At 38.0% G+C, this 72,089-nt stretch overlaps 1 long non-coding RNA gene across 2 annotated transcripts; it reads right to left on the reverse strand.

The window, feature by feature from the left end:
* Nucleotides 1–12,357: 12,357 nt before the first annotated feature.
* Nucleotides 12,358–40,042, reverse strand: LOC123648383. Of its 2 annotated transcripts, none has more exons than XR_006738598.1 (3): nucleotides 29,356–30,414; nucleotides 16,104–16,148; nucleotides 12,358–15,805 (listed from the first exon to the last, which is right to left on the reverse strand). It is a non-coding gene; the product is annotated as an uncharacterized LOC123648383 (long non-coding RNA). The 2 variants fall into 2 exon arrangements; XR_006738599.1 differs by lacking the exon at nucleotides 12,358–15,805 and adding an exon at nucleotides 39,992–40,042 and having other exon boundaries at nucleotides 16,142–16,175; nucleotides 29,356–29,428.
* Between the last annotated feature and the right edge of the window lie 32,047 nt (nucleotides 40,043–72,089).

The raw sequence follows: 72,089 nt of genomic DNA on the forward strand, positions 1-72,089 counted from the left end.
ATCCTGTAGCCAGAGACCACAGGTCATTAACTAGTAATGGTTAGCAAAGAACCTGGGCAGGATGAGAAACTGTTGATTCAGAGGTGGTGACGAAACCAGGCTCTGAACTAGGAACCAGTTAGAGCTAGACAGACAAAGATGAAGCTGCGATTGTTTATCTTAGGTATATTACAAGTATCCAGGAGAAATAATATTAGGGGGGAAAGTTCCTTCATGTAGATCTATAGCTCTTATCATAAAATCCCTGGGCTAAGTGTACTAAATTCACTTGTGTGTAAGGGACCTGAATTTCCATATTACTTGGATAGTATCAAAATTTTTGTATCTGTTTTTTCTTTTGGGCATGTTGGTAATAACTGTCTCTAACAGAATTATTTCTTTAAAAAATTACATGAACTAGAAATTAAATAACACACTCTTAGACATCCAGTTGGTCAAGTAAGAAATCACAAGGGGAATTAGAAAATATCTGGAGACAAATGAAAATGAAAATACATTATACCAAATTGTATTGGATGCAGCAATGAACAGTACTAAGAGTGAAGTTTATAGTGATAAATGCTTATGTTAAATAAAAAAAGAAAGATCTCAAATCAACCACCTAACTTTATACCTCAAGAATTAGAAAAATATCAACAGACTAAACTCCAAATTAACAGAAGAAAGGAAATAATAAAGATTAGAGCAGAAAAATGTAGGAAATAGAAAAACAATAGATAAAATCAATAAAACTAACACATATGTTTTTAAAGATCAACCAAATTGACAAATCCTTAACTGGACTAAGAAAATAACAAAAAATTAATAACAAAAAATCAGAAATGAAAGAGGAGACATTATAACTGATGCCACAAAAATAAAAAGGATCACAAGAGACTATTATAAACAAATGTATATCAACAAATTGGATAAGATATAATAAAAGAAATGGATAAATTTATTGAAACATACAATATACCAAGTCTGAGTCATGAAGAAATAAAAAATCCAAACAGACCTATGAAGCCAAAAACCTCCAACAAAGAAAAGTACACATCAAATGACTTCACTGGAAAATTCTACCAATCATTTAAAGAAGAATTAACATCAATCTTTCTCAAACTGTTCCAAGAAATAGGACACATCTAAACTCATTTTATGTGGCTAATATTACTCTAATACCAAAATCAGACAAAAATACCACAAAAAAATTATAGACCAATATCTCTAATGAATATTAATGAAAAAATCCTCAACAAAATATTAGTGACCTGAATTTGACAATACATGAAAAAGATTATACACCGTGGCCCAATGGGATTTATGTCTGGAATATAAGGATGGTTTGATATATGAGAATAAATCAAAGTAATACACCACATTAACAGAATGAAGGACAAAACTACATTATCATTTCAATTGATGCAGAAAAAGCATTCACCAAAATTTAACATCCTTTCATGATGAAAACACTCAACAAACTAGGAATGAAAAGAAATTGCTTTAACATAATAAGGGTCATAAATGAAAAGCCTACAGCTAACATCATACTCAATAGTGAAAAACTGAAATCTTTCCCTTTAAGTTCAGGAACAAGGCAAAAATGTCTGCTCTCACCACTTCTGTTCAATACAGAATTACAAATCCTAGCCAGAGCAAGGAAAAAGAAATAAAAGGCATCCAAATTAAAAAGGAAGAAGTAAAATAATTTTTGTTTGCAGATGACATGATTTTATATGTAGAAAATCCTAAAGATTTCCTGAAGAAAGTTGTTAGAATAAAAAAATTCAGTAAAGTTGCAGGATATAAAATCATGGCAGAAAAATCAGTTGTGTTCCCATACACTAACAATGAACAAAATAAAAAGAAAATTAACAAAACAGTCCCATTTACCATAGCATCATACAGAATAAAATACTTAGGAATATACTTAACCAAAGAGGTAAAACCCTTGTACACTGAAAACTATAAAACATTGCTGAAAGAAATTAAAAAAGAATACACAAATAAGTGGAAAGATATCCCCTGTTCATGAATTGGAAGACTTACTATTGCTTAAATATCCATATTACCCAAAGCGATGTACAGATTTAACATAACCCCTATCAAAATCCCAATGACATATTTTGCAAAAATAGAAAAAAATATCCTAAATTTCATTTGAGAGCTCAAAAAACCCCAAATAGATGAAATAATCTCAAGAAAGAAAAACAAAGCTGGAGGCTTCACACTTCCTGATTTCCAAACATATTATAAAGCTACAGTAATCAAAATAGTATGGTACTGACATAACAATAGATGTATATAGATTAATGGAATGTAATAGCCTAGAAGTAAATCCTCACATTTATGGTCAAATAATCTTCAAAAGGGTGTACAATGTCTTCAATAAAGTGTTGGGAAAACTGGAGATAAATATGCAAAAAATAAAGTTGGGCCCTTAACTATACACCATATACAAAAATTAACTCAAAATGTATTAAAGACCTAAACATAAGAGTGAAACTATAAAACTCCTAGAAGAAAACATAGAGGGAAAATTTCATGATACTGGATTTGGCAATGGTTTCTTGGATATAACACCAAAAACAAAGGCAACAAAAACAAAATAGACAAATGGGACCGTATCAAACTTAAAACTGTGCAACAAAGGAAACGATAAACCGAGTGAAAAGGCAACCTACAGAATGGGAGAAAATATTTGCAAACCATATATCTTATTAGGAGTTAATATCTAGAATATATAACTGCAACTCAACAACAAAAAATCAAATAATCAAATAACCAAGTTAAAAATGGGCAAAGAAATTGAATAGACATTTCTTCAAAGAAGGTACACAGATGGGCAACAGCATGTGAAAAGATACTCATCACTAATCATCACAAAAATACAAATGCAAATCAAAACCACAGTGACATACTCCCTACACTTGTTAAGATAGCCACTATTTGTAAATTAGAAAAAAAAAAAACCTTAAAAGTATTGGTGAAGAGGTGGAGAAATTGAAAACTTTGTGCACTTTTAATGGAAATGTAAAATGGTGCAGCTGCTATGGAAAATAGTATGGAAGTCCCTCAAAAAGTTAAAAATAGAATTACCACATGGTTTAGCAATCCCACTTCTGAGCATTTATCGGAAAGAATTGAAAACAGGATCTTGAAGAGGTATTTGCAAACCTGTGCAGCATTATTCACAACAGCCACAGGTAGAAGAAAATTAAATGTCTACTGAGGGGTGAATGGATAAAAAACATGTAGTATATACATCCAATGAAATATTCAGCCTTAAAAAAGAATGCTATCCTGTTGTATTTTATGACATGGATAAACCTTGGGGACATTATGCTAAGTGAAATAAGCCAATCACAAAAAGACAAATACTATGAATATGTGATTCCACTTACATAAGCTCTCTAAAGTAGTCAAACTCTTAGAAACAGAAAGTAGAATGGTGGTTGCTAGGGGTTAGAGGGAGGGAGAAAAGGGGAGTTGTTCAATGGGTATATGGTTTCAGTTTTGCAAGATGGAAAAAAATACATGACCATGCATTTAATTTGGCAGTTATAAAATTGTTGATTGTGGGAACTGCCCAGAGTGTTCAGCACTGTGGCTTGCACATATGGTTTAGGTAATGCTTGTTAGACTAAACTACGTTCATTGGCTCAGGTGGAAGAAGAACATTATTTATGAATCTATAGACTAGAGCAGTTTTTCTCAGAATTTTAAAATACATTGCCTTCTTTCACCAAGCACAAAAAGTTCTTACCTTTTTTCATGTTGTTTGTAATTTCAAAGTAAATTATATAGAGTAAATAAAGAAATTAATAGGGTACTGATTTTTGAATATGCCGTGTTGCACAGTGTGTGTCCATCCCTTACTGATTCTGCAGCATTCCTCTAGTTATTATGCTTCCAAGCTTGGAATTGGTGCTGGAATCTAAAGAAGAGAAGACAAATAAAGGCACATGTGCTTGTCATCATCCCCCTTTTTATCCATGGCAGACATGAATCATTACCTTCTTTTCCACTGCATCCAAACTTAGCATCTGAACTCTTCTCAACACGACCATTCAGGTAGCCACACCAATGGGTTGGAGTTGGCATATAAGACAAGATCAACATCACATCCTTGGTTTAGGGTGTAACTTTCAGGTCCTTGAATTTATGTGTAAGGGTCTGTGGATCAAAGTAATGTGCGTTCCAATGTAGCACATAGCCAAGCAGGTAGAACTCACCTAGCTGTGCCCCTGTGATTACTCAAAAGTCTACCTGGTCCAAGCATCTACCTATAACAACATCATGAACACCTGAACTTCAAAACATCTTTGAAAAATAATAAAATTGTATTTGGAGAATAACTGAACATATATCCTACAATGTGAACTCTTTATTACTTACCACATATATCTATATGTTACAAAATGTGAAGAATGTACAGTGGATTCTGCTATCAGCCTCTGTCCTCTCCCAGTGTGGGACTGTAGTCACTGAGCCCAGTGGAATGCCTGGGACAGTTTCCATGTTCATGTGCTCCACGATGCTTGTGTGCCACAAAAGAAGTATATTGGACATCTTATTTTGGGGCTCAAGAGTTTCTTGTCTTTGTTTATTTTTGCTAGGACGAAGTGCTTCTACCTTTTCCATCTGAGTTCCTTTTATTATATCTGTGGTCTGTCTGGCAATAGCATTTTTCTGACCTGTATTAACAGCAAGTCTTTTAAAACTCATTGAACTGAGTGTGTGTGTGCATGAGCATGTGTCTTTGTGTGTGTTGAAGGAGTTAAGAACATGCCACCCCAGAATATGCTGCCTTGGCATATTGGCTATTTTGAGTTAAAGGCACTTGAAAAACAGCAGGTGCAAGAAGATCACTTCGACCTTCCTTCTGTTTCTTAGAAGCAGGAGATGAAATTCTCATGTGAAAAATGCCCTGCCTGTACCAGAAGGAAAGCACCATTCTTATCATCGATGATGGCAAGTTGCAGCTGAGAGAAATGTATTGCACAAACAAACCTTGTTAAACTAGCCCTTATCCTCCTAGTCACTTCTCTACCCAATTAACCTCTCAAGCTCCTTGTCACATTTTCACAATTTACTGCTCTTTAACCCATTCAGTAAGTAAATGTTCAATTCTAACTGCATCTTTGGGTCTTCATTTCCTTTCCTTGAAGGCTCATGAAACTTATACTAAATAAATGTGTATGGTTTTCTCCTGTTGATCTGTCTTATGTCAATTTAATACCCAGGCCCAACCAAAAAAACCTGACAGAATAGAGGTAAAATTTTGCCTCTCCTGTATATTGTGTATGTTTTTCCCTTTTTTGGAGTTTTAATTGAAAATTCATTCTTCCATTTGCACAGTTTCAGGTCATTTTCTGCATATTATCGTCAAACATTCTACCAGCAGCAGTTCTGTTCATTTTCTTTTTACAGTAGTCCTTCCCAGTGCCAAGTCGGATATGTGGAGGGTCCTTTGTCGTGAAGGTGGGTAAGTGGTTTCCAAGTACTGAGTGCTGACTTTGTCTGTCACATACATGTGCAGGTAGAGAACCTCAGAGGGGCATGACAAAAGGTGCATCTTAGGGGGTGAGACACTGGGCTCCTGGGGGCCAGACGTGCCAAACATCCCCATGCCCCAAGTGTGGCTTGGATGTCACAAGGCTGCCCGGCACTGAGAAACAATTTGGACTGGATCACTGTCCATTCAGCAGTAACCAGTGTGCATCAAAGATTGAAGGAGACTCTGAATTTTTTACATGACCCCGGGGCTCAAAGAGGCAAAAATACAGAAAACTAATTCAATTTAATAGTGTATTAAATTGTCCTTCCAAATTTTGCATGCGGTATATTTTTGTTTCTCTAGAAAGCAAAAAAATAACTGCTGCTTTTTGTATCTTACAGTCATTGGAGGAAACATGTACCTCTGTTAAGGGATGATCCACTGTTAAGGAATGACCGCACTCCACCCTGCCAACCCTGGCAAGGTTGTCTTTGCTTTATTTTTTTGAGTGTGGATTTTCATTTGTGTGCAGTTTATAATGAAATGTTCATCTTCTTAACTAAAGCAAAAAAAAAAAAAATGCTTGTGATTTCCTAAGCACTTTAATGCTATCTCTGAAATGTGCCCCTCTTAGTCTGGGCAGGGCTCTGGTGTCTCTGTGGTGTCAGTCGTCCTATGCCAAGGCATTTCCCGGTAGGCATCCCAGCCACCATGCCGGAAGCGCACTCCGGGGAGGCCCTTTTGACATGGTTGGAACTGCCACCTCCGTGGCCAGCTCTCAGGCAGCCTGTTGAATGGCTTCCTCCAAACTCAGCAAAGTGTTAAAAACTGTGATAAAACCTTCCATCTTGCCTGTCTAGCTGGATTCGAGCTGGTGTTCCTGAAGTGGACCCATCTGCGGGCGTCCTTTTGATGAGGAAGGTACGATCGATTCATCCTCAGCCCCTGTGTCATCAGCTTCTCTTCATGAGCAGCTGTGAGCAGACTACGCTTGGCATGAGCAGGCCATTTAGCCCTGACTCTCTCGTACCAGCAGCTCTTTAAATGGGTTATGCTTGTGCTTTTTGAGTGTGAACGTCCTGCGTCAGTGCCCTCTGTCCTTTCTCTAACCTCAGAATAAATGCAGACCTGTTTTCTGGGGGACCATTTAAGAACTTAGCTTGCCATAGGAACTTGATTTCAGTAATCTCAAAGCCTGGACATTCAGCCCTGAAGCCCTGATGTTGGGACAATGTGAACACCTTCAAACGCTGGACTCCTCAGGTGTTGTGAAATTCACCACCTTTTCTTGGCCTCAGGTGTCTGACACTGGCATGTAGCATTTCAGAAGTGTGTCATAACCAAGATTCACATACCTGTTTTCTAGGGACTGGAGTTTTAGGCCTTGGTAACAACTTCAGTTTTTGGTGGGAAGTTATTTTTATCAAAGGTAAAACAAACTCTTTATCGCCTATCCTAGTGTGTTAGCCTTTGCCTTTGGTGACACAGTTAGAATTTATTCCCGTAATCCAGGCTCTGGCAAAATCAATTGCTGGATACTACCCTATCCTTTCCAGACAAACAGTCAGTGTTTGTAGAAACTCTGAGTCCGGGATGAGTTTTTTACATTTTGTCTTCAATACACCTTCCTTTGTAGATATTCTCAAGGTAGGTTTATTAGGGTTGGCATTATCTACTAAAAATTCATCTTATTAGAAAATATAATATTTTATTTATTCTTCTTTTCATACTTTTTACCACCATCCTATATACCCCTGCCTAGTAGTTTGCAAACACTGACATTATGCTTTCAAATTCAGCCTGTCACAAACTCCCTGCATTCCTTCAATCAACACACGATACTCCCAGTAGGTCATGGTTGGTTCCATTGTTTTGAAAGCAATAGTTCTAGTTTTAGGCATTTTATAAGTCTTAGGTGATGCACACCATGTCTCAGCAATTCTGGATGAGAGCTACACTTGTATGTGAATTTGTAACCCGTCTTAAATATTCAGGAAATGTTCCTGTTCTTTATTTTCTTCAAGCCAACTTAAGTCAGATTCAGTGAACCCCTGACCTCCCTATGCCTGGGTACCACGAAGGTCAGGCCATTTCATGTCAATCACTATTGGGACTCTAAATCAATTCTATGAGGTAAATTAGTCTGCAGCAAAATTTTTCAACCTGGACACATTGGGCTCAATAATCTTTCATTGTGGGAGCTGTCCTGTGCATTCTAGAATGTTTAACAGCACCTCTGGCCTCTACCTACTAAATGCCAATAGCAACTCCCCTGTTAGCTGTGACAGTCACAATATCTCCAGATTTTGCTAATGGGTCCTAGGACAAAATGAAATCATGGAGCTTTAAAAATAATTTATTGCTTATAAAACACAATTGGGTAATAATGATATATGGGTAACAACATAAATTTACAAATTACAAAAAATAACACTTTGGGATCATAATTTCATAATATACAACATAATAAATAAAGATATGTTATTAATGTGATATCTTTATCATAATATTTTTCTGGTTTACTTTTCTACAAATTATTTATTAGATTACCAGATTTGTACTTTTAGCCCCTGCATTTTCAACTCATATAATTGAAAGCGATATCAGCTGTTCATGGAAAATATAAGATTGCAAATAATTTTTAATTTTAAGAAATATCTTTCTGCTGATGCAACAATTACTAAAGCTGTTAAGAGCTTTTTATGGGCTATCATGACATTGGGATAAATTTCTTGTAAATTATTTCAAAATATACATTTTAGTACGTCTAGAGCTGATGATTCTTGTGTAACCATTTTTCTAAAAAGATTTAACTCTTTATACAAATAAGTTACGTGTTGTCTGAATTTAATTTTAAATATAAATTTATACAACGGCATTTTAATATTTCCTCTGACATTTCCTGTGACTTGAGGCGGTCATATAATAAACCAAAAGTGGTTTCATGATTTGTATCTAATTCAAAATGCCTGTGTATATATCCTATCATTCTCTCTTCAATTAAAGGAAAACTAATTTTAAAATGGTCTCCTTCATTAATAATTGATTCACCCAAAGCTTCATATGAAAATAGTGTATTATTCTGTCAAATGTGACAATGATTAAATTTAATTTCTATTGCTAATCCTGTGGATGTTTGTTTTGCAATGTTGCAACAGTTTTTAAAACCAGAGGTTCTAAGCTCTTTGAAGAATTCTAATAACTCCTTGATATGCTTTATTTGTAATACTTCGCTGATCAGGTTTCCCGCCCTGGGGCTCAGGCGGGAGATGTAACACCGCGCGGACGCCGCAGGGACGGCTCGGGAGATCGGCGACACCAGGGGCCCCTCGCTGGCACCGGTGTACCCCCCCATCGCAGCGCTCCATCGTCCGTCCAGACTTTACTCACAAAACACGGCTTCACAGACACGCTGCAAACTTCGGGAGGGTGACCCCAGAGCACCGCAGCCCCGCTAGCGGGAGGTCCGTCCCGACAGGGCCCTGTGTGACCGCGCGGCGCCAGGGGACGCGGGGTTCCCGGCCAACCCGGAAGGGCTGCCCGCAGCGGGGACGGTGTTCAGGGCAGGCTTGCTGCGCAGTAATGTCACATTCCTCTACTGACTTTGAATCAACCCGAAGTATTCCAAGCCCCTTTTCACCTCGTGTCAAAAATTCAATCTCCAAACCGTCTGGGAGGCCCTCCCCGCGTGCACAGAGGTCCCAGGCGGGTCACATAGTCAAAACACCGGGGACACTGCCGCCTCCTGCCAGTTCTACGCCGGTACCGAGCGCGCGGGGACGCCATCTCCCCGGTGCCCACACCACTGCCCTGCGGGGCCCCGCGCCTGCCCCGGTCCTCGTCCGGGACCCGGAAATCCGGACAGCAATCTCCTTTCCCAGCGTGGCGAGAAGAGCCGCAGACACACCCTTCCCTCCGGCCTCCCCTTTGCTGAGTCCTCAGTAGGCTCCGGCTTCCAGAACACAAAACCCAGAGAGTGGGGCGCTCCTGTTTTCTGTCTGGTAACAAGGTCGTCTCCCAGACAAGGGGTCTCCGAGGCCGAGGTTCTGGAATGTGAAGTGTGTGTGTTTGTGTGTGTGTGGGGGGGGGCAGGGGTGTGGGGTTGGGGGGTCATTAGGCTAAGAAGGGACATACAGAGAAGACATATATTAAAACTCATTCTTTTAATTGAATGAGTGTTACTGAGTAGTAGTAGGTGGCCATACTCTGTAGTTTCTAGGAATAAAGCAGCCAGCACGACTAACTCCCCGTGCTCATGTAGGTGACATGTCTATCAGGGGAGATAAGAGTGAGCAAATAAGTAAGTAAATTCTCTGTGTGCCCGGGAGAGCGTTTTTCAGAAAAACAGAGCAGTCCAGGGGGAGCGGTTATGGCTGGGTGGGGGCTGTTATCTGCTATGGGGAAGTCCTGAGTGTGTCAGCGATGACGTAGAAGCCGAGACCCAAAGGGAAGGAGCCTGGGGGACACTCGGGGGCAGAGTACTGCACGCAGAGCCTGTGGACTGGAGCAAGCTCAGCTCACTGAGGAAGGGCAAGAGCAGCAGACTGAATGGAGATGAGGGTGAAGGTCAGAGAGTGGGGAGCAGAGCTGTTGGCTGGTAGGTCATTCTAGCACCCTGCTTTTCTCTGAGACGGTTGAGAAGGTTTTGCAAGTTTGAGCAGAAGAGTGTCCAGAGTCCTGTGTTAAAAGGATTCTTCTCTCTGTTATCTCCACGAATCATCCTGCCATGCAAGGCCTTTACGTGCCATTCAGCTCTACCGTGCTGGCCTTGGGGAGCTTGTCTGGGTTTATCTTGAGGGCACACAGGGATGATGGGAATGAGGTCCAGCTGGTGCCGTGTGATGTTAACTTCTTGCTCTACTACTTGGGGGATGTGTGTGCTCCTGAGGGGTCTCCCTAGATGCCCCCTAGATCTCTCTAGATGCCACAGAATAACAAAATGTGGCTGCTTGAAGCCCTTCATGAATCATTCTACCACCTTCAGAAACCAACTTGTCGAAACTGTGGACAGCAATTCCAGAGCACTCTCCTTCCATTTCTGGCAGCAAAGGGCCTCCCTTCTAAGTGGTCTAGCTGTCAGGGGAGCTCCACTTGATGGAGGGTAGTGTTGATTGGCACTTGGCATGGCTGAATGACCACCGCCATGTAAATCATAACAAGGACTGTTGGCTCTGAAGTTGGTTATGAAATCTTGAAAGGTTCTGCCCTGCTCAGCTATTATCTATATAAAATCTGCTGGGCCAACTTGGAAAAGGCATTTTCTCCTTCTCCAGGCTGGCTTTATTGTGAGAAATAGTCTCTGACTATGAAGAAGGTCATGGATGGCCCACTTTTGGGGAGAGGTCAGTGTTTCTTATTTTATTTTATTTATCCATTGAAACTAAGGTCAGCAAGCAACAGGAAAGCAGATCCCTGCATTTCAGCTGATTTCATCACCTGTCTACACAGCCATGCTTACTGAGTCATATGTCTATTCACATCACTTGGTATAATGCACAGAATTATCTGTGACCTGCCTCTTTTGTCTTAAGCGTAGACTTAAGGCCTTAGATTTAAAAAAAAATATGACTCAGAAATCCGACAGACTTTAATTCCAAAAATGAGATTCTCTGATATTCCGTTGTCCTCCTTTGCAAGGAGTTCATTGAAACAGTCTACGTCTTACAGATTGAGATGTGTGGATTTCAGTGTTGGCTGTGTTCTTTCCCCTGCACACATCTTTACGCCACCTTTCCAATTTAACCGAAGATAGAAGGAGCGAGACAGAGAGAGATTAGAACTGTCAGACCTTTAAAATGGGAAACACCCTGACAGACTAAAATGAAAAAATAAACTAAGACTTGTTACTGCTATAATTTCACTGAGGGTAGGTGTCTTGGTTTTTTCATTTGGTTGTTTTGCAAGCTTGGCATTATGGAAGAAAAATAGAATGTCAATAAATTCAACTTTGAACATCTATTCAATGAGTTATTTCCTGGTAGGAGGAAAAAAAAATTGAAGCAGGCTAGGCAGTCTAAAGGGAAACCGTGTAAATGACTTGTAACTAAGAGGATATGACCCTCTGCATAATTCATAATCATTAGTCTAAGTGACACTTCTGCAGTTACTCTGCCAGAGTGCTCTAATGTGGTGGGGCTGAAACCCAAACAGTCCACTCAGCAGCAGTCCCTGTGTGATCAGGTTTCTCTGAAAGACAACTCCCTGAGAGACTATATTTGGGCTGCAGGATTTTTTTATTTTTTTATTTTTTAAACAGAAGATGCTGGCTCAGCTTCATCATGTGTGCAATTTAAGGGTTGCTCAAGTGATTCTTTAAAACTGCATAAAAGCAATTCTGCTGTGCCTGGGAGACAGTATTGCTGTAATGTTCTGTGCATACATCTGCATGATTTCTCAGAGCTAATTCAAATTTAATGCATTGGTAATTCCTTTTCTGCTGAAGCCACCCAGCAGTAATCTGAAGGTTACAAAATGATCTTCCAGCTCAAATAACACTTTTAGACTAGCATAAATGGAGAGGCAGGAATATAATGGGCAGAATTAGGCTTGCAATGATACATTCCACCCTCATTACCACTCTGAGTGAGGCTGACCAGAGTTTAGAGTGTTTTTAGAAGGATAATCATAATAGAATTTTAATAAAACTGAGAGTCAAGCTATAGTAGTCTTTTATCAGAAATAGTGTTATAACCAAAATGACAGCATGTGAACAACTTAGAAAATATTTTCCTAACAATTGAAAAGACCATTCTCAGGGTAAAATTAAGGCTTTGATTAAAGCACTTAGAAGAACCAACTCGCAAATCTATTTGGCATCAGAGACTAATAATTTAGCTTGGTTGTCATAAAAATAGTGACATCCAACTAAAGTCCAGATGAATAATAAGAAAGAGTAAATTTGGGAGTATTTTTAAAAATTTTAATAAGCTTTTTTTATTTTAGAATAAATTAGATTTTTAGAGAAAAATTGTGACAATAGTACAAAGAATTCCCACAGACCCCCACATGCAGTTTTTCCAATTATTAGCCTCTAATATTCCAATGGTACATTTGTCATAGTAGATGAAGCGATACTGATGCATGATTATTAACTAAAGCCCACACTTCATTCAGATTTCCTTAAGTTTTTACCTGCTGTCCTTGTTTCTGTTCCAGGATTTTATCTAAGATATCACATAATACATATTTAGTTGTCATGTCTCCTTAGGCTCCTCTTCCCTGTGACAGATTCTCAAACTTTCCTTGTTTTTGATGACCTTGGCCATTTGAGGAGTACTGACCAAGTGCTTTGGAGACTGTCTCTCAGTTTGGGATTTGTCTGATGTTTTCCTCATGATGAGACAAGGGTTATGGTTGTTGGAAGACCACAGAGCACAATGCCATTCTCATCACATCGTAGCAAGGGTTCATGCTATCCCTGTGAATTCGCACTGTAAATATCAGCCTTGATCAACTGGCTGGAGTAGTGCTTGTTAGGTTTTTTTGTTTGTTTGTTTCCCCTTTCCATCCTGTATCCATTGGAGAATACTCACTGTTCAGCCCACACTTAAGGAGTGGAGAATTATGTCTTCCTCCCTGAGGGTGAAATATATCCCTGAGTTACTTGGAATTCTTCTACACAGGAGATTAGTCTATTCTTCCCTATTTACTTTTCAACCATTTATTTATATCAATATGGACTCACGGATGTTTATTTTATACTTTGGGTTATAATCCAATACTGTTTTACTTTATTGCTCAAATTGTTACAACTTTGGCCATTTGGAACTTTTTTAGTTGGTCTCTGAGTCCCTTTAATATGTCCCCATCATTGTGGGTTTTTTTTTTTTTTTAACACTTTCTTGCTTTCTGACATTACAAGATGATCCAGCTTAAATTTGTGTGTTTACTGCCCCAGTGTTACGGGTCAGTTATTTCTCCAAGGAACCCTGGTTCCCTTAATTGGAGAAAGGGTTCGGAAAACAAGGTCTGATGACAGGTATGTTGGTTGCCACTACAGTGTCATCGCTTCTATGTTCTCTCAGCTGAGGGAACAAAAAATACATGTGTGCAGACTAACCCATGTATATTTATGTATCTATAAATATTTCTCTATGTAACCATCTGTATCTGTAATAATCTACACAGGAGTTCATATGGAGCTCCCCAGATCTAATGCTCATGGATCATAGTAGACTCCCTTCTTGCATTTCTGTAACTTTCCACTCCAACAGTGAGACACTTGACTAATTTAGGAGCATTTTCTTTCTTTCTTTCTTTTTTTTAATTGAGAGCTAGATAACATAGTTAGTAACTCAAAGTCTTTTCTATGAGACCTGGGTCATAGAATTTCTTCCTATTTCCTACTCAACAGATTGACATCACCCAGAAGTATAGAGGCAGTTAGCTCATTGATGATTTCTGAAGTGACTCCTTGCCAAGGACTTAATAGGCATTTTCTTATCCTTAAATATGATTCCCTCAAGGCTTAAAAAATTATGAAAGAGATTGCTTGGCCATTTCGTGCTCTGTGGTGGATAAAAAAAAATATTTGGCTTCAAATGTTGGCAACCTAGTAAACATCATAGGAATAAAATCAATAAAAGCTGTTCTTTCCTGAAACCAAGTATTACTCATTGGCAGATGTTAATCTGTTCGTGAAAGGATTGCAACCAGTAAATGCTGGGGATCAAGGTCCTACTTAATACAAAAACCTGACATCATCTGTGTCAGTTACAAATCTGGTATTAATTATTTGATAAGCTTGGGGCTGATTTTGTAACACAGACATTTTGTTGTATGAATGGTGAATGTCAAGGATGACTTATTACCCTGAACACATTTAAAAGGAAGGCTAATATAATTTCTTATAGGAAAGACCCAATGGCAGCTGTACCAGAGAGTCAATTACAGTGTTGCGTGTTCTGCACAGACTTATTTTTCACAGCCAGAAAGAAGGAAGAATAAGGCACATGAATATCTCCATAGTGATGATGTTTTTGCTTCTCTGATTTTTGGATTACAAATGTAGGGACAGGAAAAGCAAAGAGGAAGGGAAGGAATCTTGCTGAGCAATCTGAAAGTGGGCTCGTTTAGCTTCCCTAATGAATTCATGAGATTTTAAAAAGCCACAAAATGGCCCTTTAATACAATACCAGGTTGAGAGGTCATGGAGAAGGATGTCAGCATTGTCATCTAATACAGCTGGATTTTCTATCCTAACAACACTATAAGGAAAAATCTCAGAACAGAAGTTATTCAATTCATTGTTGTTTTGCGAATACAAGACATGTTGAATGTGGCTCATTATGGAAAATAAAGAAAACTAAAACTTAAACCAAACTTCATGAGATGGACCAGATAATATGGCACGAAAATATTCCCTCAAAGCCCAGTTTAAATTGCAGGTATTTATTCCCAAAGGAGTAGCACTCTTGGATGGAACAGAAGGTAAGTGGGAGGCAAGTGTGGGGTCCTTACCTACCTGCAAAGCAGCGATTTATAGAAGGAAACGGTGTCTCTGACAGAAACAATCCCTTTCTGCTCCTGACTGATTTATTCTCTGGAAACTCCAAATTGTCTATATCCTATGTTGACAATTGCTGACAATGTTGTTACTGAGAACGCAGTTTTGTTTCTAGTAGAGTCACATATCATATAGGCAAACTGGGCACCTGGTTTTTGAACATAAATACATGTTTTCGTGATGGCCTGAGGTCAGCAAGGCAGGGTGTTAACAGCATGTCCCCATGAAATGCACTGAAGTTCATGCTGCCTCTGAGACCCGGCGTTAGGAATACAGATGAAATCATATGTGTAATTGTAGAGTGAAATGCAAAGGCCAAGATTGCTCTGGATCCTGTTATACCTGGTACGGAAAGGCAGGCCTCCCGCATACCAGCAATGGGGACTGTAGTGTCCCTTTGGAAACATTGTTTACTCTTTCTGGGTTTCTATTACCACTCAATACAATGATGACAAACTAAGGGCCCATGTAGTTGCTGCAGAATCAGGATGTGATAAATATTTGCATTATGAATGGAATAAAAGTTAACCCCTATTCTTGATCCAACCTTTTTTTTTTGTAAGTCAGTCAGTTCAAGCAGTGAGGTTGATTTAATCAGAAGAAAAAAATCAATATTTGTTGAGAAGTCATTGATAAATGCGCTGATTTCAGTGAGTTTATGTGATTAGATACACAGTGCAGTGGCTTTTCCGCCGCTGGTGCTCCACGTGTGCGAGCTTCCTGTCTCGCTCCTCTTCACTCCCTTGGCCGGGTTGACACTCAAGCTTGAAGAAATGGCTCTTCGTTGAATTACTTTTTATACCAAATGCCTCAAAAGCAAACTTGACACATTTGTGTATTTATAATGTAGTAATTAAGAATACTTAAAAAAAATGACTAGAATAATAAAGCAGAATTAGTCATTTCCCTTCCCATTTTATCATCCGGATTTTATCAAGACTTGACTTTAAAAGACACAAAAAGTTTGAGTGATAACATCCAAATCTATTCGAGTGATATAAAAATTTCTGCAAAATCTATGTCCAAAAATGGCTAGTTAAGTTATGAAAGGATTCTCAATCATACTTTTTTAAAAAAGAGATAGAAATAAAATAATCAAGACATGAATTTTTCACTTACTATGTTAGCAAATGTAGGAGGTGATGACACTGATGGCTGGCAGGTCTGTGGGTAGAAGGCACATTGGATCAACTGTTGATGGAGGATAAAATGGCAAGATTCGGGAAAGTCATTTGGCCAAGACATTTATGTACCAGGATATTTACATAAAAATGCAATTGCAAAAAAACCAGGAAACTACCAAAACAGTTATCAATCAAATCAGTTAAATTGTTTCAGTCCTACAATGGAACAATAATAAAGTGCTAATAACATTGAGTTAGGGCTGTATATGTTGTCAGGGGAATATATCCTACAAATATCCCACAATCCCCTCAAAAAACCCCAGCAAGATGCAGAACAGCATATATAGTATTATTTCTTTCATTTAAAAATTTGAATTATTCAAACTACTTTTTTCTTAAAGAAAAATTAAGAAACTATTAATGGCAATTTCTTATTGGAGAGGGACGTTAGAGACAAGGGCTTTTACTTTCTTCCTGTATTTGTGTGTATGATTTTAATAACCTATATATATTCATGGTTTTGTCTAGAAAATTGTCAACAAGGTTAATTGGGTATTGAGATCATGATTCATTTTTTTCTTATTCTTAATTTACTATATTTAAAATTTTAAAATACTTGCTATTTAAAATTTGCAACAAATAGACCTAACCTGCCTTTTTAAGCTCCATTTCTTCCTACTCCTTCTCCCTTCCTCCCCTTAAATTGCTTCTTTCAGAATGGGTCATATATTTTCATTTCTCTGCACATAAGGTTTTCTGCTGAGAATATCTACGTCCCCCTTTATCAGTCTGGTGACTTCCCCTTTTACTGTTTCACACCAACTGAAATGTTCTAAGTCTGTTGTGCTCTTTGTATTTTCGATGTTTAACCTAGTGCCTGGAAAATGTACTTGGCATTCATATTTTTCTCAAATTTTCTAAGTATTATGGTCCTATTTAAAAATATGCTTAATATTAGGAGTAAGGGGGAGTTTTTTTTTTAAGTGATTTTATTGGTGAAGCTTAGAATAGTAGTTTTGGCTTGTATAATAAATCTGTGATATTCTGAATTTTGAAGACATAATAGCAATAGTGTAACAATACTCATGTCCCTATTAATACACACCTTACAGAGCCACGCAGCTACACACCAAACCTTCATTCCCCACCACCCCCATGTGAAATATCTCTCCCTGCTTCTAATAGACATTGAACATGCCAGCAAGAGGTTAAGTATTTTTTTTTAACCTGCAGGGGAGAGCATGGCAGCAGAGCTAAGGGAGAAGTAATCAAGTGCGCTGCATGAGAAATTTGCATTATTATCCAGTAGTAGATTGTTTTGCTTGCCTTGTTTTCACCAGCCCAGTCCCTTGACAATCACCTTCACACTCAGCTGCACTTCATAGCTTGTTTACCATGTTGCAATGATGTTTACTCCCTAAGTTTATTTGATGTTGGCCATTTGAAAAAATTATCATTTAAATTGGTTCCTGTAACTAATGAGCATATGTTTCATATGTGTTTCACAGGAACGAGCCAGTGGAAGTATCAGTGGGCGAGGACTGTTTTGCAGTAAGTCATTTCAGCCACAGTATAATGTCAGATTTTAAACCGTTTGGGTGCCAAGGGGGGAGATCTCCTCTGGCCTGAGATGACAAGCAGTGATTTTGTGAGGATGACAAGATAACTGAAACCAAAGCTGAGATAAGTATGAGCTAACTTAAAAGATATTTTGAATGCTAAATGCTTAAAACTTGCTTTGGGACATTTTGAATCTATTGAATGAAATAATTATTCCCTTCAGACTTGTTGGAGGGAGACTGCAGAATATCAATTCCTCTCTACAACTGCAGATTGCTGCAGCGGGTGACACTGAATGAAAGTGCAGAATGTACTTCTCTGTAATGACACTGCGGAGGGTGGTGCTTGGTACCCAAATCAATCTGATTTGCATATCCCCCTCAACTTTGAGAACATGAAGTGACTCCTCTGAAAGCAAAGCAGAAAGAGAAGGATAATTAGGAATGAGATGTAGAATCTGAAACAAAATTCTGCAGAAACAGAAAAAAAAAATAGCATTGAACTGAAAATCAGCCATTTAGCATCTTTTCAATGCTCTTCTGTGATACACACCTCCATATTTCCCTGGTGAATCATTTTCTCCCTTAGGCTCAGCTCCATGTTTTGGATAAGGCTGACTTGTTCTCTGACCAGAGGTGGGTAGCCAAGGAGGGCCTGGGCAATCAGAACCTTGCATTCTCTTGGCCACAATGACTGACCTTGGAGTGGGCATTTGACCCAGTGAGAGCCAGTGAAATGTGGGATATTTGATAGGGATTGCTAAGAGAAATGCATGCTCATTTTCCTCTAGCCCTGAACCTGGGATTATAGAGCTCTGACATTCAACAGGAATGAGCGTAAAGCCAAGATTGGGAGAAGGACCAGGTCCTGAGGCATTATTTGAGACTCTGAATCAAGCCACAGCTGAAGGTAGATCTACCCAGGAGTTCTTAATAACGTGATCCAACAACTTGCCTCTTTGCCTAACGATTTAGGTTGGGCTTTCTGTCACTTGCAATAAAAAGAATTCTGATGTATGATATGATCATTAGATTATGTCATTTAAAAATATATATAATTAAAGTTTTATGGTCTTAAAAACATCAAACCATGCACTTGCTAGGGTTCTTTCCTGAGCTGAATTTAGAACCCGATCCATCTTCCATAACATCAGTTAGCTGCAATAGAAAAGACTGTGGCTGTAAACAATACACCTGGCATCACCTTTTTCACATTTTAATGTCACTTGTCCTCCTTTTGCTAGAGTGAGTACTGCAACAGAGTCTTTATTAAACAAGCATGAGTTTAACACTTTTAAAAGCCTTTTAAAGAAATGAAATGCTTTAGCTTTCTTATTTGGTCAGAAAGATCACAAAAGCTCAAATGATATCATGGACATTTTCCTGCTCTGTTATTTCATTATAGATGTATTTTATTTAAAGCATTCATTGGCAAATATTTGTGACTACAAAACACCTGCTTCCTGCTTTTATACATACTCATAGTAAACAGAATGTTCACTTAATAACAGAACGTCTTTTTTATTATAAAATGCAACTTTGCAAGCATTTGCTACAATAAAAAAACAACATTCATAAGTCTTAGCTTGGGATCCGAATTTTGAGAGATAGCTTCTAAATGTTGCTCTAGAATGACGGCTGTCCTAGATCTAGATATAGTCTTGCAAAAGAGACATGTACAGTTCCCCTTCATAGAAACATTGTTTATAAGAGCAAAAAACAGGAAACAAATTAAATGCCCATTTATGGGAGAATTGATAAATAGTGGTGTATTCATAAAAAGAAAACACGATATTTATTGATATAATAATAAGAATAATTCCATGAAATAATGTGGAATATCTACATACATATTGTGATACCATTTCTAGAAAGCTCAAAGTTTTGCAAAACTAATCAATATATTGTTTAGGGATATATACACATGACAAAATTGTTTTTCAAAAGTAAGGAAATGATAAAAGCAATTCAGGTTGATCATTGTCTCCTTTTGGGCAGTAAGTTGGAGAAGGCGTGGGGAGGGGGCATGTAGCTCACCGTCCCTGTTGTTGGTGATGCTGTAGGTCTTGGGTTTGCTGGTGGCATCACTGGTATTTATTTAAATTTTATCCTTTGTAATTTATATACCCATATTTGTCACATATATTCTTTTATATGTATCAAATGATACCTAATAGAAAATTTAAAAATGCTTGATTAACAATGTATATGTGCAAACAGCTTTTACTATATAAATCTAATAGTTAAGGCATTATTTGCTGACATACATGCAATTATGTACTTTGAGTGTAAAAATTAATAGGAAAAATTCATTCCTACCATTCAAAATATATTAAAATTCAAGATCTAATTTGGGTGGAAATGGACAGGTTCTCAAATTCTGGAGTATATCTAACACTTCTTGTGCTTCCCTTCTTGTTTTTCAACACAGATTAAACTAGTGTTGAAAGATAGATTATTGAAAATGTATATGGGAAAACTTAGTAGCCACTTTTTATTTCTACATTTTGCTTAAACTGTGAATTTAACTTAAAAAATCTTTTGTTTGCAAGTATAGTTTTTTTCCCCCTCTTTTTCTTAGGAATTATTTTCGTAAGCAGGATATTACGGAGGTTGAGAACAAAGGCTTCAAATCACCAGCCAAGATTCCAATAAATGCTGTGCTGCTTATTGGTTGTATGATTTTGTGGCAAGTTACTTAATCTCTTTAAACTTCACTTTTTTCATCTGTAAAATGAGGTTAATAATAATACCTACCTTGCTGAGTTGTGAAGATTAAATAAAATGAATGCCTATAATAAAAACAAATGTCTATAATAAACCTGGCCACAGGCCTGGCAGCTAGTAAACATTCAATAGATGTTAATTATTATAATTATCATGTCAGCAAGCATACCGTAGTAAAACTGGTGAAAATTATTCTTAAATATCAGAGAGAAGAAAAAAAATCACTTGGTCTCTCTAGAATAAGACATTTGAGTTCTAGAAAATACAAAAAGAAAGCCAAACATCTCTATTAGAGGGTTTCCTCTTAGCTTGCAACACTTGAAGTTAGTGGGCATTCCATGCAGGAAGGGAAAGGTGTTTGATAAATCGAATACAAAACCTGCCTACACTTATTGTTCATAATTCAGGACACATGACAGCTTAAACAAACAAAAAAACTGACAACAATAGAACTTTAAAATTCTAGGCTAGTCCTTAGAATTTACTATATGGAAGTATTAATGAACAAAACTCCCAACTTTGTAAACCTAGCGTATATATGTATAAGAAGATATTTTTTTCTCATAACATTGTATATATTCCATTATCTGCCTCAGCAAACAGCTGATAAATAGAGAGGATTGAAACAATTTGATAGTCAAACAACAACAACAACAACAGTATAAAAATGGCCTTGGTCATGAAAAAAGATAAGTCTCAACAATTTAACAATATCTCATTCTTGAAGAAATTCATTCTTTTGAAAATTTTAAAAATTTTAATTGATACATAATAATTATACATATTAGTAGGGTATATGTGATATTTTGATACACGTATACAGTGTACAATGATCAAATGAGGGTAATTGGCATATTCATCACCTCAAACATTTACCATTTCTTTGTGTCAGAAACATTCAAAATTATCTTTTCTAGCTATTTTGAAAAATACAATAAATTACTGTTAACTATAGTCACCCTACTGTGCTTTAGAACATTAGAACTTATTTTTCCTATCTAAATGTAACTTTGTAGCCATTAACCAACCTCTCCCTCAACCCCTCTCTTCCCTCTGCCCTTCCTAGCTTCTGATAGCCACTATTCTACTGTCTACTTCTATAGGATCAACTTTTTTAACCCCACATATGGGTGAGAATATACAGATTTTGTCTTTCTGTGCCTGGCTTATTTTATTTAACATAACATTCTCTAGATTCATCCATGTTGTCACCAATGACAAGATTGCATTTATTTATTTTTTGGTGGAATAATATTCCATCGTGTATATGTACCACATTGTCTTTATCTATTCACTGATGGCCACTTAGGGTTATTCCATTTCTTGGCTATTGTGAACAGTGCTGCAATAAACATGCACATACAGATACCTCTTCAACATGCTGATTTCTTTTCCTTTGGAAATATAGCCAGCAATGAGATTGCTAGATCATATGGCATTTTTATTTTTAGATTTTTTTAGGAACCTCCATACTGTTTTTCATAGTGGCTGTACCATTTTACATTCCTACCAACAATGTATAAGAGTTCTCTTTTCTTTGTATTCTTGCCAGCATTTGTTATTTTTAAGCTTTTGGATAATAACCGTTTTAGCTAGGGTGAGGTGATATCTCATTGTGGTTTTGGTTTACATTTCCCTGGTGATTAGTGATGTTAAACATTTTTTATATACTTGTTGGCCATTTGTATGCCTTCTTTTGAGAAAAGTCTGTTCAGATCAATTGCCTATTTTTTAACCATATTTTTATTATTTCCTGTTTAGTTGTTTGAGTTCTTTATATATTTCAGGTATTAATCCCTTGTTAGATGAATAATTTGCACATATTTTCTTTCATCTTCAGGTTGTTTCTAAACTCTGTTATTGGTTCCTTTGCTGTGCAGAAGCTTTTTAGTTTAACATACTCCCCTTTGTCTATTTTTGCTTCTGTTGCCTGTGCTTTGGAGGGTTTTTTGTTTTGTTTTGTTTTTCAAAAAAATCTTTTCCCAGACCAATGTCTTAGTGTTACCCCTATGTTTTCTTTTAGTAGTTTCATAGTTACATTTAAATCTTTATTCCATTTTGAGCTTACTTTTGTGTATATTGAGAGATAGGGGTCTAGTTTCATTCTTCTGCATATGGATATCAAGTTTTCCCAGCACTATTTACTGAAGAGGCTGTCCTTTCCTCAGTGTACCTCTTGGTACCTTTGTCAAAAATTCGTTGGCTGTAAATGAATGACTTTATTTCTGTGTTCTCTATTCTGTTCCATTGGTCTCTTTGTCTATTTCTATGCCAGTACCATGCTGTTTGGTTAATATAGCTTTGTAGTATATTTTGAAGTCAGTCAGGTAGAGTGACGCCTCCAGCTTAGTTCTTTTTGCCTAAGATTGCTTTGGCTGTCCGAAGTCTTTTATGGTTCCATATGAATTTTAGGATTGTTTTTTCTCTTTCTGTGAAGAATATCATTAGCATTTTGATAGAGGAAATTCTACCCAAACTAGAATTTCTTACTACCCAAAGTAGTAGGAAGTACAAAGTGGTATGTAGTAAGAAATACAAAGTAGTAAGTAGATTGTTTGGGGCAGTAAAAAATTTTATGTGAGGCCCAAGTGAGGCAATCACATAAAATAGAAAGACATACAAAGTACTATTTGGTCATTTTATTCTAGCATTGTAAATGTTCAAATGTTAATTTAATTCAATAATGTTTATAAAAATTTTCCACTTCTGGTACCAAATATAGATGTTTTCTTTGTGCTTTAAACACATTGTGATTTTGCAATGGGTAACTGTGAGTTATTTCAAATTAGCCTCAGGGAAAAATGTTACCGCTGAATACAGAAACATTTACTTGTAGTTGCAACTAAATAGTCTTCCTTCTTCCAGATAGAAACATGACTCTTCTATTCATTTAAAAGTTAAGATTTTAAAAAAAGCTTTTAAAAAATCCAGTGCATAGTCCTGCACAGTGCCTTTTTTTGCAGTAGTATATTTGTTTCTTGTATCTACTAAACAATGTGTTTGGGACTTTTCTCCTATATTCCCATAAAATTGGTGCATTCATGCCATCTATGAAAGGGAGAGAGTGAATCAGACTTTTCAGGGGTCTCAGTAAATGTCCAGTTGAGAAACATTATTTGTGTGAAGTGCCTGGCCAAAGCCTTGCAAGGATTGGCCTCACTTTTACATTAGTACTTGAAAATGAGCCCTGTGATCTCCTCTGATAATTGGTACATTTCTTAAGGTCAGAGATTCACCTTACATATCCTGTGTCTCCAACATACAGCATAATGCCTGGCACTAGTCTGCAAACATTTGCTGCTTTATCAAACAAGATAAAACAGTAAAACAACGTCAGGGATTTTCAGGCTTCATACTGAAACCAATTCTCTGCAGCTGCTTAAAGGCAGAAAATGGACCTAGAATTGTGGGTCATCTGGGTAAAATTTATACTCCATTCAAGCACCTTTGGTGCATGCCTGCCGCAGTCCAGGCACGAAGCTGGCCACCCACAAGTACATTGTGTCTGACTCATGTGCACTTGAGGTTTGATTTGTGCTGTGAAGACCTATTTGCAGTCTTGACGGAGTGACAAAATAAAAATTTATTTGATCTTCCTTCCCAAGGGTAATTATAAACCAAATTGAAATATCTCTGAAGTTCAAGAAAGTTCACCCAAGCTTTCCTTCGTTTGCTATACTTCCTGTTTCTTTCTGACCTTCCTGAGTTCACGAGGGTTTTGTTCTAAGTAGAGTCAGTGATGTAGCAAGAAAGGCTTTCTTCTAATTTCAAGCTGGATAAGTCAGAGAGTGTTGTGCAATTTAGAAGAGCAGAATTTTGGTGATTTATGGTGTACCTCAAAGAGGACCATAAAAATGGAGTTGTCAGGTGATTGGTTCAGAATCAAGCTGTAGTTGCATGTTTTAACTTTTAGCAAAACATGTTTCTTTTTCCCATTTTCACAAATTTTCTCATTTTCTAATTTTCTGTGGCTTCTTGACTGCTACAATGTCAGGAGATTTTCATCTGCTTGGCTTTCTTACTTATCTTTGACATTTTGAGTTTTTCCTGTTGGTTGTCTCGTTGACTTGAGAAGCAATCTCAAGCAACATCAATGTGTATGTATGTGTTTGTACATGTGCCTGTGTGTGTGTGTGCACACATGTGTAAACTAGCGGACAGTCAGATAGGGATCATACTGTTTGCTATTCTGTTTTCACTATCTAAATCCTGTTCAAGACAACAGGGAAAACCTCACTAATTTGAAAAGCATAGATCACTGCTATCTGGACCAGTTTGACTTATTTGATGTTTAATTAAACAACAGGAGGGCATCTATTTGGCTAGGGAATCAGAGCTGTTTAGAATTGTGGACCACTTTTACTAGACCTACATTGACTTAATGAGGTTTTTCTGTTTGTTTTCCCAAAGGATAAAATCGAGTGGAAAAGGATTGTTTACATCCAACATAGCTTGTCTCTTATCTGCCCTCCATCCATCCCAATTCCAATTTCTAGTTCCTTCTCTTTTAATGAGGTCCAGGAAGATCTATATTCTGAACCCAACTTGACCATTTTTTAAATTAGGTTGACAGGATACTTTGTGAACATTATCTTCACACTCTGATATCTAACCTAGAATCCCAATAAGGTCCATAAACCTGAGTCTACATAAAATGGTAGAATTGCAAATGAGTTATTTATTTTTGTGAGCCAGGTCATCACAGGCTTATAAAAATGTGTATATGTGTATAAAAGTGTAGGTCTTGTACACATTTTCCTTCTTCTACATCATGGGAAGATTATACATGGGCCTTATTTAAACTCTTAGAGGAATTCCTACTTGTCTTACATAAGTAGGGCCACTCTATTAATGCCCAAGTCTTCCCCAGGAGAAGACAGCACTGGGATCCATTCAGGTGCTGACGAGGATATCAACACATAGCTTTGCCAAGCTACCACTACAAATTTGGATTCCAGAAAATTTAAGGTTATGGGGGTAAATAACGTGATTCCCCATGGAGAATATGTTAATGTCATTTCTTGCTTTGAAGTGATCTGTGGTAGATTTCTTTTTGTAGTAGCAAGTAGTTCTTAAAAATGGGTTCCAGTTTCTTTTTCCTTTCTTTTTATTTTTCTTTCTTTCTTTCTTTCTTTCTTTCTTTCTTTCTTTCTTTCTTTCTTTCTTTTCTTTTCTTTTCTTTTCTTTTCTTTTCTTTTCTTTTCTTTTCTTTTCTTTCCTTTCTTTTTTAATTTGCTGTGTCCATGTGGATTTTGTAAGTCTCAAGGCCAGAAGCCAAGGCAAGGGATCTTGCTTGAATGTAAAACACAGGTGTTCTGTATTAATATTTGCTCTCTTGTCATGTTCTCCAAAGAGTTCTGTGAGGCAAGAAGACTTCACATTCATAAGGATGCTGAAGATCCAGGATTTAAATCATCAACCTGAAGCCACTCAGGTATTAAATGGAGGTGTGCAAGGTGAACTCAAGTCTGATTTGTGAGCTGGGTTTCCCTCTGCCCCCACTGCACTGTCTGGAGGTTGCTGCTGGGGTTTGGGGGATATGATCTCAGTATGAAGAGGTAGTGCACAAAAAAGAGAGTATTTGAGAAAGATGTTGGCCATAATTTGCAGAATGGTGGGAAGGGTGCTTTTCTCACCTAAAAATGAAGGACTTGCCTGAGTATCCAGGCCGATGCTAAGCAGAATCCTTGATAGGAACTTTTTCCCCTTCTACTCAAAGGGTTGGTTTTGCAATCAATAAAGAAGTAAGTAGGCATATAGGATACATTGTGAACCATAAATCATATTCTGTTAACAAACTACAAATGATCATGTGATTTTTCTCCTTCTTCTACTTCTGGGAGACATTTTGGTTTTGTAGGGGATGTTTTTCACGGCAAAGTTGTCATTCTCCTCTCCCTTGCTCTCTGTTTTACACACACACACACACACACACACACACACACACACACACATGCTAATTCTTGGACTTCACTTTTAAAAGACACACTTGAAAATGCTAGGAGAGCAAAGCAGCACAAACAGCAGGCTGCTGAGAGTCAGGAGAGGGGACAGAACGCTCGGTGCCACCAACTTGACAGGAGCGACTGTCGGACACACACTAGACAGGTTTCTAAATCATGATTATAGGGTACGGGTACGAAAATTCGTACAAAGCTAGAGTGAAATATTTGTAATGGAACTTTAAATGACATATAGTCTTTCTGACCAGAAAGTAATACATTTGTTTAGAAAAGCATCTTCAAGAAGAAAATAGACATCACATAATGCCACTACTCTGAGACAACACTGTTAAGATTGTGTTGTATTTTGAATTTTCACCACATCATTGAGAGGTAAAAAAAGTGCCTAAGAGCTCATGTATTATTTCTGTAGGCTCTGCCCCTTGAAGGTGTGTTACTTCCTTTGTTTGCCTTCACCTGATCTCAGTGCAAGTAAGAGCACTCCTCATGAAGGACAAAAGCAGGTAGCTGCTTCATCCTTTAACCATACCCAGCGCCTTCACATGGCCCATGCATGTGGGAAACCAAGGTGATAAAAGCTGTGCCTCGATAAGTTTTTCCAGATTATGCTATCCAATTTGGCAGTGTGGGGCATTCGTAATTTACTGTGGTTCATTTTTGAGAGTAGATATGGACAAAAAGGGAGATATTTAGTGGACTGATCCCAGTACTGGCTCTGGGTACAGAACCATTGTTCTTCAGTTCATTGCCTTTTCTGACACTCTGTGGAGACTAGAAAGCTCATGCTAGGCTGAAATGTTAAATTTGTAATTAATGACATTTAACCCTCTTATTAAAATGGAATTCATAGTAACTGAAAAGCACAGGGAATGTTAGAAAGGGAGAAAACCTCTCAGTGGACATTCAAACGCATTTACTGTGCAAATATATTTGATTTTTAACTCACATTATTCCCAATGTTACAGAAAATTCCTATTCCTGACTATTCTATATTTGATCATCTTTTCCTAACCATAATATTAAACAAAATCCCATGTCAACTAGTGTTCTTGTTCTCCATTAACATACCCAACATGCATTTTAATGAGTAAATTAAAAAAATAAAGCCACTGTGGTACACAGCAACCTTCCATTCCCCCGATTCTAGTGGCTTTCCAAAAAATTGTTTTTTAACTTATTTAGTTTTTATTTTAATGTTATATTTTTGTATAAGTAATTAAATCATAGGGGTCAAATATCAGAATGACATTAGATAGTGGTCTATTGAGAAATCATGTACCCACCCTTGTCCTGGTCTAGCTTTTTCTGCCCACCTATGCACTATAGGTAATCTCACTTTTATTATATTCTTATGTTATGTTCCTTTGTTAATGAACAAACAAGTACGGTCTCTCCCTCTCTAATATAGGCATATTTGGAGACTGAATATATATGTATATATATATATATGTGTATATATGTGATGTATTATGTATGTTATTGATAAACAACTATAAATGCAGTATATATGTGTATGTATGAAGTTTTAAGCTAGACATTTTTTACAAGCATATCAATATTAGGTTCATTAACTGAAAGTAGCATACTAAATATATATATGTGTACATATAAGCTTGCTTTTCTATAGATTTTTCTATAACAACACAAAGTTTATTTATGTTATTTTTATATCCTCATTAGGAGGATATACCTTAGTTTAATCAGTCCTCTACTGGTAGACACTAGGGATTTTTCTTTTCTTTTGTATGACAAACTGTACTACAAAGAATAAGTTAGTACATGGGCCATTTTGTTTGTGCACAGATGTATATGTAGAATAAATTTCCAGAAGTGGGATTACTGAGTCAAGAATAAATGCATTTGTAATGAAGTAGACACTGACAAATTGCTGTGGTAGGCAGAATAATTGGCCCCTCGAATATATTCATATCCTAATCCTTGGAACCTGTGAATAGGTTACCTTACATGGCAAAAGCCCATTTGCAGATGTAATTAAAATTCAGGATCTTGAGATCGGAAAGTCGTCTTGGATTACCTGGGCCCAATCTAATCACGTGAGTGCATTAAAGTGTCAGGAGGCAGCAGGCACAAGAGTGGGTGAGAGAGAGGATATGAAAAGGATTCCACCTGTCGTCGTTATCTTTGAAGATGAAAGAAGTGGGTTATAAGCCAAAGAATGTAGGCACCCTTTGGAAACTGGAAATGGCTCTCAGCTAACAGCCACAAAACCCTGAATTTTGCCAACAACGTGAGTGAGTGAGAAAATGAGAACCTTAATCCTATAACTCCAAAGAAATGGCTTCTTCCCTAGGATCTCCTGCAGGGAACACAGCCTGGCCTTTAGCCCAGCAACACCAGGTGGACTTCTGACACACAGAACCATAAGACATCAACTTGTCTTGGCTTAAGCCTCTCAAGTGGTGGTTGTTGATTACGGTAGCAACAGAAAACTATACACCATCTACAGCGACTGTTTTACACTCTGACCAGCAATTGATGAGATTGTTTCCCCACATCTTCACAAACAAAATGTGTTGCCAGATTTCACAATCTGATGATGATAGGTGAGAATGAGCATCTCAGTGCAATTTTAATTTGCGTTACTCTTGTTATGAATGAAGTTGAGCACCTTTACATTTATGTGTATTAGTTGAATATTTGTTCATGTTTGTTGCTCATATTTCTATTGGATTTTCTGTATTTCTCTAATCAAGTTCTAAATGTTTACATATTCAGAAGCTGAGGACTTTCCTTATGATAGCAATAGCAACTATTTTTCCAAATCATTCACTTTCCATATGAATTTTAAGGGTGAGCATTGGCCTATTCTTCAATATTTTCTCTAGTTTCTATGAATTTTCATCAGATTTTTGTGGGTTTCTGGGTAACACAAACTAAAATGTCATCAAGAGAACATATTTTTGAGGGAAGAAATAAAAAAGAGAGAGAGTAAAAAAAAGCCCTGTTAAATAAATTTTTGCTTTCTTCACCTTCTCACCTTTGGTCTGGATGATGATTCTCCTGGTGCCTTTCTAAAGGCTTGGCCTTAAGTACAGGAGTAGCTTCCAATTCTAGAGAAAAAAAAAAGACTACACATTATAGTACCGTGGTTGCAGCAAGCAGAACATTTTGTAGCACATTCCTCAATTAAAATTTGCAGTCTTAGACTTAAAGCCCTCTGAGAACCAAAGCACTAACACTTGGCATTTGGTGTCAGCAGAGGCATGGGTATTATTATTCACAGTGAAATGCTGACAGGCTCTTCCCTTCAGTGACACCAGCTAGCTCAGGTTATAATTACCCTTGTTACATCATCACTTTTTCCCGCTTTACACACAGCAAGTGAGCTCCTGCTTGGGAGACAGATTTGTGTTTATAGCCAAAGAGTTGTTCCTTTCTAATTCAAACCAGGTTTGCTGATAGCTGCGAGGGGGCAGGGAAGAAAAACAGTTGTAATTAGAGTATCCGGAGGAGAAACAATAAACACTTAATCGATGAGGAAGTGATCATCATCCAGTCTGAAACAGAAGATCAGGGTTGAAGCCATGCATTTCTGACAAGAATATCAGTACTAGGTTCATTAACTGCCCTTACTGCTTTCAGAATATTTTAAATGTGGCAATTTACATTAAAATGGATTTAGTGACACCATCTTCTCATTACTGTCAGTTTACATTTGGGTTCATAAACTATAATTGTAAATAAAATATGCTTTTCATTACAGTGTCTATTTAGTAGAATATGGTAGGAAATTAGAGGCATAATCATGACTTAAATTATTAATTCAGTGATATTTTTCAGGTGCCATATGTAGATACTCCACTGTGCATAATGAATATGCACACAGCGGTTGAATTAGGTCTAGATCTCTGTGCTCTTCCTCCCCTTCTGGCTCCTCGTCTTGTTTTGTTTCTGCTTCTTACCCTCTTCACTGGTAAGCGGGGTTTCTCAAGCAGTCCTTGCTGCCATCTATGCCTACTTTCATCTCATTTCCTCTATTGGGGGCCAAGGGGACCTCCAATAAATAGCATCCCTTTTCCCTGTTCAAGCTCTGAATATGCTGAGAAACAAGGAGTTACTGATCAGGAGATCAAAGAAATCAGTTTTATTATGGACAGAGATTAAATTGGAGGTTGTGATTTCATTTGTGGGCCAAATAAAGTAGAAGGGAGAGATTCCTGGTCTGTTATAATCATACAGGACAGGGCAGGCTTCCCCGCTTCTAATTGCCTTCAAAATATCGCAGGTCCTGATTTCTGGAACCTGTGAATGTTCTCTTACCTGGTAAAGTTGTTGCAGATGTGATTAAGTTAAGAATTTTGAGATGAGGAGATTTTCCTGGATTATCAAGGTGGACCTTAAATACCTTTAGAAGTGTCCTTAAAGAGAGAGGCAGATGGAGGTTAGACAGACAGGGAGAGAATACAGGTGACCACAGAGGCAGAGATTGGAATGATGCAGCCCCCGAGCCGAGCCGTGGAATTCTGGCAGCCACCAGAGGCTGGAAGAACCAAGGAATGGGTTCTGCTCTAGAGCCTCCTGTGCAAGCATGGCCCGCTGACACCCTCGTCTCTGCCCAGCTAAACTGAATGTGGACTGTGGGCCTCCAGAACTATGGGAGAATAAATTGCTCTTGTTCTAAGCCACTGAATTTGAAGCAATTTGTTAAAACAGCCTCAGGAAACTAACACACTCCCCAGTCATTTCCCGTAGACAGCCCCAGGAGGTGCTGAGAGTGGACACTCTGAAGAGGGAGAAGAGCTGAGAGGGTCACTCACGTGCAGTGACCTTTCAGGTGGGTCACTCCACTTTTTGTGGGACAGGGTGAATAAAGGGCAGGGAGAGGCTAGGGATGTATTTAGGGTAAATCCCTCTTTACGGAGGCCCTCTCTTTTTTTTGGATTCGTGAGCATCCCTAAGTTCTAGCAATTGCAATATTGAAATAATTTTTAGTATTTACATATTGTGGTCATTGTTAATACTGAACAAAGGCTGAAGCTGAAATGAACTTCCACAGCAGAGAGCTTTGAAGGCCAAGATGAACCTTGTGTGCTAGCATAAGAACAAATGTTATCTATGAAGTGGAAATTTACTTATCTTTCTGCTTCACAACCACCTTCTCTGTTGTATGTTGACAGCAAGGAAGGGGAGGTTGTTATCTTGTATTCTGTTTAAAGAAAGAGGTAATTCAACTGAGAACAACATTATGCAATTCCCTATTCATTTTTATTCACACTTTATCCAAGTGTGTTCTATTCCAAAATATTTTTCCTCAATATTGAATAATTACATGGAGAAATTATCTATTTAAAATCTCTTCTTTTAAAATGTTTTTTAAAAGAAGTCAAAAAAAATGGCAAACTAGGGAGAGATTTATCAAAAATCCAAAGACATATGTAACAAAAGAAAGGTATCACTCACCGACTTTGCCTCAAAGGAGCGTGACTCATGGGGCATAACCATTTGTTCACTGTTACTGTTTTCTCTTCCACATGGACTTCCTATATGATGTGTTAAATATCATTTCCTATGACAGGTCCAAATAAACTAATATTTATTCAATAAATATTTATTGAGTATCCACTCTGTGCAAAGCATTATTCAGTGAACAAACAAAGACCCTTACCATTGTTGGACTGACTTTCTAGCAGCTACAGTACATATTGGGGAGTTTGGTTTAATCCAGTTGGAGCAACATCTTTGCTCAACGTGGACACATTTAAGCATTGGGTAAAGTCTAGAAGCTTAAACATGAGGTAGAAATCACACAGCAATGAAGAAAAATCATTTTTCTTCTTGCAAATGCAAACTAAGTGATGGCCAAAATATTTGAAATAGGCCATTCTCTCACAGTGAAGTAAAGGTAAAAAGAGCAATAATGTTCTGCTGAATCTGCCACATTTACTCTTCAGCTATCTGAAGCAGGTGCTCTGGGCCAGAAAGAAACTGAGATAGACATTCAGAGACTCTAATATTATAAGCATCAGACTTCAGAAAAATAGGAACATATTCTCCTTGCCATTTCTTTTTAGTTTATATTTTATAGAACACCTTGAACAAATCTAAGTTCTTCTTTCTTTTGTTTTTCTTTTGTTCTGTTTTCTAGCAGAAAAGTGCTTGTGTTTTGGAATCTGTTGTCCATGCTATGCATATCTGTTCTTTAATTATTCAATATTAGTATCTCTTACCTGCACAAAATATTTTAAGTTCATTGTGCAGTCTGATCATATATTATTCTTTTCTGTTCTTTAAACTTAGCACAGTGCTACTGAGTAGACATTTAATAAAATTTGTCAGTTGATACGAGCATTATGAGGAAATGACTAGAAGAAAGAAAGTTTTTATATTTAAAAAAGCAGGTATAGTCAGTAGAATATAAGGGGTAAAAAAGAATTTGTGTATTTAATCGTTGTTTTAAAAAGATCCCACAGTTCTTCTAAGACTGTCTCCTTTCACTGTTCACTATAATGTCATTTGCAAATTTGGAATGTGAACACTTTTACAAAGAAATGAGTTGGGACAATTGTTTGTGCTACTGAAGAGGAAATAATTTCTTTTAATCAACACATTATGTTATGTGACTTTAAAAGTTAAAAACTCAACTACCAAATAATATTCATGTTTAATCTCTTGAACAATTATCATTATTCATTTACAGACCTCTAATGCCATACCCTCCTTTGAATAATTTAATTCTCTTTCCTTTCTAATGTATGTTGACCTCTTATTGCCAGTTTACTCTTTCAAAGTTTGTTTATTTATGGGTAAGCAAGTAAACTTCCTTCCTGTGGATCACAAAACAATTCTTGGAGGTGAGGCTGACTGATGAGTGGCAGGTCATAGGTATATGCAGATATATAAAGAAAGGCTGTTATTTTGATGTGGCAAGAATGGCTGGGAAGCACTCCCTTCCTTCCCAGAATCCAGTTCTTATACTAATAAATTTTTAGTGCAGTCTTGTTTTCTACAACTCTGCCTGAAGAGTTAACTTTTATAAACAAGAAAGAGTGGTTAGAAAATGGAAGTCATTTGGAACTAAAATATAATCCTTAAAAAGGATATTTTAGAAGTTACATGCAAATTATTAAACATTATTGAAGAAAATTATAGAAGACCTAAATAAACTAATCACAATACCATGTTCATGGAGGGAAATATTTAATTTTGAAATGATATCAATTCTCTACAAATATATTTATAACTTCCTATTCCTGTTACCTGTTTTATTCTGTGAAATAGAAAAAAAAAACCCAGATTTTCTGAATTTTTTTGGAAATGCAAAGGCCTTTAAATAGTTAAGAAACTCTGAAGAAGACTATAATGAAGGAACTTTGCTTATCAAATGTCAAGACTTATTATAAAGCAATAGTAGTGAGACACTATGGCATTTTTCAGAGATAGACAAATAGACCAGTAGAATTAAGCATCTAGAAACAGCTTAATTCATATATGGAGAATTTAACAGCTGCAGAATAACCAATCAGGGGGAAACAGATGCCCAGCCATCTGAAAGTGGGGGCAATAATAGTACCCCTAGCTCATGCAGTTGTTGTGAGGGCTATTTTTTATTTGCAAATTATATAATTATGAAGGAAGGGAAGAATCTTTATGTTTATTTTATTAACAATTAATATTTCTTATGCTAGTTATAATAAAACAATTATTTTTATCTAGTCAGACATCCTTTATGACTTCTGGGTTTTGTATTCTGTTTGAAACAAAGTATTTTGTAGTCCATGATTATAAATAAATTTCTCCTTTTTTTCTTCTTGATTTTGTGTGGTTTCATTGTTTGTCTTTATATTGCTGGTCCATCTAAAATTTATTTACTATAAGAAAGAAAGGTATTTTTATTTTCTTTGTGAAATTTTCTGATAGTTCCTATGTATTTCTTTTACCAGGTTGGTTTCCAATTTGGTATCATTTTATTTAATGTGCTACCACATCATTCCAAAAATATTTGGAATTTTGATTGGCTTCAAGTTAAAATCATGGAAAAGTTCAATGAGATAAATAATTTTTAATGTGTATTTGGACAGACTCAATTATCTTTATTACTAAAAAATTGTACATCCAAAAATGAACACCCAATTTGACAGTGGGAACTTATGTTTGGGTATTCTGAGTTCACAATAAGGCATTTCTATACTCCTACCTCGTTGTTAAGGATTTAACAAGAAATGTACAGTATGAACTTGAACTTTCAACTGATTTCTCTAGCCAAGGTGCTAGAGGAGGAAGGAGTGAATCAGGAAGGGAGAAAATGGATGTGAGTCATATATTTTTATATGTGAGTTGGCCTTGGATTCTTTAGACCTCTGTTTTTTGTATGATTAAAAAAGTCTCACAATAATTTTGCAGAATATTAATCTTATAATTTTCATACCTGATTATTGTTTACTAATTTACTTTTGATTTTTATTTTGTTATCCCTCAAATATCCTGCAAAATATTTCTTTCTCTTCTGGAAGGCAAAGAATTGTCATTGTCATAGGCTACATTTTTGGACCATTCTGCAAAAAGTTCTGTTTTTGTTCTTTCTGGTTCCAGGGACTTGATGGCATCTTAGTTCTTTTGAAATCTGTAATTTTGTTTGTTAGAGTTCAAAATTAGGTTTCCACTTCTTGGTAGCACTGTAGTGTCACTGAGATCACAGAACTGAGTGGCAGAGAGGGGCCACAGAGAGCTCTGTTCCTTTTTTCCTATGTTTATGGACATCTAGAAAACGTAAATCACATTTGCTCTTTCCACTTTCTCATCTCCCACTAATTCGTCAACCCACTGCAATTTGGTCGTCAACTAACACTTTATAAAAACTGTCCTGTTCTTTAGACTGCTCTATTCCCTTTGATACTAGACTGCACGTTCTACAAAAGCAGGGATTTTTCTCTGTCTTGTTCTCTGCTACATCCCAGTGCCCAGCACAAAGAACGCCCTCCAAAAGTACTTGCTGTAGGAATGAATGTGTGATCACACCTTTTTGAAATCCTGCTCTTAGGCTTCACTGACATAGCTCTTGGCTTTATTTCTCTTTATTCTCTGGCAGGTTCCTCTTCTGTCACCTGTTCCTTAGATGTTCCCCAAGGTTGAGATCTAAATCTTTCTTCCTCTACATACTCTCCCAGGCAGTTGCATGCATGCCCATGGTTTTAATTGCTACATATACACTAATGACTTATAAATCTCTGTCTCCAGTCCTGATCAGGTGTAACTTCAGGTGGGGTTGACAAGACACCATAATCTGAATCACCTGGAGTATTTACATTGAAAGGGGCATTTCTTCTTTCTTTTTACTGAGGAAGGAAATTTGGATTGAATCTGGAAATCGGTATTCTCAATAAACTTTGTACATATTTTTTTCCTGAATGAGGTTTAGACACAGAATTGTCTAGAAGCAGACTCAGGAAGACAGTGTCAATGATAGCCAAATGACTGCCAGTACAGGTGTGTTGGGAGGAAGTGAATATTGCAGGGAAAATGTCAAGGAGAAGTTGGGACAATCTGGTCCTCAAAAGAGGAGCAGGAACCCCAGCCAGTTTCCAAATTCACCCACTTTCCTTCATCTCCAGCACTAATTTCTAGTCAAGCTGACATCACCTTCCAGGTGAACTATGCAAATAATAATAGTGATAATTAGGATGATCCTTATTACCAGAAGAAGAAGAAGGAGAAAAGACAAAGAGCAGAATGAAGATAAATCACACTGATGTCTAACACTTATTGAATACCGAGCTTCATAATAATTGCATAAGGAAGAGAGTAGCCTCTTCACTGACATCATTCTTCCACTGTTGCTCTCTACAGTCCACCCTCCATGAAGGTGGGCTCTCTAATGGCGAGTAGACTAATCCTCTCATGGCACACCGTGGCACTGAGAATAAAATTCTAGCTCTGTGCTGTGGCTTACACATCTCTCTGACCTCTTTCTCTGCTCTCCATCTTGCCCACACTGCTGGCCTTTTGTTCTTCCAACATGCCATGTTTGTGGTGGCCTTGGGGCCTCATCTCTTGGATTCTCTTCCTCCATGTCACCTGCCGGTTTTCCTTTTTTCCTTATGGTCTGACTTAAATTTCTGCCTCCTTGGCATACCTTTCCCTCTCTTCCAAATCTCAAGTAATCTTGCAGCTTCTCTCGGTCACACTGCCCTTTTTATTTTCCTTTCTTAGTATTTAATACTCTCCAAAAGTATCTTCTTTACTTGTTTTTTTTTTTTTTTTTTTTTTTTTGAGACAGAGTCTCACTCTGTTGCCCAGGCTAGAGTGAGTGCTGTGGCGTCAGCCTAGCTCACAGCAACCTCAAACTCCTGGGCTCAAGCGATCCTTCTGCCTCAGCCTCCCGAGTAGCTGGGACTACAGGCATGCGCCACCATGCCCGGCTAAGTTTTTTTTTCTACATGTATGTTTTTAGCTGTCCGTATAATTTCTTTCCTATTTTTAGTAGAGACGGGGTCTCACTCTTGCTCAGGCTGGTCTCAAACTCCTGAGCTGAAACAATGCGCCCGCCTCGGCCTCCCAGAGTGCTAGGATTACAGGCGTGAGCCACCGCGCCCGGCCCCTCTTTACTTGTTGATGTACTTATTTTTATCGCTCTTCTCTGCTCCGTAGGAATGGTGTCTTCTTGTACACTGCTGTCTCCTCTACTGCCTTGTCCATAGCAGACACTCCCAGGCTGTTTGCTGGATGCGTGACTGAACAGTGGGTGTTTGGACGCATGGGGAGAGTAGATGACAGTCTGGGGTGTTGACACTTGTGCGGAGAACTGCTACTTGGAAATGAAAATGAAGAATAGATAATATTCCTTCCCTCAATGGTTTACTATCCTCAGGAAGTGAGCATGATACAGAAAATAGACTGTTACTTCTTCTTTTATAAGTAAGGAACTTGGAAAGATTATAAAACCAAAGGTAGGTAACATATGTTTAAACTGGGAAAGGGCTGTTAGGTCTAAAATCTATCCATCCAGGCCTTTCTCATTAACTATTTAACAAATTGTGGGCATTTCAAAATTACAGGTAGTAATTTAAAAGGTACCTACTTCATGCCACAGATGTACAAATATACAACTATTACTGTGAATTACATATTTGCATATCAGTGTGTACAATATAATGTGCTGATAGCTAACTCTGTATTGTCAACACTTGGATAGCACCGTTTTTAACAGAAATTGTTTCAACAGAAAAATTATTTGAAACCAAAATGCCAAGAAGCAAAGAATAAAGACAAATTCCTAGTCAATGGTAGTTCAATAATGATTTGGCAAAACAAAAACCACACATAAAACCCCCCAAAAGTGTATTTCTCTATGCCCAATCGCTATGGATGGCTGCACAATCACATATAAAAGACAGGCATTAGTAAGTGTGCTGTGGATCAGTCAGTGGAGTGGAAATTCTGCATGACTGCAAAAGTCCTTAAAAATCTCTTGTCTACGTCTCACTGCAAGTGCCTGATTGTGATTTCACCATGGGAGGAGAGACTAATACACATTTGTAGATTAGGAACATATGGGGCTCATTTTGGGGCTAGTGAGACTAAAGAGTTAATTGTGTATACATGTCAGTCATCATCAGTCAGTCAGGCAACTAATACCTTTAGGGGTCATGAATCTAACAGGACTGAAGTTGACAGGCAAGCTGACAGTCCAAGGCCTGTTACCTAGATAACAGGTTGTGTGAACTAAGCCATTACTTGCTCGGGCAGATGGCAGGGAGGAAGCTTAGCTCCTGGGTATTCCTGACTTGATAGCTACAGCGTCCTCGGAAACCAGCAAAGGCAAACTCTCATGCACTTGTTATCTCTGTTAGCAACTGCCAGTCCATTTCACACAGGATCAGAGTGCAAATGGGATCGCATATGCTGAAGCCAAAAGGGACCTCAGGGCTTACCTAAACCAACCTCACGCTTAGCCAGTGTGGATACTGGGTCCTGACTTAGTGGCACAGTTGTGTTCAGGACCCACATGCCTGACTCATAATCCAATCTTTTGTTTATACTGTGTAATTTTGAAGTCAAGCATTTGAAAACAGGAATTTATATGTCTGTTCTCTAATTGATGAGTTTGAGAAATCTAATTTTCCCAATTTTAAAATGAACATAGCAATCAGGATCTTAGCATGCAACTTAATTGAGTGGATCCTTTAAAAATTGCACCATGGAAATATGAATACATATAAAAGGCATTTAAACACTCCCCAGAAAATTCTTTTTAAAATGGATAGTAGAGAGGTTAACTAAAAAATAAAAACATTTAAATGTAACATCATTTTTAAAAGACATATAAAAAATAAGTCTTTATGCCATTGGTTTTCAACCAGGGTTCTAGTTGAGAATCACCTGGAAAGTTTTAAAAAACACACATGCCTGATCTCCATCACAGATGACTGAATCAGAATCTCTAGGCTCGGATAGTGCATATGTGCATTTTGAAAAATAGATCTCCATATGGTTTCAATGTACAATTTATGTCAACAATGTGCAAAATTCTACTCTTTTACAAACACTGGATAGAAAAATAAAAATTACAACATACATAGTTTAGACATGTATCAAAACTCCTTTCCGACCAGATGTTTTACCACTCCAGACATCTCTGTAGTCATATTGCATAAATGGACTGCATTGTTTCCAGATGCCAGTACACAAAGCCATTGTATTTCAATTATAAGTTTGGGTTGGAAATGGTGAGAGCAGAGAAAACAAAAAATCCATGGAAAATTCTAAAACCTCATTTTAGCGAGGAATTCCCAATCCCTCCTCTCCCATCAAATCCTTCGACAAACTTGCTTCCCAAGGAGCCACTGTGGCTGATTTGAGTCCTATATGCATAGTGAGGTCAAGGTAACACAGCAGGAGGGAGAAAGGAAAGGAACAAATTTTTTACAAATTGAAAAATTAATCCTTAAACATGTCAGAGTTGCCTGGAACAAGGGGAAAAAAATTCACCCTCCAAAATTTGAAATGGCTGCTGAAAAGGTGGTGAATGATACCTGCCTATATGGTTGTTATGCATTTACTTTATCCTGAGCTTAAGAATAGCATACGCTTAAGAAAAGTTATTATTTCAGAATAGGGCAGGTTATAAAGAGGTCTCTGGTATTTTTTTTTTTTAATGGAAGCTGATAGATCTCTAAAAAGCAAAATTGTTTCCATTTTAGGTTAAAGTAACAGTAAACCAAATACCAACTCAATGTCTGAGTTAGGCATTGTTGGTTGCAAGGGTCACTAGTTTGGAAATTTAAACTAAAGTCTCTAACACCATCTTTTCTCAGTTTTATCCTTTGCCTTAGAAATTTATCTATAGGGATAAAGTTCTCTTGCTTAGGCAACAGAACAAAAAAGAGGAAACACACCTACCCCGTGACATTCTTGTATTTATGTCACAGTTTGGTTTGGTTTCCTGGCAGCTATCAACACATTTTGTTCCAGCATGGCATTATAACTTTAGGAGTAATACAACCCAGCCATGGTATTTGTTCCCGGGTGGAATGTCTCCCTATTGGAGAGAACACACTGGGAGTCCACTGTTTTGTGTTTGGTTTCTCTTTTAACAGCCTTGCCTTTCAGTGACATCACTCACAGCCCTGAGATATGATTGCACTTCCCCAGCTGCCTGATAGTGAAGCAAAGGTTACCTGCTATCTCAAGGCAGTGTTGTCATCAAAGAGCTCTGTTTCACAGGTGCGACATCCCGGTGAATAAGATTTTCTCCCAGTGTGCAAAAAGGCCAAAGCAACCTGTACAACAAGGAAGCCAATGAGGCTGCAGCATTCAAATGGCCTCCCTAGCAGATAACCGGTTTGGCTGCCTCTGGCACCATCCCACCCTTCAGCAAAGAGTGACTGCTTTGTGTTCAGCTTTATCTTTGCTTTGTTCTCTGGGACTCAAAATAAAACAAAGAAAAAGGCCCACATATACTGAATGGATGGACAGGATATAGATGTCCACTGGCCATTTACAGATAGTCTCTGTCTTCATAACAACTTGGATTTCACGGAGACATAGAATGGCAGTTTGATAGAATCTTTAAGAGAATCCTTATGAGAGTTTTAAACATTAAAAAGAAACAGGTTGGGAAACCACAAACTCTCATGAAAACATTTTTCTATGTGTCATTGTAATTTTACTAGTTTGGCACAAAGTTAATTACTGATTGGAGTAAATGACTAGAACAAGTTTTCATGTACCGAGAAGTCATTTTGTCCTTCAAGCAATGACAATGATTTCCTAATGGAAAGTGGAGTTCTGCATGAAATTGTTTAACTAGAAGCAAGGTGTCTAAGTGGCTCAAAATAAACAAGCTGAGAAGCATTACAGTGGGCAGAAAAAATACTCATTTCTGTTTCCTTGGTCCATTTCAGCAGATGTTTATTTCATGGGGAAAGAACAGCCTTACTCTTCAGCACTCTCAAAATTCCTTTGCAAATTGAAAAAAAAAAAAAAGAACCTAAACCCAAACATTCCAAAGCGCTTTTCTCCTCTATTACCGTAATGAACAGGCTCGTACATAAAATAAACATACAAGAAGACAGGACATTTTCTTGAATATAATAGTTTTACAAAAGAAAAATGAAAAAAGTAGCATTTGAAAGTAGGAGAAATGTTTTTCTGGGAGAGGTGAGGAGGAAGGGAAGAATTTCCCACCTCACAAGGCAATTTGCTGACAATTGGTGTATGTGCTTATTGTCTAAGACGGCCTTCTCGTCTCTGTTCCTCAGGTGCTGACCTTTCGTCCCCGTCAGTGTTGGTTTACTCCAAGTAAACATTCTCAGCCTGGGGTACTGGCACATGCCATGTCAAATTCCTACCTGGAAGCCCTGATACAGCATCTCTCCTCTAGAAAGGAGGGAAACAAAACTATCTCTTCCAGCATTTGTCTCTCTTTGACCTCTTAATTTTCCACATTTTTCAATGTCTAACCAATATCCAATTTGCCTTGTTTCTACAGTTCCTTTGCCCTATTTTATCTGGTCCGAGAAAGAAGCAAAGTACTATAAAGAATATGGGTTTTGGAGCTTTGAACACTTCTCTGACAATTTCTCAATGTGGGACCTTAAAAATTAAATCACTTAATATTGTAAGCCTCAGGTTGAACAACTGCCAAGTAAAGATGATGCAAATAACGGGTTATTTTGGTGATAACTGGGGCAATCTGGGAAAAGTCCCTCATAATACTTGATACATAGTAGTAAAGCAATGCATATCAATGCCTTTCCCTTTCTTGAATTCTCCAACTCTGCTCTTTTGTGTCATTTCCTGATTAATGTTTATATTTTGGAAGGTGGAAGTGTTGGGAGCAGGAGTTGGAAGGGGAGAGAGAACTTCTCTTTTGACATTTATTTGGGTATGTGTTTCCTTTCAGTAACTGAGTGGCAGTTGGTCTTATAGGGAAGAGCTCTCACATTATATTCCACTTTAGACTGGATTTTAAATGGCATGAGAGTAGGGTAGAGTCAGTCTCTATAAAACAGTCACTTCTATAAACCTAGTATTTGAGATGGCTTATATCTCTTTTTTGAGATAACTTACCTCTAGACTTAGCTAAGTGCCTAAGTTCTAGAAATACTCTTTTTTTGCTATTTGGGCTCTGTAGTGCCAAACTGACTATTCACCTGCATCCTTCATGGGAAAGAACTATTCATCATCCCAGTTAATCATCCCAGGCTCAAGGGTAAGAAGGTCTTGCTACTATTGCTCCATATAGAATCCTTCATCATTTTCCCTTTCCTCCTGGCTAAATGCCCATGCATTTAGAAACACAGTTTTCAACCATAGTTATCCATTAGAATTACCTGGGTAGATTCTAAAATATGCCAGTATCACAGTTCTGCCAAAGACCAGTGAAATCAGATACTCTTGGGATTGAACCTAGGCATAAATATTTTTAAATGCCTTCAGGTGACACCAATGTGCCTCCAGGATTTGAGAACCCCTGATTTACAGACAGGACCCTCAACCCTGCAGGAGGCTGAGGGGTCATCTTCTTGATAACTCTGGTGTGAGATCTGGTCTCAAATTCAAAATTAAAACTGGCATATAACAGGCGTATTTTTTCTTTATCTCAGCGCTCTGTTTTTGTTGCCCCATGCTCGTTAAATTATCTTTTGGGTTATTTCAGTATATACACCACAATATGATATGTTGTTAATAAATGGTAATCTTGAACTAATTCAAAGAAAACCAAACACTGAGGCTTTCAGAGGTAGAAGCTGAGTCTTGTGCTGGTGAATGGTGGTTGAGTCAGGAGGTCCGGGTTGAGGGTCAGGAACAAGATTTTAAAATAAATAAAAATCAAAACTCAAAGAAGCCCCATTGGGTGTGGGAAGAGCAGCATCCGGCCTTATAACTGCTCTCTTGCCTGTGCTTTTCTTTGCTTGCAATCTAATTTCCATCCAAAGCCTGAGACTGAGTGATCTTTTAAAAATGCAAATCACTTCTCTGCTTAAAACATTCCAGTAGTTTCTCATTACACATAGAATATAATCAATTTCCTTTCCATGGACAGTTAGGGCTCTGCTTACCTTTTTATCCCCTACTCTGCTCCAGCTACTTGGCCTGCCTTCCGTGCCTTAGTAATGCAAGGTCACTCTTCACTCTGGGTGTTTGCTCTTGTTTTCTTTGGCCTGTGCTTTCCCCAGACCATAGAAAGACAAGTCCTTACCACCTCACCCAAAGCAGCTCCCCTCCCACCACCTTCCTCTCTCTCTCTCTCTCTCTCATCTCCTTGGTTGTTGTGCTTCATGGTGCTGTTGCTTTCTCAAATTATTGTGGTTATTTTGTTCCCTCCCTGGAAGGTGAGCACTGCAGCCATGGCTTTGACTTGCACACCATGGTGTCTTCACCACTTGTGGAGCATTCAGGGTCCACTGCTGGCTCACGATGTCCCTTTAAGTAGATAAGACAAAGTGCCCTTCTTGAAAGACATCGAGCTATAGACCTCACCCTACAGTCCCTTTGAGAAATCTAGAAAAAATGTGTTCCTTCCTCCAGACAGGCACAGGACTCCAGTGAGGTGTGCAGGTGGACAGTGGTTAAATTTTGGTTCTTCTTTACTTTGCACAATGGTAGGAGGTGGCCAAAGTGCCGGAAATAAGGTGGGCATTCATCCCAGTAAATGCTTGTTTAATAAATGAATTTAGGAGGGTTGGCTGTGGCAATGCTCATCAGTGAAGCACGTTTTCCTGAGTCTGACTGTAGCAAAGGAGACGCAGCAGTGAACCAGTGGTGTGCTGGAACAGCGGTAACGACCAGTTCTCCAGAAGAAAGAACAACAGCAACAAAAACAACAGCCCTGATTTGTCCTATTTGCTAATTTGTATCATTTACGGTATAAATAGTCCATTTCATACTATTAACATAATGTCAATGGCTTGCAAAAGTCCTAAAACTAGGAGCTGGTACGAGCCAGTTACAGCATACCAGATCAAACTCTACCTCAGTGTCGAACCCTGGGGACCTCAGATTCTGGGTCAGAGCAAATGACTAATGCTACACTTCCTTGCAGCAGAGGCAGAAGTTGTTTATATACTGTCCCTTGGCATCTCTGTGGGTCTGAGGACCAGGAAATGCCTTATGGTCCCAGGGAATGGGGAGGTCCAAGATCTTTCAGAAAACAGAAGGGAAACAAAATTGAGGCTGACACTAGTTAACTAATTCATTGAGTCTCATTTTTGTCATCTACAGAATAAACAATGTGGACTAAATAGTCTCCATTTCAACTAAACAAAGTAGTATTCCATGTACTGTGTAAAGATTAATGTGAGGGGAGGGGAACAGTGAAGAGTCTGTGGTTTCAGTGTGTGAATGAGTTTGTGGTACGCACACAAGGAATATATTAATCGTTCTGACCTAGTGAATGTCTAGTGTGTGTGTTTTTCCTAGATGAAATAAAATGATTTAGGTTAAAGTTTCCCTGAAACTTAATTGGGGCTTAAAAACTTTTCTAAATGCCAAGGACACGGTTTCAGTTCATACTTGTCACACTTTTTCTTTCTGCCAGAGCTCGTTGGCTGATTTTCCTCTTTACATCTCCACGCACTCCGTTTTACCTCCTTTGTTTGATTCTGGATTTCAAGCAAAAGTTAAACACGTGCCTGGCATCCCGGACAAAATGGAGGAGCATAAACCACTGTCATCAGGGGCTCGGTAGCAGCTTTAAGAGTTATAATTTCTGATGTTGAGCTATCACTTTGTTGGGCAAATACCAGTGTTGAAATATATTATTACTACCTCTCTCCCCACTCCAACCACCAGAACAAACGTCCAGCTTCCCAGAGAAATTCGTGTGTGCGTGGATAGGACGAGAACCCTTCGCAGCAGCCTTCAGACAGGGGACACCAGCTCTAATAGAGTCTGTCGTCCTCGCACGAGCCACTGAATCATGTTTATATATAACTTGCATATTAAAAAGCAACAGCCAATGTCAATGGTGCTGATATAAAAATATCTTAATAGCCAGTAACTGACTAATGAATACTACTGTAATAACAGTTTAATTTGAAGAATTCTGACAGCTGGTTGCTTTGATGAGAGTGGTTTCCAAGGAGTCCTAGTCCCATGCTGAGAACATCTCCAGCCTGCTGATTTATAGCAGCAGTGCAGAACTGTTTAATGTCACCACCTCTCAGCTAAAGTAATAATAAACAGGAATGTTATGGTTTATTTTTCTGTATGAATTGTTCAGGCTCTGTATGGTAAGTGCCGACCCAATAGGGGATAATAGCCACCATTCCCCTGGGAGCTGTAACTGGAGGTGAGCCTTTTTTCTTTTTCTTTCTCTCTTTTTTTTTTCTTTTTTATCAGCAAGGTTTATATATCAGAATGAATGTAGAATTTCTCGGTTTTGTGGTGGATTTATTTTATTCTTTTACATAGCTCTTGCTCATCCCTTTCTGCTTAGCAAATGTAATTACTCTGGTTAAGATGTAGCTTCCCTATTATTTCTGAACTTCCCAAGATAGTTTAAAGCAGACAGCTAGGGCATGAAATATATGGTTCTACAACTATCTTAATTATACTGTGTGACTCTGTGTTTGATATGAAATAGCAATGTCTGGGAAGTGAATTTAATCTCTACAGATTTAGGACGATTGCCAAAAAGATTCATTGATTTTTTTTTTCCCTTTGCAGAAGCACAATCTTTTATTGTATAAATGTCAGAAGCTTCAAATTATTAGGAAATGTGTCAAGAAGCTCAAGGTATAATAACATTCTTTAGAGAGCTTGATTCTGAAGACAGTGCAATGAAATGTTCAAAAAGAAAACATGTCTTATGTTCTTAGAGAATAAAGCTCTGGGATTCATTTTAATTTGTCATTTTGAACAGGATGAGGCTTCCACTGGGCCCTTTGATGTGAAAGCCCAGGGGATGATATACAGCTATTCCTTGGTCACCCCAGAGCCTTTGTAAGCTCCAGATTGTCGAAACATCAGCAGTCCTGGGAAAGAAGATACCAACTTGGGATTTGAGGCTTCAGAGCTGAACTGTGAAAAATCACTGGGATTTGTGCTAGCGAAGATGTCCTAAAGCGTGGGTCATGAAAAAAAGGAGACAATATTTGGGCTGTGTCACCAGCTCAGGTACAGCTTCTAGTTATCCCAAAATCAAGGTGAAATCCTTATCTTTGGGCAATATATTACTTAGTATAATTTTTATTGAAAATAATAGAAAACCTACCCAAACTCACATGGGTAAAAAAGAGAATACTGTGGTTCATCTATCTGAAAAAGCCCACAAGTTGGGTGGGCTTCAGGCATGTGAGATTCGGAGGTCAATGGCATCGTGAGGGTGTGAGCTCCGTTTATGATTCTTGTCATTGTGCTCTACCCTGCGTGCTGGGTTCATTTTCAGGCTGGCTCCTTGGGCCTCATATCCACATTTTCAACCCTATCCTTTATTTAAAGACCTCAAGGAAAAGTCTTTAGGAAATGCAGATTTTACTGTCATTCTTTTCAGAGGGCTCAAGTCACTGATTGGCTCAGCCTTGGTCACCTGCTTCAGCCATGGGGCCTCACGGATGCTCAAGAGCAAGTCAGGGCTGTTCGGTAGAGGGCAAGGGATGGTGGGGAAACAGCCACAGCAGAGTTTTCAGAGATGGACACAGTCTCCTTTCTGGAAAAATAAAGGTTGCCTTAAAGCCAGAAGGCAGAGTTTATTGCAAACCTCTTGCACACCACTGTATTAATGTATTCAAGCTCAGCTGAAAACTCAATAACCAGTCTGCACTGCTCAAACAACATAGTCTAATTATTCAGATGATAATTCAAGGCTTCACCATATGAGCTCATCTGAACTTTCCAAATAAGATTTCCACTATCCTTCAGCTGCAATCCTGCATTCCGACTGGCTATTCTTATTCTGCCTCCATGCCTTTGCTCTTACTGACTCTTCCTCCACCCTTCATTAGCATTCTTTCCTCTGACCAATCCATTCTGACTCAGCTGTGAAGGCTTTATCAGAGGAGAAATAGTAGAGTGATTAAGAGTGTACATGGGGGCGGTAATGACAATATACATAACCTAAACTTTTGTAGCCCCATAATATGCTGAAAAAAAAAAAGAGTGTAGATGCTGGAGAAAGACTGTGAAAGTTCAGACTCAGCTCTATTGCTATGAGGAATATTGCAAGTAACTTAACCATGCTCAGCTAAAATTTCCTTTTATTTGAAATGGGAATATAATGGTACCCAGCTCAAGTGTTGTGAGCATTAAATGAGTCAATATATGTAAATACTTAGACCAATGCCTGGCATTTGGCAAGCAGTTAGTAAATGTTAGCTATTATTATTCCCTGAATACCCCATATCTCTCCTTCCTTTAAACCACTGTACTGTTTTGGCCTGAACTCCTCATTGCACACTTACACACATGTTGATTTGTATGGTCAGATAACTATGTGGGACAGGGGCTCCTAGTAGATACTTCTCATTTCTCTGTACAGTACATACTTTGGTGCCATAAGTCTGTACTGTAGGTATTTAACAAGTGTATATTGAAGACATGGAACGTGGCTAAGAATACTCCTATGTATGTCCAGAAAGGATTCCAGTTGGCCAAAGGTACCATGTAAGAAAACCTACTGGAAATTAACCTCTCCAACAAAATACTGCTTGTGGCACAATGGAAAAAATGATGTCTGTAGAGCTAGTAAAATATCGATCAGTTAATTACATAAATCAAGTTTAAAATTTTCATTCTTTACTCAGAAAATATTGACAGAGAACTACATTGGTTTCCCTCCTTCAGTGTATCCATGGGCAGTTTATTAGGTTCAGGGAATATGGCAGTGAACAAGACAATCTTAGACCTAAAAGAGAAAGTAACCATTAAATATTACAAGTGTGAAGAACTGTAAGGAAAAGTACTGACCCTATGTACTGAATAGACAAGGGGTTTGTCAGTGCAGGAAATGGCGTACATGCTTCCTCCACTTCCCAAGGTGTATAGATGAACATTTGCACTATATTTACGCAGAGAGGACTGTTATTAATATATGTACACTATATATTGATAACAACAATTTATATCTGTATCGTGCTATATACTTTCAATAGTATGTCCTTATTTCTCATTTATTATTCACCATTATGCTACAAAAAATAAAGATATATTCTGTCCCATTTAAAAGTTGAGCAGACTAAAGTTCAGAGGTGTGAATGCCATTTTCAAGATGGGAGACCTGGAGAGGGGTGGAGCTGCTAGTGGGTTCTAGACTGCTGGCTCCAAGTCCAGTAATCTCTCTGTTGTATTCCCCCACCTCTTCTATTATCAGCTGCTGTTTATGCATACGTGCTGAGGGAAAAAGAAGTGAATATAGTGAATATATTTCTGATAGCAAGTGTGACAAATAATACCTTTTGGCACTATCCAATTGGGCATAAAAAGGGAACAGTCTTTTAACTCTATAGCTGGATTCTTTGGATATCATTGCAATTTGCTTACTTTGTTTTGGGAGTTAAATAACCATGTCTACCACATAAATTTTTGTTCAGTGCTGTTCCAAGGACAGAAAGAAAATTTATTGGCTTGAAATTGGGTTTTTGTGAATGATATTTCTCTACTTAGCTCTCTCTTCTGTCCTTCACATGCTCAGTCAGCCCTATTCGTCCCTGGGGATTCAGCCCAAGTGTAACCTCCTTTAAGAAGCCCTCCTGGTTCATTTTTTTATGTCCCCTTCTCCTTTGCTGAGTGAGGTGCTCCACTGCTGAGTTCACATATCACTTGGGCTTACTTCTCTGTCTTCCTAAGGACACATGAGCTCCTCAAAGTAGGGTCTATGCCTCATCCTTCTTTGAATCTTTAATGTCTAGCACAGTATCTGGCACAGGTTAGATAGGTTTCTTAAGTATATCCTGAATGATCGGATGATGTCCTATCTGCAAAACTCTGAAAGATACACAGCAGCATTTCACTGGATCCTGAATCCCATCATTCTCTCTCCTGGTTCCTTAAGATTATCTAATAACATCTTGTTGAAAAAAACATATGAATTAGTAAGGGAAAACAGAATGTGTCTGTGCCAGAGTGGAAGCACCCTTTTTTAGTACTTCCACATCATCGTATCTTTCATGAAGACAACACATGATTCCGTTGCTGTCACTAGAATACAACTGCTTGTTAGGGTTCCATACAAATGAAGAAGCAGTATGATTCAAGAGTGGTTCAAATTTGGAAGATCATTATAGTGAACTGTGAATTAAAACAGGGACAAAACTTATCTCACTGACTTTTGAGATCAAATGCTGAATGCTCTTGCAATGAGGGATGGAGGAGATGATGGAGAGGGAAAGAGGAAGGAGGAATAGAAAGATAGTAAGAGAAGGAGAGATAGAGATAGAGATAGATAGATAGAGAGAGAGAGAGAGAGAGAGAGAGAGAGAGAGAGAGAATATCACATAGTGCCCTTTAAATTGCTTTAAACAGTTTAGCCTTCAAGTTATATTCTTGGACTCCATGAGGAAAATAAATTCCAAGGAAATTCTTTAAAATTCTGGTGTACATAACTAAACTTTTGCTCTACAGAAAATTAATAATTGCCTTACCTATGGATTAAAGCTAGCAATTGAGAAGTAAGAATAGTTTAGGATTATATATAGCCCTGCAAAGAGAACTAGACTACAAGTCAGGATATGTGGGTTCTAGGTGTGACTTCATGGTACTTGGTCTCAGTGTTTGTAATTAGAAAAGAAGATATTGTATATTTATTTATTTATTTTTCAATAGATTTAGGGAGTATAAGTGTTTTTTGTTACATGGATGAATTGTATCATGCTGAAGTCAGGGCTTTCTGTGTTCCAGTCACCAGAATAGTGTACATTGTACCTAATAGGTAGTTTTTTACCCCTCAGCTCCATGCCACCCTCCCTCCTCCTTAGTTTTCAACGTCCACAACACCACTTTATGACTATATATATATATATATATCCCTTGTTTATCTCCCACTTATATGTGAGAATATATGGTATTTATTTTTCCACTCCTGAGATACTTTATTTAGGATAATGGTCTCCAGATCCGTACAAGTTGCTGCAAAAGACATTATTTCATTCCTCTTTATGGCTGAGTTGTACTTCATGGTATATATGTACCACATTTTCTTTACCCACTCATCAGTTGATGGACACTTAGGTTGATTCCATGTCTTTGCAATTGCTAATTGTGCTGCAATAATCATTTGAGTGCAGGTGTCTTTTTGATAAAATGACTTCTTTTTTTAGGGTAGATACCCAGTAGTGAGATTACTGGATTGAATGGTAGGTTTACTTTTAGTTCTTTCAGGAATCTTCATACTGTTTTCCATAGAGGTTGTACTAGTTTACATTTCCACCAATAGTGTATAAGTGTTGCATCCATACCAACATCTAGTGTCTTTTTTTTTTTTTTTACTTTTTGTTGTTTTAATTTGCATTTCCCTAACAAATAGTGATGTCGAGCATTTTTCATGTTTGTTGGCCATTTTTCTCTCTTCTTTTGAGAAGCTTCTGTTCATGTCTTTCACCCACTTTTTAATGGGGTTGTTTGTTTTTTCTTGCTGAGTTGTTTGAGTTCTTTGTAGATTCTGGTTATTAGCCCTTTGATAGGCACACAGTTTTAGAATATTTCCTCCCATTCTGTAGATTGTTTACTTACCTTGTTGATTATTTTCTTTGCTGTTTAGGAACTTTTTAGTTTAACAAAGGCACATTTATTCATTTTTGTTTTTCCTATATTTGCTTTTGGGGTCTTTGTCACACATTTGTTGCCTAGGCTAATGTCCAGAAGAGTTTCTCCTACATTTTCTTCTAGAATTTTTATGGCTTCATGTCTTCCATTTAAGTCTTAAATCCGTGTTGTGTTAATTTTTGTATATGGTGAGAGATAGGGATCCAGTTTGATTCTTCTGCATGTGGCTGTCTAGTTTTCCCAACATGATTTATTGAACAGGGTGTCATTTCCCCAGCATACGTTTTTGACTGCTTTGTTGAAAATAAGTTTGTTATAGTTACATGGCTTTATTTCTGGGTTCTCTATTCTGTTCCATTGGTCTACATGTCTACCTTTATACCAGCACTGTGCTGTTTTGGTTACTGTAGCATTGTAGTATAATTGGAAGTCAGGTAATGTGATACCTCCAGATTTATTCTTTTTGCTGAGGATTGCTTTGGCTATTCAGGCTCTTTTTTGGTTCCATATGAAATTTAAGATTGTTTTTTTCTAGATCAGTGAAAAATGACAATGGTATTTTGATGAGAATGGCATTACTTTGGGCAGTATGGATATTTTAACAATGTTGATTCTTCCAATCCATAAGCACAATACGTTTTTACATTTGTTTATTCCATCTGCAATTTCTTTCTTCAGTGTTTCATAGTTTTCCTTGTAGAGATCTTTCACCTCCTTTGTTAAGTATATTCCTAGGTATTTTATTTTCTTTGCAGCTATTGTAAATGGTATTGAGTCCTTGATTTGATTCTTATCTTGACAGCTATTAGTATATAGAAATGCTGCTGATTTGTGTACATTGATTTTAAAACCTACGACTTTACTGAATTTATTCATCAGTACTAGGAGCCTTTTGGTGAGGTCTTTAGGGTTATCTAGATATAAGATCATATTGTTGGCAAACAGGGACAGTTTGACCTTCTCTCTCCTGATTTGGATGTCCTTTATTTCTTTCTCTTGCCTAATTTCTCTGGCTAGGACTTCTAGAACTATGTTGAATAGATGTGGTGACAGTGGGCATCCTTGTCTTGTTCCAGTTCTTAGAGAGAATGCTTTCAACTTTTCCCCACTCAGTATCATGTTGGCTGTGGACTTGTCATGTATGGCTTTTATAATTTTGAGGTATGCTCTTTCTATACCTAGTTTGTTGAAGGTTTCTATCACAAATAAAGTGTTACTGAATGGATTTCATTGAGTGCTTTTTCTGCATCTACTAAGATGATCAGATGATTTTTGTTTTTGTTGTTTTCTACGTGGTGAATCACATATATTGATTTGCATATGTTGAATCATCCTTGCATCCTTGGATGAAACCAACTTGATCATGGTGAATTCTCTTTTTGATGTGCTATTGAATTCGGTTTGCTAGCATTTTGTGAATATTTTTTCATTTATGCTCATGAAGGATATTGGTCTATATTTTTCTTTTTTTTTTTTGTTCTGTCCCTTTCTGACTTTGGTATCAGGGTGATACTGGCTTTGTAAGATGAGTTAGGGAAGACACCTCCTTTTTGATGTAATGGAACAGTTCCAGTAAGATAGGTCAGCTCTTCTTTCTAGGTCTGCTAGAATTTGGCTGTTAATCAATCTGATCCTGAGCTTTTTTTTGGTTGGGGTATTTTTTATTACTCTTTCAATTTCACTGCTTGCTATTGGCCTGTTCACTATTTCTATTTGATTTCAACCTTCAAAGCTTGGAAGGTTGCATGTTTTCAAAAATTTATCCATTCCCTCTAGATTTTCTAGTTTGTGTGCATAGAGGTTTTCATGGTAATCACGAATGATATTTTGTATTTCTGTGGTATCAATTATAATGTCTCCTTTTTCATTTCTGATGAGCTTATGTGAGTTCTTTCTCTTCTATTTCTGGTTAATCTAGCTAGTATTCTCTCGATTTTGTTTACCTTTTCAAAGACCAACTTTTTGTTTTGTTGACCTTTTGTATTGTATTTTCTATTTCCATTTCATTTAGTTCTGCTCTGATCTTTGTTATTTCTTTTCTTCTGCTAGCTTCAGGTTTGATTTATTCTTCTTTTTCTAGTTTCTTCAGGTATGACATTAGATTGTTAACTTGTGATCTTTCTGTCTTTTTGATGTAGGCATTTATAGCTATAAAATTCCTTCTTAGTACTGCTTTTGATGTATCCCAGAGATTTTTGGAAGCTTGTGTTGTTTTTGTTGTTCAATTTGAAAAATCTTTTGATTTCCATCTTGATTTCATCATTGACCCAAGGATCATTCAGGGGCAGGTGGTTTAATTTCCATGTATTTGTGTAGTTTTTAAAGCTCCTCTTGGAATTCATTGCTGTTTTTACACCACTGTGGTCTGAGAAGATACATGGTATGATTTTGTTTTTTCTGAATTTGCTGAGACTTGTTTTGTGGCCTAACATATGCTCTATCTTGGACAATGTCCCATGTGCTAATGAGAAGAATATGTGTTCAGTAGTTTTCAGGTAGAATGTTCTGTAAGTGTCTTTTAGGTCCATTTTTTCTGGTATCTCTTTTAAGTCTAGTGTTTCTTTGTTGATTTCCTGCCTTGACTATCTGTCCAGTTTTGTCAATGCAGTGTTAAAGTTCCCTGCTGTTAGTATGTTGCTGTTTATTTCTTTGCTTAGATCTAGTAGAATTTGTTTTATGAATCTGGGAGCTCCTGATTTAGGTGAATATATATTTAGGATTGTTATATCTTCTTGTTAAACTGCTCCCTTCATCATTATATAATGACAATCTTTCTTTCTTTTTTTTAACATTGTTGATTTAAAGTCTATTTTATCTGATATGAAAATAGGTACTCCTGCTTGTTTTTTGTTTTTGTCTGTATGGAATTTTTTTTTCGTATCCATTTACCTTGAGTCTATGAGAATTTTTCATGTTAAATAAGTTTCTTGGGGACAGCATATATTTCAGTTGTATTTTTTAATACATTCAGCCAATCTATAGCTTTTAAGTGGAGCATTAAGACTGTTTCATTCAATTTTAATATTGATATGTGAGATACTCTTCCGTTCATCATGTTGACTGTTACCTAATTGCTTTGTTTTCTCCTTTGTGCTACTGTTTTGTAAGAGCTGTGAGTTTTAATTTTCAGATGTTTTTACACAGGTTGGTATCAATTGTTCTGTTCCATATATAGCACTTTTAAACTTTTTTTTTTTTTTACGGGGCAGGTCTAGTGGTGACAAATTCCCTTAGTATTTGCCTGTCTGAGAAAGATTTTATTTCTCTTTCATTTATGAAACTCAGTTTTGCAGGTTGTAAAATTCTTGACTGGCAGTTACTCTGTTTAATAAGACTAAAAATGGGATCTCAATCCTTTCTGGCTTGTAAGGTTTCTGCTGAGAATTCTGTCATTAATCTGATAGGTTTTCCTTTGTAAATTACTTGATGCTTTCATCTCATAGCTTGTGGGATTTTTTTCCTTCACTTTAACCTTGGCCATATTGATGACTACGTGCCTTGGTGATGTCCTATTTGCCATGAATCTTCCAAGTGTTTAATGACCTTTTTGTATCTGGACATCTAAATCTCTAGTGATACGAGGGAAGTTTTCCTAAATTATTCTCTCAAATAGATTTTCCATGCTTTTTGTTTTTTCTTCTTCTCCCTCAGGGATACCTATGATTCTTATATTTGTTCACTTTACATGGTCCCATATTTCTCAGAGAGATTGATTATTCTTGATTCATTTTTCTGCATTTTGGACTGACTGGGTTAATTCAAAAGCCTTGTCTTTAAGCTCTGAAATTCTTTCTTCTGCTTGGTCTAGTCTGTTGTTAAAGCTTTTTACTGTACTTTGAAATTCCCTAAATGACTTTCATTTCTAGAAGTTCTGTTATATTTTGTCTTACCTAACTCTTTAGTAAATTTTTCATTCATGTCTTGAATTATTTTTTGGTTTCTTTGTGTTAGTTTTCAACTTTCTCATCAATCCCATTGATCTTACTTGCCATCCATATTGTAAATTCTATATCTGACATTTCAACAATTTCCTGTTGGTTGGAGTCTATTGCTGGAGAACTGTTGTGATTCTTTGGGGATGTCAAAACAGCCTGTTTTTTCCATGTTTTCAGAGTTCTTATGCTGATTTCGTTTAATCTGAAACCTCTTCTCTCAGCTCAAGACTGATAGCTTTGCAGTATACCTATTTTCCTCTGCTGGGAACTCTGTTGTTCAGTGAAGTGAAGGAGAGAGAGGTCCCTGGATGGTGCGCTTGAGTCTTACTCCAGAAAACTGATCAGGCTGGAGAGCGGTGGATGCACTGTGAGCCTTTAATATTGCTGCTGTCTTTATGTTCCACTGTGGGTATCATGGGTGGTTGATGCACAGTGGCTGTATGGTGGGTGATGGGTGTGCTTGGGGGCATATGCAGTAGGAATTGGGCACATGTGGCATGAGTGTTCACCCTGCCCAGGTCCATTGGCAGGGGCATGAGCATTCTCCCTACCCAAGTCCAATGCAGCAGTGTTTGTCAGCAGATGGTGGCATGTGTGTTTGCCCTGCCCAGGTGCATTGGTGGCAGCATTACCGAGGTGATGGCAGTGGTGGCTATGCCACCCAGACAGCAGTGGCAGACATCTAGAGTGGCAGGATCTCTCTTTGTCTGGGTCCTGTGGCAGCTGTGGCTTGGTGGGGCCATCTAGGCAGCAGCAGCAGCAGCAGGCTTTGGGTCCCCTGGTGGCAATGGGAGCACACAGCACCCACCTATGGGATCCATGAGAGTGTCCAGCTTCCCTGCTCACTCCTCAGTCCAACAAGAGTGATAGGGAGGTGGCAGCAATGGATCTGAGCCCGGAATAGATGAAATGCTCTGGGGTTGGGACCTCCATATGGTACCAGCCACAGTGCCCAGGGTTTCTAAGCCACCAGAACACTGTGTGGCTTTTCTCTGAAGCAATGCTGTTGCACAGTCTCCAGTCAGCTCCATGTGTCAGTCTGGCAGTGTGCTGCAATGGAAGGACCCTCCCATAGCTCCAACTGCAATGTCTGCAGGGGAAATTTAGAGTCCTTGGGTTCTCTTTTCTGTCCCTTCCCCACGTGTAGGCACCTTCCCCATGTTCCTCTGCTTCTGCTGAGTGTGTCACCCCACTTCCCTCTCCTTCACTTTGGGAGCCTCTTGTCACCTCTCTGTTGATTTCCAGTGCTGTCTCTTAGACAATCAAGGTGAAAGTGAATATCTACTTGCTGGCTTTGATTCTCTCCATGAGAGTGGCCTGTGCAGGCTGCTAGTAGTCCACCATCTTGGCCCTTCCTGAGTTTTGTTTTAGATGTCTCAAAGGTGTCTGATATAGTTTGGATATTTGTCTCCTCCAAATATCATGTTGAAATTTAACTCTCAGTGTTGAAGGTTGGGCCTGATGGGAGGTGTTTGTGACATGAGGGCAGAACCCTCATGAATGGCTTGGTGCCATCCTTGTGGTAATGAGTGAATTTTTGCTCTGTTAGTTCCCATGAGGACTGATTGTTAAAAAAATCCTGGCATCTCCCTCCTCTTTTTCTCTCTTATTCTTACCACATGATGCCTGCTCCCCTTCCCCTTCTGCCATGAGTGGAAGCAAACTGAAGCCCTCACCAGAAGCAGATGCTGGTGCCATGCTTCTTGTACAGCCTGCAGAACTGTGAGCTAAATAAACCTCTTTTCTTTATAAATTACCCACCCTCAGGTATTCCTTTACACCAATGTAAAACAGACTGAGATAGTCTCTTCTAGTTTTAAAATGTTATGTTATGAAAACTAACATTTTTATGGGGGTATGGAATAAGCAAAACAAAAAAGGTCATATATACTATGGACAACAAAATAATCAGATTACAATAAAACAATTAGACAAAACTGAAGACCCTAATATACCAAATATTCTGCACAAGAAAAGGCTCTTTACTCCAGATGGCTAATTGAATAGAATATTTGTGTGAATGCACATGAAAATGGCATGCATAGACATAAACCTGGTGTGAAATAAATCAGAACAATCATACAGTTTTTTTTAAATATGGAAACTTATATTTATGAACAAGGAAACAAAAAAGAATAAAGGACAGAATAAGAAAGGAGCACATGTGACTCATTTATATACTCAAGGTTCATGGCGTTAGTGAAAATGACAGATAAAAAGACCTTTTTTTCTTTCTTGGATGCATTACAAGCTATTTGTACAGACTGAATACTATTGCAGCTAATTTGTATAGAAGCTCCTACTCTTCCTACTAAAAAGGGAATTTTTTTTTACACTGTGACTTTTAACAATCAAAGAGATTAAATGGAGCACGTGTTGAGACTCTCCATCTTTGGCATTCCAACTGCCTTTTCATAAAAAAAAAAAAAAATCCAAACAACAAAAACACTGTATCATATACATAACACATTAGTTGCTATTTCTCCTGCTTGATGAGACTTTTTCTTGGTCCAATCAGTCTTATCTCTCTGGCACAGAAAATTTGGGGGAAAGGGGATGAAAGGATAGCAAACATTAAATCAATTATTATTATCTTTAAGATATACATTAAGTGAAGGAAAGAAAAAGATAACAGGTTAGTTACCCACAAAACTGCCTGAACCATAATGGACAGGAAAAGATGAAATGGAATAAATTGTTGTTGTTATCAGTAAATTTGCATCAAATTCCTTAGTTGTTGATGGGTGTGTAGCAAAATGTTAATCTCTGAGAACTTATGGCAAAGCAATTGCACATTATTTACACTCCATCAACAATAAACTGGCACAGACTGAGTTTACAGATTCCAGTTGCTGCTAAAACTGCTCTGTTCTTGACTTTCAGGGCAGAGTTGCAGCTATGGAGCAGCCAAGGAGGTTTTAAGGTCAGAGACAACATTGAACAAAGAGTTTATGTTGTACAAGACAATATGGAAAGATCGTTTATTCAGCAACAGATAAATCTAGGTCAAAAGAAACATTTAGAAAGGGCATTATATGTTGAATTTGATTCACAACGAACAGTGTCTTGAAAGAGTTGTCATTCTTGTCACAAACTTTACAAAATGTGACTCTACTATCAATCATCCCAAAGCCCACATACGAACTGTCCTTCTTTTTCTAAAAGCAATGAAAATTGCAGATGGCAACAGCCCTCAGAAAACTAAATAGCAACTAAGTAATGAGGTGTTTGAAGGAATCATGTTGAGACAAACCAGGCTCTAGATAAATCAGCATAAATGTTTTTTACTTATTGCTGAGAATCCCCATGACCATATTTTTTGACAGTGGAAAGAAACTGTAAGATTTCTGGGTGGTTGTTCCCAAAGAAAGAGTGAATAAAAAGCCTTTTTTTTTTTTTTTTTTTTTTTTTTTTTCAGAAAGCCAAACATGAATTTTGTCTAAATCCAAAAAATAAACTTATTGGGAACCATCAGAAAATTTGTAGAATTAAGAATGTCTTTGCTTCTTTTTGGTTTCTAATTTTAAAAAATTAACATCATCACTTAGTGGAGTGCACCTTAAATTAAAAAAAAAAAACTCTAAGGATATGTTTATACTATGTAGAAAAAAGACATTCTGGTGTTTTAGCTCAGTGAGGTTCATAATTCAGACATGCATGATAAGAAACTAAACTCAGTCATCCTCAGGCAAACATTGATACTTTTAATGCTGTTTCAGTATGAAATAGCACATCAGCAGGCTAAGATTTCTTGAAAAAAAATCACCTTTAGATTACAGATTTTTTTTTTCAAGATTGACTCTTCTCCCCCATTTAAAAAAATATTTTATTATGAAAAATTTCAAACATGCCACAAAGTTGAAAGACTATTATAGTGAACATATCTGAATATGCATCACCTAGATGCACATTCCATTAACATTTCCCTATATTGCTTATCTTCCATCCATCTATCCATCTCTCTAGACATCGATCAATCCATCTTATTTTTTGATGCACTTTAAAGTACATTGCAGACATCAGTACATTTCCCCCTAAATACTTCATTATGCATATCATTAGCTAGAATTCAATATTTCTTTATAGTTTTATTTTTATGATATAAAATTTACATTTAATGAAAGGCACACATCTTAAATGTACGTCCTGTGTTTTCAAAAATGTATGTATCTGTGTTACCAGAACTCCTAGCAAGGTATTAAACATTATCGTCACTCCAGAAAGTTCCCTATGCCCCATCCCAGTTAGTACTCCCCCTCAGCACCCACCCAGAAGGAACCATTGTTCATGTATTTGTTCCTACCATACAATAGTTTTCTCTAGAACATCATGTAAATGGAATCATACGGTATATACTCTTGTGTAAGTCTTTCAATGAACATACTGTTTGGTGTTATCTGTAGTTTGTTTTTATTGCAGAGAAATTCTTTGTGATTTTACCACAATTTATTTATTCATTACTCTATTTATGAACACCAGGGCTGTTTCCAATTTTTGACTAGTATGGATAATGTTGCTATGAAAATTCCTGTTCTACATCTTTAGATCCTGCATCTTATCTTCAGATATTCTCAGTCTCTATCCCCAAAACTGAAAGCCCTGACCGGGTTTATGTGGAAGACTGTATACCTTAGACTACCAAATAAGTTTCAATTTCAGGTCCTGCTTGGACTTGATAAATTCAGGGTAGCACTCTGTTTTTCATTGAGCATTTGAGCACAGATGGAACGAATTAAAAAAAGGAAGTAATGACCTTAGGCATATTCTTGAAGTGTGAATGCACTGTTTTCTTCAAATAACTTATATGTGAAATATCAGTTTGCAATTCTAGGAGGGAAAAAAAATAAAAGAATTGCTGTATAATCTCTGTACTTCTTCCATAAAGATTGACTGTGACTTAAAATAGCCTGGAGTTATTAATGCTGTAAATCTTTCTGAAAGAGATTTCAGTGCTTGCTCTTCTTGCTCTAAAAAAAAAAAAAAAAAAAATCAGTATAGATCTCACGTAAGTGACACAATTTCAAATTCTATCAAGATTAGACTATTATTAATGTCCAGGGATAAAATGAATTGTGCCATTCTTAAAAGTTTCTCTAAATAACTAAAAACATTAAAACAAAAATTTGCCGGTATAGATAGACCATTTCAGTGGTTACCTGAATATTTAAAGCTTTGACTTCTATAAGAATAATAAGGATGATTACTACATTATTGAATCAAATTCTTCAAGGGACTTAGGCTCAACTAATTGTGCCTGAGTGTAAGTTTCAAGGGAATAGTAGGGTAGGTAGTAGGATAATAGGGTTCCTTCTAGCTCATGCGGTTTTATGCCAAAGATTATTATGATGTCATTTAAATTTTTCTTTTTTGGAAACCTATTACTACATGAATACACAATTAAAATTCCTGAATAAATGTCATAGAATGAGTCTCTTAAATATGGAACAATTTTTAAGAATAAAAAATATATAGAGATTATATATTTATTGTATTTTAAAAATAAATTTAGTCACTTTTCTATTTCATTTCTATCAATTCACCTACAATATTTCATCTTAAGACTTCTATTTTTCAGGAAAAAAATGGACACTATAAGCTATTACAAGCAAAAAGAGAAAAAGTTGTTAGATTTATTAGATTAATATCAATAGTTAAGTGTGAGTACAATGTATGAGATCTATAGAATGATAAAAATTAATAATAATTTAACTGAAGTGAATATCATACCAGCAATTGAAGTGACCAGTAATAGCAGATCCTATCAATTTTTTTTTTTTTAATAGTTGGAAACAGAAAAGAGGCTCTGGGTCAGGAGAGCCATCTGGCATTAATTTTAACCACTATGGAGGAACCAATAAACTCTGCACTAATATTCCAATCTACTCACTAATGGTGATAATCAGAACATCTGGTTAGGGTTTCCCTTTACTAGGGTCTCCTGCAAGGATTGTATTAGGTACTGAAGTTCCTACTGAGCTGCGACTATGAACAACAGCTTCCTCTACTCTACGCCTGCCTAACTGCAGCCAGGAAAGTCACCTTGCCTCAAGCCAACCAACATTCCCAGTCTCACCTGAGCTTACAGAGAAAACATGCCATTCACTAATTCTAAGATGCACCCCCAGCTTCTATTATTAATTGTTGTAATTTCGTGCCTGTTCCCAAGCTTTTTTGCCTAAGCTCTGATTTCTTTTTGTCTAAACTCTATCTTGGGTTTTTGCTCTCATATTGTTCAGAATCTACTTCGATAGCTGACCCTTGGTTCTTCAACCTCTCAGTGTTTCTTCTCTTTGTTCTCTGATCTTCTAGACTTGAGCTCTTGTTTCTCTAAAGCTTCTTGATTGCTTCCTCATCTCTTACCTCTTGACCTCTCTGTATCGGACCCAATAGTTTTAAATCTCTCTCCATATTTATATATCTATATCTCCACTTTGGCCAATCCAAATTATAATAGAATAAAACTGAACCAGAATTCTGAGGTATATGGATTCTACTTTGAACTTACCACTAATAACATTCTGGCATTCTGGGATTTCTATTCATGTACAGCATGGAGCATGGAGAAGCCATATTTTCAAATTTGCTTCCAGTTCTAGCATTCTATATTACATATGTCTTTATGGTAATAATACCTATAATCCACTGTGTGCTAGTAAGTTTTTCAGGTATGATGACTATCCCCAAATAAATGAGAATACCTAGTCAACAGACAATTGTAATAGTTTTCAATCTGGCTACACATAAGAAAAATATATGGGGATCTTTTACAGAATATATTGCATGGGTCCCATTCAGACCAATTAAATCCAAACCCTGCAAGTAGGGTGTATGTATTTTATAAAATCTTCCACATATGATTCTAATGTATAGCTGAGATTATGCAATACTATTAGTCAATATGAGTCAGCTTATTGGACCCAGATTTTTTTTTGGACCCAGATTTTTTAAATGACACTTTCAAGAAGTAAATCAGACAAAATATTTCCTAAAACAACATAAGAATATTAACAAATACGTAAATTCACAATTATACAAGTCACAGATAAAGCTTACCTTTCAGAAAATATAAATGTAATGATTTTTGGCCCCAAACTTTATTTGATCGTATACACATTGGTTGATCTAAAAGACAATAACTCATCAATCTTTGAAGTACGATAGAGATGCTGGTCTTTTGGAAATTGCTCCATTTCCCATAATAATCTGTCATATGTATTCTTGTGGATCAAGAAGCCAGCAGGGTTCTGACTGTGGTGCTGACATCACAGGCCTGCAGACAGCGGTAACCAGGAAAATCACCCGGATTTACTGGATTGATTATGAATTGATCTCATTACCTTTCCACACTCTTGCTGTTAATAATGAAATTTCACACATATTCACACAGTATAAAATAATAAGAGCAGAGGACAAAGCCCATGAGTAAGATAAAGTGGATAACAGAGGTAATCACTGTGTATTACTACTACAAAAATCAATAAAGCAAATATGTTATTCTTTTTAAGGGTTGTATTACAATAATGTTTTTCTGAAGACTGTTGTCTGCATCCAGTTTAAAAAGGCATCTGCTTGTGTTTGCTTAAAACAAAAGGGTGGTTGATTTAATGAATTATTTACAGGCATGCAATATGGCAACAGTGTCATTATGAACTCTCTTCTAAGATCTCCTCTGGCTACTCCTGGCAGGGTGTCAATTTGCTTGTTTTTATGGTAGGTGCATGAAATCATGAAGCTATTCAAAGAAATGAGATTCTACATTGGACTTACTAATGCACACAGACCCAGAAAGAAAGCTATGGTGAGAAGAGTGACAAAAACATTTATTTGGCATTAACAATGTGTAATGTGGAGTTCAAGTAAAGAAGGAACCATGAGAATTACATAAAGCTGAAAGTGGCCTTGACAACAGGCCCCAGGCCTCAAAGAAATCAGGACAGGCCTATAAGAGGAGCTGAAGAGAAAAAGAAAATGCATAGTCTGTGACCCCTTTCTTCTCCCTGTCACGTACGCTACCTACCAGCATCAGCTTGGTAAGAAAATGCTGGGAGTGTTTATGTTTCTGAACCACAGGGCAAAGTAGAGGAAGTTAAATAACTTTGGTATTTACAAAAAACCAAAACAAAAGGCTTAAGAAGAAAACTCATGGACGCAAAGTAGCTTGGCAGATTCAAATCCAGTTATATTCTTTGGCATTATCCTACCAATCCCAAATTTGCTAAAACTTCCTTCTACTAAAACAGTCCCTAGACAGACAGCCTATGAAGGCAAGTGGCTGTTAGCTGGGAGCATGTCAGAATCCAGTGGAGGCCAAAAAAGAACAAAACCCCATAGAGACTGTAAACTACTTTCAAATGCGAACCGCATGTAACCTGGCACACTGCCTTGACTCTGATCACTGATCAATGATATTGGCTGATGGAGTGAATTGACTGAACTAATATTTCATTTTTATTAAAAATGGCTTTGTGAGAAGATTTTATAAAGTAAAATCAGTTCTTATTGGTAATTTATTTCACATGAGCCTATACTTCCAGTTCCAGAATATAAGAAAGGGGCTATGGGGAGAGCAAGTAGGACTTGTAGTGCTGCATTTATTCTTCCAAAACTATCTGGTGGTCATCCATGCTCTGCCTGGGGGAGGCAGAGGTGAAGGGGACCGACATTGTCCCTTTCATGGACATTATTGTCTATAATTTATAAGCTCCCCTATAGGCCTGTCCTGATTTCTTTTAGGCCTCAGGCCTATTTTCAATGCTGATTTCAGCTTTATGTAATTCTAATGGTTCCTTCTTTACCTGAACTCCTCATTATGCATTATGGATGCCAAATAAATGTTTTCGTCATTCTTGTCATCATAGCTCTCTTACTGGGTCTGTGTGCATTAATAAGTCCAATGTAGAATTTTCTTTTGAAAATTTGATGGGCTTTATGTGCTAGAGATTCTGGTGGAAGATTAGTATTTTTGTCCTAAAATATTTATTACAGTCTGAGGGTCATAATAGTTTAAAGCCATCATTTCATACGTAAAGCAAACACCAAAAGATAAATGTGGTAGATTTTCTTGTTAACTCTTTGAAAGACAAACTTTTAAACGCTAACGAGAATGTGAACAAAGTGTGAATAAGTGTAATTTATGCTTCATGCTTGAGCTATACATCCTCTCGTGATGGCAGGAATAGATTTTACTGTGAAAATCGCAGCTTCCAGGTGAAGAGGCCTCCGGTGGATTTGCAGGGCCAGCATATACATTCAAATTGTAGCTGCAGCATTTTCCATTCTGCAGGAGGGAGAAGAATTAGGAAAATCACCCCTCTCCCAATCGGGGGTAAGGCCTTCTCTGACTAACACAGCTTTGAGGCTCTGTTTAAAGGAAGTAAGAATTTAGCAAGCATCAAGCCAGCGGGTAGGACTGATTAATTACTCTGGCTCTCGTCACAGACAAATTCACCAGAAAATCGCCAAAGTACATTTGGCCTTTTGTAGTTCTAGATACAAATTTAAAGTCAGGATTACCAAATCTAGTGAACTTTTTATCTTTTTATAGTTCCTGTAGCCAGGGCACTTTTACACTCTGGGGGCAGCAGTATAGAAAGGGCAAAGAGCGTGGACTCTGATTTCCAGAAGTCCTGGAATGAGTCCTGACGCTTGTCATGTATGAACTATGCAGCTTTGGACGAGCCATTTCGCAGTTCTGAGCTTCTATTTCCTCATGAGGAAATTTGGAAAATAATAATAATTATTGTAATAACACCTAAATCTGTAAATTGACATGAAGGTTAAATAAGGTAATTAATGTAACAGCTCTTAGTCTAATAAGTATAATACAAGCTCAAAAATATTAGTCTTTTATTAGTATTACCATTGTTTTAATTTTTCTCCCAACGATCCCCTGGAAATCCTTTAATACTATGTCAACAGAGCAGTGTTTTGTAAGCCCGGGTTTACCAGTTGCATACCTAGGAGCCAGCACACAAGAGGAAGGCAGGAATTTCAAAATTAAATCAGAAATTTATATTCACAGACTATAAACTCTAACCTCTCTGAAGGATTCAAGGATTTGTCTCTCCTACTAGCGACTCATTCTGCCCGCAACCAGGGGAACCCTGACATGTGCATTCCATGCAAGGACAACAGGGCCACCCGACCGCAGGGTTCCTCTTCCTGACACAATGGTACTCCTAAGATTGCTTTCCTCCAGGGTTTCTTTTCTCATTGGAATATCTTCCTTTTTTTTTGTTTTTTGTTCAAATTTCTTCATATTATTTTGTCCCTCCCTGTTCTCTTCCAAGCTATAGGTAAAGGCCTTAAAGTTGTCTCCTATTTGGGAAGAGCCTTCCAAAATGGGAAGGCCTGCCAAGTTCAGGCGGGAGTCTTTGGAAAGGAACCGGGCAGCTCTGCTCCAGGGAGGAGGTATTTTCCTGTACAGGACTTTCACTTTTCTATGGCGTTGGGGCTCAGAGACCAAAACCAAGGAAAAGAGACCAATGGGAACTGTCTTCCTTTAGCCAGCAAGGTAGGAGGCCACCAAGGGTCCAGAGACTCCAGAATTTGTGAAGAGTTCACTTGCTGAGAGGATCTTTTCTGCTGTTGCTTTCTTCACAATTATCTGTGTGTGGGATCCAGTAATTCGGAGTTTCAGGATTCTAATTCTTTTGGAGTATTGGGGAACAGAAATATTGTTTATCAACATTTTACGTATCAAATGCCATTTAATTAAATACTCTTTGGAAAACCAAATTCGACTGATATATTGCTCATTTAATTATACTATTTCTACTGAGTTGACAACACAATGCTATTCATAATACCTGCTATGCAAAGCCTATGATCAGCAAATGGCCCAGAAGTGTGAAATCAAATGTCCACTATTGGTGTTTTTATTCACACCCCTACAGTTAATCTTAATTTCCTATTCATTTCACATTTTTAGAAGAAATAAATTTAGGCCCTTGAGGTCAGGAGTTTGAGGTTGCAGCGAGCTATGATGATGCCATTGCACTCTAGCCCGGGTGACAGAGTGAGACCCTGTCTCCAAAACAAACAAACAAACAAACAAAAAAGTAGAAGAAGAAATAAATTTAAAAACAAAGAAACCTATTTAAAATATGTTAATGGACTATTGTAATGCCTTTTATTTATATATGGCATACTTCATTATTTTAAAAGTATTTACACATATATTATTTTTATACAACTGAAACAATAATAATTCCAACTTTATTATCATCTCAGTTTAACAGATAAATAAACTTATGCTCAGAGAAGTTATATCTTGTGTAAGGTCCCAAAGTTAATAAGTGATGGAATTGGGAAGTAAACACAGGTGCTCAAAGATCAACTTTTAGATTTCATTACACTGCAGTTGACTTTTTGCTATCGTATCAAGAGGGATAAGGAATTTTTTATCCCCAAATAAAAAAAAAAGTTTGTATGAACTAATTTTTAGCAGTATAATGCATTCCTCAGATGAAATCTCATGCATAAACCCAATGCATGAGATGAATAAAAGTAAGCGGAGGAGCGTCTACCTGAGGCCCCCATGGGGCAGAGACTCCTGAGGGACTTCCATTAAACCCAAAGGGCTGCTCAGAGTGTGGCCTGAAGACACTTAGCGTCCAGATCTATCTCATTACTTAGGGCATGATCACATATGGACAGGACGGGCTACATAGTTTGTGAGGCCCAACGCAAAAGGAAAATGTGAAACCCCGTGATCAAAATTGTGACGAATTTCAAGATGGTGGCAGCAGAACCAAGCATGGGCCTGTGCACACAGGGCTCCACACAATTGTACAGGCTGCATCGCTGTGAAGCCAGCCCTGTGTACGGACCAGGATTTACCTTCAATTCTTTTTGCTAAATAGTCTCTACACCAGTGTGTTCATCTTTTCTCAATGACCCTTGCCTACACTCCAATTCACTCTCGTATTCATATTTGTATTGGGGAAGGGTTGTTAAAGCTGTTAAAATTATATTGTAATAGGGTAATATTTTAAAATTGTTAAAAATTCCACCTCCCACCCCTCCTCCTGCCCCTTGCCCCGCCTGCATACCAGACCTTTACTCTAGCCTATAGTAGCCTACCCATTTTCCCAGGGCAGATTAGTATTTATTTTTATTTTTATTTTATTTTATATTTTATTTTTTGAGACAGGGTGTCACTCTGTTGCCCCAACTAGAGTGCAGTAGTGTCATCATAGCTCACTGCAACCTCAAACTCCTGGGCTCAAGTGATCCTCCTGCTTCAGCCTCCCAAGCAGCTGGGACCATAGGCACATGCCATCAGTCCTGGCTAATTTTTCTATTTTTTGTAGAGACTGGGTCTTGCTCAGGCTGGTCTCAAACTCCTGACCTCAAGCAATCCCCTCACCTCAGTCTCCCCGGGTGCTAGGATTATAGGTGTGAGACACTGCACCTGGCTTGGAGATTAGTATTTTAAATAAAAGGAACCTGAAGTGAGGGATATTCAGCTTCTGACATGGAAGCTCATGGCTTGAGAATGGATATTTAAAATTTCCCACCATTACAATATCAACTATCAATTTTGGTGAGCTCAGTTAACAGACTGTATCACTAGATTGTGGCAGAGACAGTGCCTTATGTCCATGATGCCTGTCTCATATTGTTCCCGGGCACCCAGGAGGATGGCATTCCCCAGTATTTCCTGCAGTTATGTGGCTAATGGAATGAGGACAGAGCGGTGCTTACTCCTTCTGGTCCTGGCCCCCAAAACCTGTGTACTCCTCAAATACCGTCTCCTTCTTCAGCTGCAGACAAATATGTGAGAAATCAGTAGAGAACTCAGACTTTCTAGAAGATGGCAGAGTCAGGAGATGGAAGCATCATGTGGCCCCAAATACCGCCATGCATCAGAGCACCTCGGTGCCCCCCGAACACTCATCGGCCAACCTGGGACTGCGGCGTGAATGAGAAAATATCTGTACCGTACCGTGTGACCGAGCAATTAGTGTCACTCTACCTGAGTAATACATACAATAGAGAGAATATGTTAAATACTCCCAACATTACTGGGGTCGTAAGAAAAACATAGAGAGGGAAGATGGCGGAGTGGAGGTGACCTCCTGGATTCGTGCTCCCGGAGAGGAAGGCGTGGATCTCGACCTGCCACAACACTAAAGGATTGCTCCCCCGCAAGAATGGTGGTGTGAACCCAGGGAGAATCACCGTGGGACACAGAGAACAAGAAAAAACAGAGGCGAGTGGGAAATGTGACCGAGATAATTTGGAGAGTGCGGGACAGAAAACAGACAGCGGAGTGCGGGACGGCCGTGCCTGCCTCACCGACGAGTGGGGCGGCTTCAGCCCCACAGCAAAGCGGCTTGTTCTCCCCACTGACCCCCACACCCACTCAATCAGGGATCTGACTGAAATTGGTGCAGAATCACCGCGGGAGATGCGGAGCTCCAAGGACAGGTGACATCAGCGGGAAGGAGCTTAGACTCTGGGGGGTTTCCTCAGGGACCTAACACTTAAAGGAACAGGCGCGAGGCTGCGCCGAGGCAAGGGACCGCGATCGTGGAATTATAAAGCGTTTCTTTTTTTTTTTTTCTTCTCTTTTTCTTCTTCGGCGGCCCCCCGGCCGGGGAGCTGCTGTGGGCCCTGGCGCCTGCCGAGCTCTGGACATTCTCCCCCAGCGCCAGCGACCGGCGGGCGCGCGGTCACCATTTGGGTCCCACAGAGTAGCCGTCGCGGGTCCATAGGGGGCCGCGCAGGTCCCCACGCGGCTTCCTTTTATAGTCTGTGACCCCACGCCAAGAGCTGTGGCTCTGTGTGAACTCTGTGGACAGGAGACATCAGCGGGAAAGAGCTAAGACGCTTAGGGATCCCCGCAGGGACGAGGCACTTAAAGGGAAAGGGGCGGAACTGCGCTAAGGCGAAAAGCTGCGAAGGGTCGCGGAATAACAGATTTTTTTTTCTCTTTTTCTTTTTCTTATTATTTTTATTCGTATTTTCTTTTTTTAATATTATTATTATTATTTATTATTATTAGTTTTTTTTCCTTTTTCTGTTTTTCTTTTTCTTTTTATTCGTTTTTTTTTTTACTTTATTATTATTATTAGTTTTTTTTTTCCTCTCTTTTTCTTTTCTCCTCTTTGGCAGCCCTCTAGCCGGGGAGCTACTGTATACTCCTGAGCTCACCAGGCCCCCAGCTCTGGTGCCTACCAGACTCTGAACATTCACCCCCAGTGCCGGTGATCTGCGGGCGGGCAGCTGCCATTGTGGGGTCCAAGGCCTAGCTGCTGCAGAGCCATAGGGTTCCAGGCGGCTCCCGAGGGAGCTCCCTCCCCTGGTCCATGGACCCTCTCCAGGTCCCCTTCCCGGGTGTGAACACTGAGTGCTTCCCCCAGACGCAAGAGTGCGGAGCCTGGACCTTGGGGACATTGGGACAGGGTAGACCTTTGCCTGTGGGAACTGCAGCAGCTGGGGCACTGAGCGAGCGAGGGCACCGCCTCCTCCTCCTAGCCAGTGTCTTTCCTGTGGAAAGAGACAGAAACCACCCCTCTAGAGGAAGAACCAAAAGACAGGGGAAAAAAAAAAAAAGAGAGAGAGAGAGACTTTCTGCTTGCAAATAGTGTGAATTCTGCCTGCGAACTGAAAGTCCACAACACAGTGACTTAACGTGCCAAACCAGTCTTAGGTCAAGCCAATCCTCTGGGGCTGGACCCATCAGAAGCAGCACCCCAACTGAGATAGAAAAAACTCTAAACAACACACAACAGTCTCCCCCTCTGGACAAAGGAAGCAACATACCTAGATTGTCACAGCCTAAGAACAGAGTACAAGGCGTGCTGCTAGCCAGACTAAAGCTGTGAGAAAAGATCTAATGATAGATCCAGATGGGAAGGGCTCAGCGGAAAAATATGGGGAGCACAAAAAACCAAATGGAAACCTCGCCCCCAAAGAGAAATACCAGCTCTCTTCCAATTGACACAAACCAGATTCAAAATACCAACATGTTACTGGAAGAATTTCAGTTATGGATTATAAATAAGCTGAATAATATACAAGAAAAAATGGATAACCAACACAAAGAAACCACAAAAGAAACCCAGGATTTGGAAGAAAAATTCACTAAGGAAATTGAAATATTGAAGAAAAACCAAACTGAACGCCTAGAAATGAAGAATTTATTCAGAGAGCTACAAAACACAGTGGAAATTCTCAAGAACAGGGTAGATCAAACAGAAGAAACAATCTCAGAGATTGAAGATAACTCTTCCCAATTAAATAAGTCAGTCACAGAGATAGAGCAAAGAAATAAGAAAAAAGATCAGAGTCTACAAGAAATGTGGAATTATGTGAAGAAGCCTAACGTGAGAGTTATCGGCATCCCTGAGGGTGAAGAAGACAATAAGCAAGGGCTGGATAAGCTATTTGAAGACATAACAGAGGAAAATTTCCCAGGCCTTGCTAAAACTCTAGATATACAGGTTCAAGAAGCTCAAAGAACTCCTGGGAGATTCATAGCAAATAGGAAAACACCACGCCACGTAGTCATCGGACTGACCAAAATATCCACTAAAGAGGCCCATCTTCGAGCTGTAAGGAGAAAGAAACAAGTAATATACAAAGGAAGGCCCATTAGAATTACGCCAGATTTCTCAACTGAAACGTTACAAGCAAGAAGAAGTTGGGGCCCCATTCTCACTCTTCTGAAATAGAATAATGCCCAGCCTAGAATCTTGTACCCAGCTAAGCTAAGCTTTCTATATGAAGGAAAAATTAAGACATTCTCAGATAAACAAGGACTGAGGGAATTCACCAAGACAAGACCAGCCCTCCAAGAAGTACTCAAAAGAGAGTTACACACGGATCAGCACAACGAAGACCACAAATGTAAAACCACCCAAGAGCTAAAGATCAAATTCCAGCCACCACAATGGCTCAAGAGAGAAAACATAGCAATAAAGTTCTACCCAACAAGATGAACAGAAATCTGTCCCACTTATCAGTTCTCTCACTAAATGTCAATGGCCTGAATTCCCCACTCAAGAGACATAGACTGGGCCAATGGATAAAAAAAACACAAACCAAGTATCTGCTGTCTTCAGGAAACTCACCTAACCTGCAAAGATGCATTTAGACTGAAAATAAAAGGATGGAAATTGATATTTCAAGCAAATAGTAGCCAAAAGAAAGCTGGTGTGGCAGTTTTAATTTCCAATAACTTAGTTTTTAAACCAAAAAAAGTAATAAAAGACAAAGACAGTTACTACATACTGGTGAAAGGCACAATTCAACAAGAAGACATAACCATACTTAATATATATGCACCCAACATAGGCACACCCAGATTCATAAAGCAAACCCTACTTGATCTGAACCAAATGATAGACAACAATACTGTAATAGCTGGAGACTTTAACACCCCACTGACAGCACAGGACAGATCCTCCAAACAGAAAATAAGCAAAGAAATAGTAGACTTAAATAGAATGCTAGAACAAATGGGCCTGACTGACATCTACAGGACATTCTACCCGAAATCCACTGAATATACATTTTTCTCATCAGCTCATGGAACATTCTCTAAGATTGACCATATCCTAGGACATAAAGCATATCTTAAAAAATTTAAAAAAATAGAAATCATACCATGCATCTTCTCAGATCACAGTGGAATAAAAGTAATAATGAACCCTAACAGAAACTCTCATTCCTACTCAAAGTCGTGGAAGCTAAAAAACCTTCTCTTGAACAACTATTTTGTAAAGGAAGAAATCAAGTCAGAAATCAAAACATTCTTTGAATTAAATGATAAAGGAGACACAACTTATCAAAATCTATGGGACGCAGCTAAAGCAGTCCTGAGAGGAAAATTCAGTTCCATAAATGCCTATTTCAAAAAGACAGAAAACTTACAAATAGACAACTTAATGAATAGATTCAAAGAGCTGGAGAAAGAAGAACAGACTGACTCCAAACCCAGCAGAAGGCGAGAAATTATTAAGATCAAATCAAAATTAAATGAAAAGGACAACAAAAATACCACAAGGGAAATTAATAAAACAAAAAGTTGGTTCTTTGAAAAGATAAACCACTGGCTAGACTAACCAAGAGCAGAAAAGAAAAATCTCTAATAACTTCCATCAGGAACATGAAAGGAGAAATCACAACTGATGCCACAGAGATACACGATATCATCTATATATTCTACAAAAATCTTTATACACACAAACTGGAAAATGTGGAGGAAATGGAAAATTTCTTAGAAACACATAGCCTTCCCAAGCTCAACCAGGAAGAAATAGAATTCCTGAATAGACCAATATCAAGAACTGAAATTGAAACAGCAATAAAAAACCTTCCCAAAAAGAAAAGCCCTGGTCCAGATGGGTTCACACCCGAATTTTACCACACATACAAAGATGAACTGGTGCCCATCCTACATAAACTATTCTCCGATATCGAGAAAGATGGAATTCTCCCCAACACATTTTACCAAGCCAATATAACATTGATACCAAAACCAGGAAATGATGCAACAAAAAAAGAAAACTACAGACCAATTTCTCTCATGAACATAGACGCAAAAATTCTCAATAAAATCTTAGCAAATCATATCCAAGTGCTTATTAAAAAAATAATTCATCATGACCAAGAAGGCTTCATCCCA

The sequence above is a fragment of the Lemur catta genome, chromosome 12, assembly GCF_020740605.2.
Source record: "Lemur catta isolate mLemCat1 chromosome 12, mLemCat1.pri, whole genome shotgun sequence".
Classification (NCBI taxonomy): domain Eukaryota; kingdom Metazoa; phylum Chordata; class Mammalia; order Primates; family Lemuridae; genus Lemur; species Lemur catta.